This window comes from Aquarana catesbeiana, linkage group LG03, assembly GCF_042186555.1.
Source record: "Aquarana catesbeiana isolate 2022-GZ linkage group LG03, ASM4218655v1, whole genome shotgun sequence".
Classification (NCBI taxonomy): domain Eukaryota; kingdom Metazoa; phylum Chordata; class Amphibia; order Anura; family Ranidae; genus Aquarana; species Aquarana catesbeiana.
In genome coordinates this window covers 458854546-458926634 of record NC_133326.1, presented here as the reverse complement: position 1 = coordinate 458926634, position 72089 = coordinate 458854546, and the positions used below count along the sequence as shown (strand labels likewise).

At 43.4% G+C, this 72089-nt stretch overlaps 5 pseudogenes; 2 read left to right on the top strand and 3 right to left on the bottom strand.

The window, feature by feature from the left end:
* The first annotated feature begins 2427 nt into the window (after nt 1-2427).
* On the top strand, nt 2428-2536 carry LOC141135938 (5S ribosomal RNA; annotated as a pseudogene).
* A 1032-nt stretch (nt 2537-3568) lies between these two features.
* Nucleotides 3569-3687, top strand: LOC141135092 (5S ribosomal RNA; annotated as a pseudogene).
* Nucleotides 3688-35791: 32104 nt separating this feature from the next.
* On the bottom strand, nt 35792-35910 carry LOC141135069 (5S ribosomal RNA; annotated as a pseudogene).
* A 935-nt stretch (nt 35911-36845) lies between these two features.
* LOC141135141 (5S ribosomal RNA) lies at nt 36846-36964 on the bottom strand (annotated as a pseudogene).
* A 497-nt stretch (nt 36965-37461) lies between these two features.
* Nucleotides 37462-37580, bottom strand: LOC141135975 (5S ribosomal RNA; annotated as a pseudogene).
* Between the last annotated feature and the right edge of the window lie 34509 nt (nt 37581-72089).

Sequence of the window (72089 nt, the reverse complement as noted above, 5' to 3'; positions counted from 1 at the left end):
TTACACCTTTTTGCTTCTGGGTACTGTCAATAGACCAGGCACGTTTATATTTGTTTCCCTGCATAGGGGTTTTCTCCTCCCTTACGTCTGTTTCTGACAAAGTTATATTTTTATATTATATTATGCATCTTAAATTGTTGTGCTCTGTTCAAGTACAACCTATAACCTATACTCAAGGGGCAATGATGGGGGTGACTGCCCCCCCCCCGCACCTCTCGTTGAACATTCAAGGTAGTTCTTATAACTTAGTGAATCCAAACTGCAGAAATCCCTTTAGTCCCCTTAATATTGCTCTTTGAGGCTGCAACCTCCTTACCTCCGCCTACATAGATTGTCACCCTTTGAAAAGTGACAGGCATCCTATCTGGTGCTGTCAATACCAGCCGGTACCTCCCCCAATGCCACAAAGTGCCTTTTAATATGGCATCTGCTCACACCGGAGTGCACTAGTTGAGACCCTAGCAATAGTGTATCTATCTATTAGGTTTACATCTATAACTCATTATCATATATTGTACTTCTTACTGTTTATATCCCCCTATTTCCTAGTTGTACTGGTTATTTCTACCTTCAAGAAGCATCAGACAATGGCATATATACTCATTTTTACGATCTTCCTTTTTTTTTCCCTTATTGTGAATTAATTTACAAGTGTCATCTTCAGATTGAAACTTCCTGACTCTCTCTGAATCGGCTCAATGGCGTATTCCTCCTTGGTACATAGTCTCACAGTTATTTCACACAATGTTAAGGGACTTAATATCCCTGAGAAATGTTCAGCCCTTGAGGGAACTCAAAATAGGTAGGCCTCGCTTTGCATTTCTGCAGGAAACACATTTAAAGACTCACCATGTACCCAGGTTCACTGACTCCTACTTCACAGAAGCTTATCACGCTACTAATGATCTTGCCAAATCAAAGGGAGTTTCAACCCTGGTTAGCAGGGAAGCTTCCATTGAACTGACTGACAGACTAACAGACCAAGAAGGGAGATCTCTTCCTTAAAGGGAAGTGGCATCCCTGTTACACTAGCTAATGTTTATCCCAAACACTGCTCATTTAACCTTTTGTCAACGTTTAGTTAAGGAACTTGAAAGCTTTAGCTCAGGCTGCCTAATTTTGGGAGGGTATTTTAACCTTCCCTTGAACCCCTTAACAGACACCTCCTCAGGTAAAACATACATCACATACAGAATTTTAAAAAGCAATAAATTACTGTTAAACTCCCTACATTTAATGGACTCTTGTTGTTTTCTCCACCCAGAGGGCAGAGACTTCACCTTTTATTCTGTCCCACATGCCCGCTATTCCAGGATTGATTACATATTCATATCCCGAAGAGACTTACACGCAGTCTCTGAAACCAGTATAGGGCTCCAATCTTTATCTGACCACGCTCCTATCTCTTTAACCCTAAATCTTGCAGTCTACCCTCCCAAATCCCCGATGTGGAGATGGAACTCCTTGATGTTAACTGCCTCTGTGCTGCTTCCCAAGGTTACATAGCTCTTAAACAAATTTTTTTAATACAATGTGTCCCTGGAAGTGGGCCCTCTGATGGTTTGGGAAGCACATAAGTGCTCCATTAGAGGAGAGCTGATCAAGATGGGAGCTCAACGTAAAAGAGAGAGGGAAAAGGAAATCAATAAATTGACTGACAAAATTCTGAAACTAGAAGCCCAGCACAAACAATACTTGACAACACAATCCACAATAGATTTGCTAGGGACTAGGAAACCATCGCAACAGACCCTAGAACCAAATGCTTCCTATTTTTTAGGAAGAAAATGTATTATGAATAATGTAAATGGAACAAGACAGGCAAATTTCTGGCAAGGGCCCTGAAAGGACCCCGTAACAAACCTAATATCCTGGGTATGAAAAACAAAGATAGGAAATTAGACATCACTGAACAAATTGCACACCACTTCCATGATTTCTACACAAACCTCTACAACCTTCTGGGACAACACAAACCAGCAGATGTCCAGTGCAAAAGAAAACAAATTTTACAGGAATATTTGAATTCCTCCAAACTTCCTAAATTAACAGACATAAACATTAAAAGCCTAGAAAAACCCATTGAAACATTAGAAATCCGACAGGCAATCAAAGATCTTAAGACAGGGAAGAGCTCCGGCCCAGATGGTTTTTCGTCCATTTACTATAAAACATTCATTGATGGGGGTGTGGTGAACCGCGGAGCTGATGGCTGCACATTAACAAAGCTCTTTTCCACAGTGGGCTGTCGGAGGACATTACATCAACACAAGGCTTCAGATTCATCCATTTTCTGGCTCCAGGGCTGTGGACACAACTACAGATGCCATCCAGAAGACGCAGAGACAAATCGGGGGAAATTACAGATTTTTTTTTTACCCAGCTGCGCCACTTCTCAATCCAAAATGGTGATGGCCAAAGGAGAATGCCTATGGCCACATCACCCTGAAAGCGTCTGATCTTCGAGGCTAAGCAGGGTTGGGCCTGGTTAGTACCAGGATGGGAGACCACCTGGGAATACCAGGTGCTGTAGGCTTCTTTTATTTTTTTTTTTTAGAGTTGACCTTTTTTTTTTTCTTGTTTCCCAAGGTGACCATCTTGGCATTTCTCAAGAGGGTTGAGGGTACCAAAACAGATTGCCTACGGCCACGTCTTCCTGATCTCGTAAGATAAGCAGGGTCAGGCCTGGTTAGTACCTGGATGGGAGACATCTTGCCGTTTCTCAAGAGAGTTTAGGGTGCCAAAGGCAATTGCCTATGGCCACATCACCCTGAAAGCGCCCAATCTCATCTGATCTTGGAGGCTAAGGGTCTGGCCTGGTTAGTACCTGGCGTAGGCTTTTTTTTTTTTTTTTTTTTTTTTTTTTTTTTTTTGAGTTGACCTATTTTTTTTTTGTTTCCCAAGGTACCCATCTGGGCGTTTCTCAAGAGGGTTGAGGATGCCAAAGTAGATTATCTACAGCCACATCACCCTGAAAGCGCCTGATCTAGGAGGCTAAGCAGGGTCGGGCCTGCTTAGTACATGGATGGGAGACCGCCTGGGAATACCAGGTGCTTTAGGCTTCTTTTTTTTTTTAAGTTGACCTATTTTTTTCTTGTTTCCCAAGGTGACCATCTGGGCGTTTCTCAAGAGGGTTGAGGATGCCCAAGGAGATTATCTACAGTCACATTACCCTGAAAGCACCCGCTCTTATCTGATCTAGGAGGCTAAGCAGCGTCTGGCCTGCTTAGTACCTCGATGGGAGACCACCTGGGAATACCAGGTGCCATAGGCTTCTTTTTTTTTGGAGTTGACCTATTTTTTTCTTATTTCCCAAGGTGACCATCCTGGCATTTCTCAAGAGGGTTGAAGGTGCCGAAGGAGATTTCCTACGGCCACATCACCCTGAACGTGTCTGATCTCTGAGGCTAAGCCGAGTTGGCCCTAGTTAGTACCTGGATGGGAGACTGCCTGGGGATACCAGGTGGGCTTCTTTTTTTTTTTTTTGGAGTTGACCTATTTTTTTTCTTGTTTCACAAGGTGACCATATTGGCGTTTCTCAAGAGGGTTGAGGGTGCCAAAGGAGGTTACCTATGGCCACATCACCCTGAAAGCACCCGATCTTTTCTGATATCGAAGGCTAAGCAGGGTCAGGCTTGTTTAGCACATGGATGGGAGACCACCTGGGAATACCAGGTGCCGTAGGCTTCTTTTTTTTTTGGAGTTGACCTATTTTGTTCTTATTTCCCAAGGTGACCATCCTGGCATTTCTCAAGAGGGTTGAAGGTGCCGAAGGAGATTTCCTACGGCCACATCACCCTGAAAGTGTCTGATCTCTGAGGCTAAGCAGAGTTGGCCCTGGTTAGTACCTGGATGGGAGACTGCCTGGGGATACCAGGTGGGCTTCTTTTTTTTTTTTTTTTGGAGTTGACCTATTTTTTTTCTTGTTTCCCAAGGTGACCATCTTGGCGTTTCTCAAGAGGGTTGAGGGTGCTAAAGGAGATTGCCTACAGCCATATCACCCTGAAAGGGCTTGATCTCTTCCTTTTTAGATTATAAGCTCTAACAAGCAGGGCCCTCTGATTCCTCTTGTACTAAATTGTAATGTAACTGTAATGTTTGCCCTCATGTTGTAAAGTGCTGCACAAGCTTTCAGGGTGATGTAGGCAAGCTCCTTTGGCACCCTCAACCCTCTTGAGTAGGGATGAGCCGAACACCGCCCGGTTCGGTTCACATTCAGGACATGCGAACGGACTGAAAGTTTGCGCAAACGTTGGAATACCATCAAAGTCTATGGGACTCGACGAATGTGAGAAATCAAAAGTGCAAATTTTAAAGGCTAATATGCAAGTTATTGTCCTAAAAAGGGTTTGGGGACCCACATCCTGCCCCAGGGGACATGTATCAATGCAAAAGAAAGTTTTAAAAACTGACTTTTTTTGGGAGCAGTGATTTTAATGAAGCTTAAAGTGAAAAAATACAAGTGAAATATTCCTTTAAATATTGTACCTGGGTGGTGTCTATAGTATTCCTGTAAAGTGGCGCGTGTTTCCCGTGTTGCAAACAGTCCCTGCACAAAATTACATTTATAAAGGAATAAAAGTAATATAAAACTGCTTGCGGCTGTAATGTAATGTCGAGTTCCGGCAATATGGATCAAAATTATTGAGAAAAACTGCATAGGTAACCCCCAGCCCATTGCCAGGCCCATTGGGTCTTGTATGGATATTAAGGGGAACCCTGCAGCCAAATTAAAAATAGAAAAGACGTGGGGCCCCCAGGCCCTATATACTCTGAACAGCAGTATACAGGCGGTCCAAACAGGGACTGTAGGTTTGTTCTTAAGTTGAATCTTTTTGTAATTTGGAACAGGTACATTTTTTAAGTGTAGCTCCAGCCAAAAAATCTATTTTTACGCCTTTTGGAAAACATAGGGAAGGGTTTTCATCACCCCTGTAACATTTTTTTGCGGTCTGTGCCCCTGTTCAGAAAATTTCACCTCACTTTCTGTCCCAATGACAATTGGATTTTGCAAATTTGGGTAAACAAGGATTGGTGATATAGCATCAGTGGAGACACCTTTTTCCCATATTAGCTTACAGGAGAGACTTTCCCTTCCTAGGGGTAGATTTCCTCTCACTTCCTGTTGTCTCCCTCCGTTTGTAAGTAGGAGTCGTTTGTAAGTTGGATGTTTGAAAGTATATACTATACTATAATATACTATACGGCCTGCCCTATATACTCTGAAGAAATTTGGGCCTTAGGTGTTGGTGGTACCAGAACACTGTAAGCCCTCACAGGGGCAGAAAAATTAGGCCTTTGGTGGTGATGGTGGTGGTGGTGCCACAAAACTGTAAGCCCTCAGTTACTCTTGGTGGGCGCTGGAACGGGCCCTGCTGTGAAATATTATATCAAGAATTGTAATTACATGCCCCTGTTGAACAGGGCCAGAAAAATTGGGCCTTTGATGGCGGTGGTGTTGGTGACACAACACTGTAAAGCATCACAGATACTCTTGTTGAGCGCAGGAACGGGCCCTGTTGCAAAATATTACAGCAAAAATTGTAATTACATGCCCCTGTTACACAGGGGCAGAAAAATTGGGCTTTAGGCACTGATGCTGGTGCCACAACACTACAACCCCTCACAGATACTCTGGTTGAGCGCAGGAAGGAGCCCTGCTGCAAAATATTACAGCAAAAATTGTAATTACACACCCCTGTTAAACGGGCAGAAAAATTGGGCTTTAGGCACTGGTGCAACCTGCAACCCCTCACAGATACTCTAGTTGAGCGTAGGAACGAGCCCTGCTGCAAAATATTACAGAAAAAATTGTAATTACGTGCCCCAGTTAACACGGGAAGAAAAATTGGGCCTTAGGTGGCGGTGGTGGTGCCACAACACTGCAACCCCTCACAGATACTCCAGTTGAGCGCAGGAACGAGCCCTGCTGCAAAATATTACAGAAAAAATTGTAATTACGTGCCCAAGTTAACACGGGAAGAAAAATTGGGCCTTAGGTGGCGGTGGTGGTGCCACAACACTGCAACCCCTCACAGATACTCTAGTTGAGCGCAGGAACGAGCCCTGCTGCAAAATATTACAGCAAAAATTGTAATTACACGTCCCTGTTAAACAGGGACAGAAAAATTGGGCTTTTTTTTTATAATTTTAATTTTTATTAGCTTGAAAAACACATTATAGATATAACAGGTATGTCACAAATTGTACATCCAAAAAAAATAAAAAGGAGAAAGAAAGGAAATAATAATAAAAATGAAAAAGAACAAATACAAAATGTAAGTACAAATATGTTTAGGATATACAAATAACAGGTTCCATGGATCTGTATTAGGACTTTCTAATGTACCATGAATAGAAGACATTAATAGTTAACAGATGACAAAGGCCAACTTCATTGGGTGTATAAACAAAAGTAGCATCTCACAATGAAAGGGTCAGTACAAGGACATTTTCCAGAGAAAAGGAGAAAGAATACACATGTAGAAGAAAGCATAATCTTTCTACCTTAATTATTCCAACATCATTCAGTTCGCATGGTCTCTGTATTGCGATTGGTCCCAGGGCTCCCAAATTTTATTAAATTGAGAAACCAAATCATGTACCTTGGCCGGGAGGAATTCCATTCTCCTAATCTCCGCTACAGCTTGTAGAAACTGCAGGTGAGAGGGAGGGGTAGTAGACAACCAACACACTGGTATAACCCTCTTAGCAGCCAGGAGAATATGAGGTCAAACGTTTAGTTGGTTTGGAGATACCTGGAAAGGGGAGCCCCAGTAGGTAATGAATAGGATCTAAGGGGAGGTGTAGGCCTGTTACAGACTGAAGTGTTTGTTGTATTTCTATCCAAAATGCCTGTATAAGTGAACAGGTCCAGAAAATATGAAAGTGTGAGCCTGTCTCCGTACCACACCTCCAACACCTAGATGAGAGGGAAGGATCTATATGATGAATACGCTCTGGGGTCCTGTACCAGAACATCAAAATCTTTACCGCCGTCTCTCTCTGAGCAACACATTTGGAAAACTTAAAAGTTGATACCCATATTTTTGCCCATAGCTTCTTGGGGATAGTACGTCCCAATAATACATTCCATTTGCGCATATATAGGTGAATATCAGGTAGTACCTTTGTGGATTCATGTAAGATATGGTATATAGAGGATATTAAATTAAGTTGGTGAGGGCCATCAGCACATAGGTGTTCAAAGGGAGTGGGCATGTCCAAGGTTAGAGTCGGGGATAATGAGTGAAAAAAATGTCTAATTTTAAGGTAGAAATAAAATAGATTTTGAGGGATCAAAATTTTTTCTTGCAAAAATTGGGCTTTAGGCACTGGTGCTGGTGCCACAATACTACAACCCCTCACATATACTCTAGTAGGAATGAGCCCTGCTGCAAAATATTACAGCAAAAATTGTAATTACACGCCCCTGTTAAACAGGGGCAGAAAAATGGGGCTTTAGGCACTGGTGCTGGAGCCCAGAACCAAAAATGTTCTTAGAAGCTATCAACATGAACTTTGAGGATGAATAGGATAGTCACTCAACATAACAGGATAGTCACTCAACATCAGCATAGACAGTCTTCAAGGGCTCTCTCTCATAAAAAATTAATCGGTTACATAAATACGGGGCCAAATCCAAACCTCTCTAGCACCCACCAGAGGTATTCCCACTCTAGGCTATCGAATGCCTTAGCTGTGTCCAAAGACAGTATAGCTCTAGATCCTGCATTTTCTGTGGGTACCTGAAGATTCAAGTAGGCCCTTCTAATGTTTGTACAGGTGGACCGACCGGGGATAAACCCCGATTGGTCCAAGTGCACAAGTTTTGCAATATGTTTATTTAGTCTGGATGCCAACACCCTTGCGACAATCTTGACATCTGAACACAACAGTGATATTGATCTGTACAAAGAGACTTCCAATTGGTCTTTCCCCTCTTTCGGTATCACTACTATATCGGCCTTCGACATTGAAGAGGGTAGCCTTCCATCCTTGGCTGCCTGTTCCAGTACTTTTAGGAGCTCCGAAAGCAAAGCCTCCCCGTATTTCCTATAGATCTCCAGTGGCAGCCCGTCTGGGCCCGGAGATTTCTGGCCTGACAATTCCGCGACTGCCTTTTGCAGCTCCTCCAATGCCAGAGGGGACTCTATCTCTCTCCTATCCATCTTCGAGAGTACGGGTAGGTCAACTCCTTCTAAAAACCCATCCATATTGCGTCGGTCTGAGCCCCGGCGCGACCTGTACACGTCTCTATAAAATGTGGAAAAAGACTCTAAGACCTCAGCGGGATCAGATGTAATCTTTCCAGCCGGGGTCCTAATAGAGGAGATGGCTGATGGGGATAAATTGGACTTGGCTAAAAGTGCAAGCATCCGGCCCACTTTCTCCCCTTTGCCAAAATAGTTTTATTTCTGGAAAAGTCTCTTGTTCTCTGTTCTTCTATTAATTACTGCTTTGTACTCTTGTTGTTTCTTGAGCCAAGTCTCTTGTTTCTCAGGAGTTGGATCTAACACATATTGTGCCTCTGATTCCGTGGCCTCCCTACTAGCCCTTACCTCCCATTTCCTTGACTTTTTCTTCACTATAGTGACCTGCTGATATAGTAGTCCCCTGAGGTATGCTTTTAGGGTATCCCACACTACCCCTAATGGTGCTGTACCTGAGTTGAATGTTACAAACTCTTTTAATTTGGAAAGTACTTCTACTGGGCTGCTTATTAACTCCAACCATAGTGGGTTTATTGTCCACATTTTCTGGTTAGATCTAACATTTAAATTTAGTGTCGAGGTCAGGGGCGAGTGGTCCAATATTCCCCTCGGCCCGTACTCTATTTTTCTTATTAGTCGCAAAGCTTCACTGTTACCCACTGCCATATCTATGCGCGAGAGAGTAGAATATGACCCTGAGTAACAGGAATACTGCCGAGTGTTTGGATTGTGAGATCTCCACAGGTCGCACCATCCAATCTCTTCAAGAAGTAGGCCTAGGCGCCCCTCTGATACCCGGGCGGGAACCGATCCAGATTGTTGTCCAGAACCGCATTAAAGTCCCTCACCACTATTATCGGAGTATCTACCTTACTATCCACAAATTCCAATAGGTCCAGCATGATCTCCGTTTTAAATGGAGGAGGGATGTAAACATTTGCTATCACCAAAGGTTTGTTTTCCACAACACAGCTCAAGAAGACATAACGTCCCAGCGTGTCTATCCTGGCTTCCCTGCAGGAAAATTAAATACCTCTCTTTAACAGTATACTCACCCCTCTTGAATAAGAGGTGTGGACTGAGTGATACTGTTCTTGAAATGTATTACTCCGAACATGTAGTTTAGTTTCATTAGTGAGATGAGTTTCCTGCAGGCAAGCCAGTTCAACACCGTAAGCCTCCATCGCAGAGAACACAGCTGCCTTTTTAGCAGGGTCGCCCATACCCCTGATGTTCCAAGAGCCTATTTTTAGAGTTTTAAAAAGCATCTAAAAATGAGAAGGTAAAAATGAGAGAAAAAAAAAAAAGAAAAGAAAAAAAAGGGGCAATTCTTTTGTGCATGTGTGTCTACAAAACTTGCCATCGTCTCTGTGATTGTGTCAAACGGAAAAGTGAAAGGGGAGAGGGGTGAGGGGCCCCCACATCCGGGGCCCGCTCTACCCTCTCCCCCTATGTTATTTAATTGCAAATATGAACAGCATGTGCAAATATACTTTGTTTTTATAGGCCCCCTCCTCCTAAATACATGTGCCTTACATTCACCCCGTAATCTAACCCTATGTCTCTCCATGACCCCCCCCATCTTCTATTTTATCTATCCCCCTACTCAACACCCTTTTTTGAGACCCCCCTCCTGCCCAACTAGGCTAGCCCTAGGGGCTTTACTTGTGACCTTTTTCCTCCCTCCCAACCATTCAAAAAAGAGCCCCCCACCCCTACTCAGGTACCGGACAATTACCTTGTGATTCACCTTCAATCTCCTCCCCCCCTCCCACAACCCGATTCCAAAACATCAAAGTAACACTGAAAACATACATAACTAGTGAATCCACATCCTTCATCGGTGCTTCCGTCTATCACAACCCCCTCCCCCCTCCCCCGTGCCATCCGCTAAATACCACAAAAAAAGAAGGGAAAAAATAAAAGAAAAAAAAAGAATGAAGAAAAAATTTCAAACTTGACTAGCGTTGTTCAACCCATAACTCTACAGGTCCATTTTGTTGTCTTCGAGCCATTTTGCTGCCCCTGCCGTCGTATCAAAAAAATGGGTAGTCCCTAAAGCAGTGATGCGTAGGCATGCCGGGTACAGCAAAGTGTACTCAATTTTATAGTTCCGTAGGTTACGTTTAATGTCCCTGAATTCGGCCCTTCGTTTCTGCAGGTCTGGAGAGTAGTCGGGAAAAAATAAGATTTTAGCTCCATTGTGCAGGATGTCCCCCAGCTCTCTGGCCCTGCGCATCAGTGTCACCTTGTCTTTATAGTTGAAAAATTTCATAATTTTTGGCCTGGGGTATCCCCTGATGATGGGGCCCCGAACGGCACTCTGTGGGCTCTTTCAATTGCAAAGAGGTGAGAAAAGGTTTCCGTCCCGAATATTCCCCTAAGCCACTTCTCCAGGAACTCCTCAGGGTGGGGACCCTCACACCGCTCCGGAAGATCCACCACCCTCACGTTGTTCCTACGAGACCTATTTTCTATTTCCTCCATTTTGGCTTTATATAGACCCATCTGCGTTTTCATTGCTTTGAGCTCTAGCTTCATTGGGGTTAAATCGTCCTCTACCTGACTCAACCTCTCCTCCAGAGTAGTTGTTCTAACAATAGTCCTCTGCAATTCTTGGCTTACTGTAAATATCTCTTCCTTTAACCCCTTCAGCTGATCGCACAGATCGCTTAAGGAGTCCTTACAGGAATTAACAGCGCATAGAACATCTTTCAGTGTAGGCTCAACTGTTGCTAGTACATTTAGATCAGCAACATTATTGGTTGCTATTCCCGAGGGCTCACCCGCAGAGCTTTTGCTGCTCGCAGTTTTTGTGGTGTGCATTGCCGCCGATCCTTTGCCTAGACTCTTCCTGTCCCCAGGACCACCCACATAAGATTTCTCTTGCTGTTGCTGAGTGCTTTTGGTTGGTGATGAGGTAGAAGAGTGTGCAAATTTTTCCAGTTTAGCCGCTGCTGCTGCTGCCTGGCTCCCCTTCTCTTTAGATGCACGGATAGTTTGAGAGCTAGCGTTCTCCTGCTGTTGCGACTCCTCTCCCTTTTTTCCAGTCATGGCTGAATATACAGACCAAGGGAATATGTGAAGGGGTTAACAGCTCGTCAAGTGTACCTTGTTTCACTGCTATCTCAGTCCCAATGGTATCCTTCTTTTTTATATTACTATTGGTGCTATCACCCAGCCTGATATAGTAGATAGTTCAGCGTTGCTAGGTTTTTACATTATTACCACAGGTCACCATCTAGCTTTTTTATACAGCCCTCCACAAACCAGCTGAATGTCCCTCTCCCTCGCAGGGGGCAAGCCACTGTGTAGCGATTGTAATAGGTAAACACTGCGCTATCAAAGTAAATGTGAATAAATGCAGAGAAAAAAATGCAGAGAAAAAAAGCAGCTACATACAGTGTGACAAACAACAGTGAGAATAATAAATAAAAATGTAGCGCATCAAAATCAACTGTGGAAACCCACAAAGGGTGTGCATAAATGTTAACACAATCAATATAAATGATTTGTGAGTCTCTCAACATAAATTGAATAAATAAAGTCCAACGAGTGAACAGTGTATGCTGAAAAATGTCCCACTGGTTGAAAATGGATAGGCATGAAAAGCAGTTGATGTTCAAACATAGGCAGATAATTACATCCCCGAGGAGAACGCATCAATCAGCTGTGTAAATCTTGATAAAAGTAGTGTGTAGAAAACTCTTACCAGATGTACTGGACTCCCTTGTCAGCAACAGGGAATCATTTGGGCAGGGTGCCACTCAGGGCGTTGGAAAGGATATCCCGACTCTCAGAACCCTCCAGGTCAAACTCCGCATGGATCTCCAGGGGCCACCAGGTAGGTCCTCGCAATGGATAACCAGGGCACGAATCAGAGGAAACGAGACATCTCCCATGAGGCTATGGTGTGAGCTGGATACTCACTCAGATGGTATGTAGAAAAAGAATGAAAAGCCTCCACATAGTGTAGATGAAAAAATGTTGTTTTTTTATTGCTAAAAAGCCTAAGTACAATTAAAAATGTGATCACAAATATAAAAACAAAATGGGCAACAAGGAAGATGCAGAAAGCGGCCGACGCGTTTCGACCAATAGCTCTTCTACTGGGGCATAAAGCACCCCTCCAAGTTGCCTTATATTTATAAATAAGAAGATTAATGTAGACCAATTACATCAGATGGCAATCAAAGTTTCTCATTGGTTGAATGTGGTCACCTGATCCCACCTGGCTGGACCTGACCCAAAGGTGCTAATCCCATTTCCATTGGCTGTGTACCATCAGATGGCTCAGTGATGTCTGACTGACATCTAACCGAACCAATCTTCACAATCAGTGTGTTACACTGACAGGATGCAGCCATACGTAATGGATGGATAAGGGCTCAGAGAATCATACTAGGACAATCATTGCTGACACTTCTGAAGTGGCCTGGGACTGCAGAGAAACCAAAGCCAATCAAAGCTGACGTGTTGATGAACAGGCAGATCTGACAGCCAATAAGCAGAGGGGCCAGGAATCTCATCGAAGCCGCCGCCCCTCCACGTGTCAAACAAAGGGAAATGACATTGGGTTCAACTACGCGCCCGACATCTCTCCCTCGTCACGTGGTCAGGAAGTGGGAACACCATAGAAACAAGAAGGCAAGAGACTTGCGCAGATGCGACTGCTCCTGACGTCATGTCCGGCGCTCGCCCTGTGTCTCCACGGCGACCCAGCTGGAACCGGAAAGGGGAAAGTTTCATAACCCCCTGGGTGTGGGAGAGCATGAACCTGCACATGCGGACCCAAACCCGAAATTTAAACAATGGAGTCACCCGATCTGAACCGGAAACCCGGGTACCAAAAGGGGTCACGTGACTCAAAGAGGCCACTCTGCCATTTGACGGGACTTAAAGGTCCCATCATCTCAGTACAATCACCTAAATTGGGCAAATGGAATCCCAAAGGATGAAGTCCATTTACTGGCCATAAAGACAATGTGAAATTCATATAGAAAAACACACGATCTCTACTAATAAAAAACTTAGGTGATCACATAGTGATGAAAAAAAAAACCCTTACTATGATCTCTGTAAAGACTTTCTGTAAATATATATATAGCCAAGGTTATAAATGCAAGAACAAATGTACTGAGATAAAATGTATGAAGAAAGAAAAAGTGACAGTGTGGGCGCTGACACGGAATCCCAGAAGGGAATTACTCCCCCTGGATCTCCATGAGAGCGCACACATCCATGATGCTCTGACATAAATAGGGTGTGTACAAATGAATGGATCCTATACCCCTGGTATTAAAAAATAACCATCAATTGAGACATGGTAAGTCTAAATTGGAAAAAAGGTGTAAATAGAATAGTGTAAAAAATAGACAGATTGAACAATGTTCAGGATCGATTGATGAACGAGTTGAGGTCCCACTCCACGTTCAACCCAAATGGGAAGTAGGACCTCAACTCATAAATCCAGTAAGTCTCGAGGCGTGAAATGCCTCGTAGACGTGACTCCTCCCTCCAGTGCGAGACAAACCTGTCGATAACTTGGAACAAAGTACCAGTAGGGTCTTTGTTGTGACACTCTAAATAATGCCGTGGTACTGTGTGCTTGTCTCTGCCCTTCTTAATTGCAGCCACGTGTTCATTCACACGAACGGAAAAAGTTCTGATCGTGCGACCCACATACTGCCTGTGGCATGGACAAGTTAACAAATAAACAATATACTGTGAGGAACACGTGGTAAAGTGCTTCATATGGTTTATACGAGATGTGACAGTAGACTGAAAAGTAACATTCTTGCGTCTCCCTCCAATATTATAGAGGCACACCTTACACTTACGGCAAGGGAAGTAACCCTTGCACTCCTGAAAACATGAAACCTTTTTAGGGGGGTCTATTATATTTGGGGCAATTTGTCCCTGGATGGACTGAGCCCCCCTAAAAAAACCAAAACAGTCTATCATTCCGAAGTATTCTCCAATGCTTTTTCACAATGGCTTTAATCTGTTTGGATTGAATGGAATGGGTAGTAAAAAAGGACCACTTCGCTTTGGATTCAGCATTGGTCTTCGAATGCTCAACCAAAGTGGAATTCCTTTCAGTAAGCAGTGCTCTGTTAATTTCCCCATCTAAATGGTCAGGATCATAACCTTTATCGAGAAATCTGCTTCTAAGAACTTGAGACTGTGATAAAAAGTCAGAAGTTCTGGTACAGTTACGCCGTAGTCTCAAAAATTGGCTACGGGGCACCGACCTAAGCCATTGTTCACGATGACAACTGTCGACCGGAATGTACCCATTCCGGTCGGTGGGTTTGAAATAGGTATGAAACTCAAGGTGTTGTTGCACAACAAAAATTTCTAAATCCAGAAAATGCACCCTGGTTGGGGAACCTCCATCTATGGAGATCTCCACGGCAACTACAGCCAATTTAGACCGAACATTGGTCTACCAACCATCGTATAAACCTGAATCCAAGGAGCCTCTACCTTCTAAAAGGGGCTCAGAGCAGGGACCCCCTCGACCCTTTCGAGGCACCCCTCCACCCGGAAATTGGGGAGGGAGAGGTGCCCCAGGGGCAAGAGGTCGGTCTAGAGGATACCCTATAGACCCTCATTATAAGAGTAGTTCAAGAGTTCCCCCCTCCATTTATGGCGATGTTCGGAATTACCGCACTCCGCAATGGCATAGCCTTGATTATAATTACCACACCCCGATTCATGTTAACAATAGGTTCAGTCCTCTTAGGGATACTGTCCCCTATGAAAGGTATGGTGAGACATATTCTCAGTACGAGAGGGAGGACGATTATTATTATCAATCTCTTTACAAGTACAATCAAAGTAGGCCGGGCCCCAGTCAACCTCTGGATTTTCAGAGAGTCATAGGAAACCATCCAGGACACTCAGAAAGAAAACAGGGACCAGAGGGGGGAGGAGGCCAAAAGAAAAAGAATTTAAGAGGAACAGGTATTTTTAATTTGAGTTCAGCTATATTGACAGAAGCTGAGAAGTCAGTTTTGGATAGGGGACTCAAATTTGTACCTCCCAAACCACTCAATAAATTTACCACATTTATCGATGTGCTTAAATTTACAGGGAAGCTTAGCATCCAGAGGCACTTCTTAGCTTACTCCCCCTTCTATCCATCAGGCCACTGTGGCAGGAACTATTCCTGCGCAGCTGCCTCTTAACAATCAAATTCCCCTTCCCACTGATACAGTTCCCTTTGACCCTCACGTGGTGCATTCGGGACTGTCGAACCCATCCTTATTTAATCCTCCAGGCACTTTAGCACCTTCTATCCAGGTCTTCAAGAGTTTGGTCTTAGAAGACTTGGATAAACTAACGGAACATAAGAAACGTATGTATGTCAAAACTGACATTAAGATAGGCCTTAAATCATTATGTGAAAATAAGAACCTTATCATCCGCCCCGCGGATAAAGGTGGAGGCATTGTTGTTCTGGACAAGACGGACTATCTTAAAGAAATGAATAGGATTCTTAATGATTCGGACACTTATAGCCTTATTCCTAAAGACCCTACATCAACCTTTAAAAGGGCCTTAGTCCAATTGATTGAAGAGGGTTTCTCCTTAGGGGTTTTAAACAAAAAAGAAAAATGCTTTTTAGTCCCTCAGGTTCCACGTATTCCCGCCATACATTACCTCCCCAAAGTCCATAAGGATCCCATCAATCCCCCGTGCCGACCCATCGTCAGCGGGATTGATTCGGTTACGGCGAGGATCAGAAAATACGTGGATTTTTACCTGCAGCCCTTAGTCCGTGCTACCCCCTCGTATTTGAAGGACACAAGAGATACAATCAAGCTGTTAGAGCCTGTTCAAATCAAAGAGGGAATGCTTTTAGTTACAGCTGATGTGGCAGCATTATATACATGCATACCACATGACCTAGGTTTTGAGGCGGTTGAAAACCACCTTTCCAGAGATAGGAGACTTCCTTCATTACATGCAATTTTATTATGCAGTTGCTAAAATTTGCTACCAAGCATAACTTTTTCTGGTTTCAGGACCATTTTTTTCTGTTAAAGAGGGACGTGGCTATGGGGGCTAAATTTGCCCCCAGCCTCGCTAACCTCTTCATGGCCCAGTGGGAGCAGGATGTCGTCTATGCCGCCCGGAGACCAGAATTGGTCCTCTGGGCTAGGTACATAGACGACATCCTCCTCCTTTGGGCTGGTGATCAAACATCCCTTGACGGCTTTATGAATGTTCTTAACGCCAACGATAGGGGGATAACGTTGAGTTACGAAGCCAGTACAACCAGGGTGCATTTTTTGGATTTAGAAATTTTTGTTGTGCAACAACACCTTGAGTTTCGTACCTATTTCAAACCCACCGACCGGAATGGGTACATTCCAGTCGACAGTTGTCATTGTGAACAATGGCTTAGGTCGGTGCCCCGTAGCCAATTTTTGAAACTACGGCGTAACTGTACCAGAACTCCTGACTTTTTATCACAGTCTCAAGTTCTTAGAAGCAGATTTCTCAATAAAGGTTATGATCCTGGCCATTTAGATGGGGAAATTAACAGAGCACTGGTTACTGAAAGGAATTCCACTTTGGTTGAGCAGTGGTCCTTTTTTACTACCCATTCCATTCAATCCAAACAGATTAAAGCCATTGTGAAAAAGCATTGGAGAATACTTCGGAATGATAGACTGTTAGGTTCAGTTTTACCGGAACAAACAGCCGTAGTTTTTAGGGGGGCTCAGTCCATCCAGGGACAAATTGCCCCAAATATAATAGACCCCCCTAAAAAGGTTTCCTTTTTTCAGGAGTGCAAGGGTTACTTCCCTTGCCGTAAGTGTAAGGTGTGCCTCTATAATATTGGAGGGAGACGCAAGAATGTTACTTTTCAGTCTACTGTCACGTCTCGTATATACCATATGAAGCACTTTACCATGTGTTCCTCACAGTATATTGTTTATTTGTTAACTTGTCCATGCCACAGGCAGTATGTGGGTCGCACGATCAGAACTTTTTCCGTTCGTGTGAATGAACACGTGGCTGCGATTAAGAAGGGCAGGGACAAGCACACAGTACCACGGCATTATTTAGAGTGTCACAACAAAGACCCTACTGGTACTTTGTTCCAAGTTATCAACAGGTTTGTCCCGCACTGGAGGGGAGAGTCACGTCTACGAGGCGTTTCACGCCTCGAGACTTACTGGATTTACGAGTTGAGGTCCTACTTCCCATTTGGGTTGAACGTGGAGTGGGACCTCAACTCGTTCATCAATCGATCCTGAACATTGTTCAATCTGTCTATTTTTTACACTATTTTATTTACACCTTTTTTCCAATTTAGACTTACCATGTCTCAATTGACGGTTATTTTTTAATACCAGGGGTATAGGATCCATTCATTTGTACACACCCTATTTATGTCAGAGCATCATGGATGTGTGCGCTCTCATGGAGATACAGGGGGAGTAATTCCCTTTTGGGATTCCGTGTCAGCGCCCACACTGTCACTTTTTCTTTCTTCATACATTTTATCTCAGTACATTTGTTCTTGCATTTATAACCTTGGCTATATATATATATTTACAGAAAGTCTTTACAGAGATCATAGTAAGGGTTTTTTTTTTCATCACTATGTGATCACCTAAGTTTTTTATTAGTAGAGATCATGTGTGTTTTTCTATATGAATTTCACATTGTCTTTATGGCCAGTAAATGGACTTCATCCTTTGGGATTCCATTTGCCCCATTTAGGTGATTGTACTGAGATGATGGGACGTGTAAACCTTGCAAAAAGACCTGAACAAATTAATGGGGTGGGCGACTACATGGCAAATGAGGTTCAATGTAGAAAAATGTAAAATAATGCATTTGGGTGGCAAAAATATGAATGCAATCTATACACTGGGGGGAGAACCTCTGGGGGAATCTAGGATGGAAAAGGACCTGGGGGTCCTAGTAGATGATAGGCTCAGCAATGGCAGGCAATGCCAAGCTGCTGCTAACAAAGCAAACAGAATATTGGCATGCATTAAAAGAGGGATCAACTCCAGAGATAAAACGATAATTCTCCAGCTCTACAAGATTCTGGTCAGGCCGCACCTAGAGTATGCGGTCCAGTTCTGGGCACCAGTCCTCAGGAAGGATGTACTGGAAATGGAGCGAGTACAAAGAAGGGCAACAAAGCTAATAAGGGGTCTGGAGGATCTTAGTTATGAGGAAAGGTTGCGAGCACTGAACTTATTCTCTCTGGAGAAGAGACGCTTGAGAGGGGATATGATTTCAATTTACAAATACCGGACTGGTGACCCCACAATAGGGATAAAACTTTTTCGCAGAAGAGAGTTTAACAAGACTTGTGGCCACTCATTAAAATTAGAAGAAAAGAGGTTTAACCTTAAACTACGTAGAGGGTTCTTTACTGTAAGAGCAGCAAGGATGTGGAATTCAATCCACAGGTGGTGGTCTCAGCGGGGAGCATTGATGCTTCAAGAAACTATTAGATAAGCACCTGAATGACCGCAACATACAGGGATATACAATGCAATACTGACACATAATCACACACATAGGTTGGACTTGATGGACTTGTGTCTTTTTTCAACCTCACCTACTATGTAACTATGTAACTATACCTTTAAGTCCCGTAAAATGGCAGAGTGGCCTCTTTGAGTCACGTGACCCCTTTTGGTACCCGGGTTTCCGGTTCAGATCGGGTGACTCCATTGTTTAAATTTCGGGTTTGGGTCCGCATGTGCAGGTTCATGCTCTCCCACACCCAGGGGGTTATGAAACTTTCCCCTTTCCGGTTCCAGGTAGGTCGCCGTGGAGACACGGGGCGAGCGCCGGACGTGACATCAGGAGCGGTCGCTTCTGCGCAAGTCTCTCGCCTTCTTGTTTCTATGGTGTTCCTACTTCCTGTGAAAAATATTTTTAAATCTTGTGACGTGACAATGGTGTATCACAACCCACGTGAAGAATAAAAATGTGGCGCTATTCTAATCACTCTTTCCATAGTGTTACTATTGCTAGTGAATAACCTAATCTAATAACCCCTTAATTAAAGGTGTGTAAATCAACCAAATGGTAGTGAAAAAATGCTAAAAATACAATAAAGCGAAAAAAACAAAAAAACACCAAAACACAATACAATGACTACAGTGACTCAGTGATATTGCTAAGAATCGCAAATGTGTCACTCCTATAACTAAGTGTGTGACTGATCAATATACACACTCAGCATGAACTTCGTGACTAAATAACATAAAAGTCCAACAATAGGTGCACATGTGAAACAGAGAAAGTCTGTGATAAGTATGCAAGATAATGGTGTCACAGCAAATCTTGGTAATTCCTGAAGTTAACTTGACCTTTCCACCACACCTCTGTGTTCAGTGCTCCCTCTCCCAATAGACAGTCTCTTACCAACTCTGTATGTCTCCACTTTCGTATGAGGCTAGCAAGCATAAGAATATCCAGGCAATCAGAAGGGGTTAAATGTATTCCATTCAGGGACTCGTTCCATATGCAAATGAAAAAGAACTCCCAATAGTGTAATAACGTAAAACCTTTAATATACACACTTTAAAATACACTTCAAAAGATGCACTCACATTGTGTCAACTTTATAACAGCACATCAAAAAAACTCTCCACGGCAATCTGTACACAGCAATCTCAACACAGCAACCTGGGTGGGCTTTCCTAAGGCTTTCACAAAGGGTATGTGGTCACGGAGGACCTTAATACCAATAGCGTGTGCAGGGGTCTATCTCACCCTCTCCTCGCTCGCTCTTCCAATAAACCCTCCGTCTCCCTGACAAGCGAACCGCAGCGCTTTGCTCTCTTAAGTCACACAGTCTCTGGTGTTTATCCTTCTCTCGGCCTTGCCCCCGACATGTTTCGCTACAACTGTAGCTTATTCATGGGATAGGCCGCTTAGATTATCACTCTACCTATATAACCTCCCTCCTCTCTATCTAACTAGGGGAATCTCAGTGCGCATGTGCGTCTCGCGTATCCCGCGCATGCGCAGTTAGAGTGTCCCCATACACGCAAACCGCAACTATATGCAGTTGCCTGTTCATCATACCATGTTGTTCTCAGCAGCGGCTTCAAGATACTGACATCCCACTGCTCAATTACCATGAATATGGGAATCCCACAGCCCAATGACTGTTTTAATGTGTTATTGAGTGTCCTGAAATGTATCTCAGAGCGCTTTATGCGCTTAATACAAACAAAAAAATTTATTAAAAAAAATTAATTATATAATATAGGAGTGTTTTATTCCCCCTCCATTAAAAAGAGGGATTCTGAGCTCCTCAAATCTGTTTATTAATACCCTCATTGGTTTGTAATATTTAGTGTCCTCATTAATACACGCCAAAAAGAGGTGTATAACTATACATTAAAAATCTATACTCTAAAAATTGAACCTTAAAAATATACAAAAATATATTAAAAATATAAAAAATATATAAAAAATATACAATTATATAAAATGGAAGAATAAGCTTGGCTACCTCAAAACTAAAACAGACTCAGACTTGATGTATCTGATATTACTGCATATCCATCTATTAATATCAATCATATATGAGTAATTTCAGGAATATTATTCCACAACTCCAAAAAAATTATTATTATTATGCCTGAAACAATTTAAAGTCGAATATCTGTAACTATATCACATTTCTCTATATTAAGATATCTATATTCCATATTCCCATATGAGAAACATAGACAATCCTAATCCATCCATTACTACTAATTGGCATAGTCGTAACCCGATATTTCAGTATGATTACCTCCAAAGGATATTGAAATTCAAATCTGGGACATATGGACAATATATAAGAAATCAGGCTGTCTAATAACAGACCACAAGTTATCATGCTGCTAGAGAAGTCCTGTATTCATCCTATAACAAAGTAACCATATACTCTACAGGGTGTTTAAATCCAACTCTAGGATGTATGGAGGAACAATCTAGATACCATTTTGCATGGTGGCAAGCAATAATGCACCCATCTTATACCAGAGGGGATTTGCCTGCTCAGCTAAAAATCGTTAATGAAGCAATTGAGGTCCAGTTCAATGTTAAGCCCCCTCGGGGTGAGGCTTTTAAACAGGAATATCCATTCCGTTTCTCGGCGTGACAAATCCCTCACTCTGTTCGAGCCTCTCCAGGAGGGGTGTACCACCTCTAAGCCACAAAATTGTAGCAAGGATGGGTCCCGTTGGTGTTTCTCCCTGAAATGCATAGACACACTATGATACTTGTACCCATTTCTTATGTTGGTCAGATGTTCACTAATCCGGATCTTTAGTTGTCTTTTCGTTCTACCAACATAATACAAGCCACAGGGGCACCACATGAGGTATACAACATGTGTGGTGGTACACGTGCTAAATTCCTTAATCTCGAACCTATCCCCTTCTCTGTTGGTGACAGTGGTAACACCTCTATTCCTAACCTTTACTGTCTTACAACAGACACACTTCCCACAGCTGTAAAAACCCTTAAAATTAAAGGACAAAGATCTTGGATTTGGTGGATCCAGGATCTTTTTCACTATATGGTCTCCTATACTCGGGGCTCTCCTATATATAAACCTTGGTTGAGTTGATAGGATATCTCCTAGATGTTTATCTCTACATAGAATGTGCCAGTATTTCCTATAGATATGTTCAATGTCCTTATACTGGCAATGGAACCCGGATATAAAGCTTAATTGGTGCCTGGTTTCCTCATTTTGTACCTCTTTTTCTTTCAGACATTCCTCTCTAGGAATTTCAGCAATTTCCTGTGTTATTTTGGCCAATATATCTTCCTTATAGCCCTTCTGAATAAATTTCTCCTTCAGGATGTCTGATTGAGTTAGGAAATCCTCCCTCAAGGTGCAGTTCCGACGGATCCGCAACAGTTGGCCCTTCGGTATATTTTTTATCCATGATGGATGATGTCCACTAGCCACGGACAAATAACTGTTGCGGTCCGTCGGTTTAAAATACACCTTGGTTTTTAGCATTCCGTTTATTTGCTCTATGGTGACATCAAGAAAATTGATCGACTCCTCACTGACTTGGTATTCCAATTTAATATTGTTTGTATTGCTGTTAAGCTGTTTCAAGAATACCTCCAACGATTCCTTCGGTCCTTGCCATATTAGCAAAATATCATCAATGAACCTTCTGTAGAAGATCATTTCGGGCCTACTGGTGTTAAAAATGCGTCTGTCCTCCCATTCAGACATAAACAGGTTGGCGAGGCTGGGGGCATATTTTGCCCCCATTGCCACGCCAACCTGTTGGGAATAAAAGTGTCCATCGAACCAGAAGTAATTGTGGGACATGCAAAAATCTAGTGCATGTCCCACAAATCTCTTCTGTGCAAACGGGATATCCTCACGCTTGCTGAGCGCCCAATTAAGGGCCAGCGCTGCATCTTCATGCTGTATATTAGTGTACAGCGACGCTACGTCAGCTGTCACCAAATAAGATGTCACTGTGGGGTCAAGCTTCACTGGTTCCAACAGACGCAGCAAATCCGAGGTATCCTTCAGATACGCTTTCGTTGTCTTCACACTCGGTTGCAGGAACTTATCTAAATATTCGCCCAGTCTCGCAGTAACTGATCCAATCACGTTTACTATGGGTCGTGGAGGTGGATGCAAGGTGTTTTTATGCACTTTAGGTAGTGTATATATCACTGGTATGCGACTTGCACTCGGGACCAAATATCTTTTTTCTTTGGGGTTTAGGGCCCTCATCCCAAATCCCCATTCCACAAGTGCAGCCAATTGTGTACTATATGAATCTGTGGGATCCGACTTCAATTTCATATAAGTATTTTGGTCACTCAGTAGTTCCACCAGTTGCTCATGGTAGAATTTCTTATCCATGATTACCACCCCTCCACCCTTATCAGCTGGACGGATAATGATGTTTTTCCTATTTTCCAAGGATTTAATCCCCTCCTTAATGTAATAGGGATTCACCCCTTTCCTAATCGGTAATTCCTCAATAAATTTCAGGTATACATTGACACACATAAATTCATCCGGACATTAAACATAAAAAAACATTTTTTGATCCATCCAGTGGAAGCAAGTATGAGGGCTGTGCGGACCCCGGTGAATATAGATAGTGGCCTAAAGAACAGGTCCATTTTTAATCCCTTGGTCCAAAATAACCATTTTGTGGAGGTATTTAAAAATCTCGTCTTAAAAGATATTGAGGAATTACCGATTAGGAAAGGGGTGAATCCCTATTACATTAAGGAGGGGATTAAATCCTTGGAAAATAGGAAAAACATCATTATCCATCCAGCTGATAAGGGTGGAGGGGTGGTAATCATGGATAAGAAATTCTACCATGAGCAACTGGTGGAACTACTGAGTGACCAAAATACTTATATGAAATTGAAGTCGGATCCCACAGATTCATATAGTACACAATTGGCTGAACTTGTGGAATGGGGATTTGGGATGAGGGCCCTAAACCCCAAAGAAAAAAGATATTTGGTCCCGAGTGCAAGTCGCATACCAGTGATATATACACTACCTAAAGTGCATAAAAACACCTTGCATCCACCTCCACGACCCATAGTAAACGTGATTGGATCAGTTACTGCGAGACTGGGCGAATATTTAGATAAGTTCCTGCAACCGAGTGTGAAGACAACGAAAGCGTATCTGAAGGATACCTCGGATTTGCTGCGTCTGTTGGAACCAGTGAAGCTTGACCCCACAGTGACATCTTATTTGGTGACAGCTGACGTAGCGTCGCTGTACACTAATATACAGCATGAAGATGCAGCGCTGGCCCTTAATTGGGCGCTCAGCAAGCGTGAGGATATCCCGTTTGCACAGAAGAGATTTGTGGGACATGCACTAGATTTTTGCATGTCCCACAATTACTTCTGGTTCGATGGACACTTTTATTCCCAACAGGTTGGCGTGGCAATGGGGGCAAAATATGCCCCCAGCCTCGCCAACCTGTTTATGTCTGAATGGGAGGACAGACGCATTTTTAACACCAGTAGGCCCGAAATGATCTTCTACAGAAGGTTCATTGATGATATTTTGCTAATATGGCAAGGACCGAAGGAATCGTTGGAGGTATTCTTGAAACAGCTTAACAGCAATACAAACAATATTAAATTGGAATACCAAGTCAGTGAGGAGTCGATCAATTTTCTTGATGTCACCATAGAGCAAATAAACGGAATGCTAAAAACCAAGGTGTATTTTAAACCGACGGACCGCAACAGTTATTTGTCCGTGGCTAGTGGACATCATCCATCATGGATAAAAAATATACCGAAGGGCCAACTGTTGCGGATCCGTCGGAACTGCACCTTGAGGGAGGATTTCCTAACTCAATCAGACATCCTGAAGGAGAAATTTATTCAGAAGGGCTATAAGGAAGATATATTGGCCAAAATAACACAGGAAATTGCTGAAATTCCTAGAGAGGAATGTCTGAAAGAAAAAGAGGTACAAAATGAGGAAACCAGGCACCAATTAAGCTTTATATCCGGGTTCCATTGCCAGTATAAGGACATTGAACATATCTATAGGAAATACTGGCACATTCTATGTAGAGATAAACATCTAGGAGATATCCTATCAACTCAACCAAGGTTTATATATAGGAGAGCCCCGAGTATAGGAGACCATATAGTGAAAAAGATCCTGGATCCACCAAATCCAAGATCTTTGTCCTTTAATTTTAAGGGTTTTTACAGCTGTGGGAAGTGTGTCTGTTGTAAGACAGTAAAGGTTAGGAATAGAGGTGTTACCACTGTCACCAACAGAGAAGGGGATAGGTTCGAGATTAAGGAATTTAGCACGTGTACCACCACACATGTTGTATACCTCATGTGGTGCCCCTGTGGCTTGTATTATGTTGGTAGAACGAAAAGACAACTAAAGATCCGGATTAGTGAACATCTGACCAACATAAGAAATGGGTACAAGTATCATAGTGTGTCTATGCATTTCAGGGAGAAACACCAACGGGACCCATCCTTGCTACAATTTTGTGGCTTAGAGGTGGTACACCCCTCCTGGAGAGGCTCGAACAGAGTGAGGGATTTGTCACGCCGAGAAACGGAATGGATATTCCTGTTTAAAAGCCTCACCCCGAGGGGGCTTAACATTGAACTGGACCTCAATTGCTTCATTAACGATTTTTAGCTGAGCAGGCAAATCCCCTCTGGTATAAGATGGGTGCATTATTGCTTGCCACCATGCAAAATGGTATCTAGATTGTTCCTCCATACATCCTAGAGTTGGATTTAAACACCCTGTAGAGTATATGGTTACTTTGTTATAGGATGAATACAGGACTTCTCTAGCAGCATGATAACTTGTGGTCTGTTATTAGACAGCCTGATTTCTTATATATTGTCCATATGTCCCAGATTTGAATTTCAATATCCTTTGGAGGTAATCATACTGAAATATCGGGTTACGACTATGCCAATTAGTAGTAATGGATGGATTAGGATTGTCTATGTTTCTCATATGGGAATATGGAATATAGATATCTTAATATAGAGAAATGTGATATAGTTACAGATATTCGACTTTAAATTGTTTCAGGCATAATAATAATAATTTTTTTGGAGTTGTGGAATAATATTCCTGAAATTACTCATATATGATTGATATTAATAGATGGATATGCAGTAATATCAGATACATCAAGTCTGAGTCTGTTTTAGTTTTGAGGTAGCCAAGCTTATTCTTCCATTTTATATAATTGTATATTTTTTATATATTTTTTATATTTTTAATATATTTTTGTATATTTTTAAGGTTCAATTTTTAGAGTATAGATTTTTAATGTATAGTTATACACCTCTTTTTGGCGTGTATTAATGAGGACACTAAATATTACAAACCAATGAGGGTATTAATAAACAGATTTGAGGAGCTCAGAATCCCTCTTTTTAATGGAGGGGGAATAAAACACTCCTATATTATATAATTAATTTTTTTTAATAAATTTTTTTGTTTGTATTAAGCGCATAAAGCGCTCTGAGATACATTTCAGGACACTCAATAACACATTAAAACAGTCATTGGGCTGTGGGATTCCCATATTCATGGTAATTGAGCAGTGGGATGTCAGTATCTTGAAGCCGCTGCTGAGAACAACATGGTATGATGAACAGGCAACTGCATATAGTTGCGGTTTGCGTGTATGGGGACACTCTAACTGCGCATGCGCGGGATACGCGAGACGCACATGCGCACTGAGATTCCCCTAGTTAGATAGAGAGGAGGGAGGTTATATAGGTAGAGTGATAATCTAAGCGGCCTATCCCATGAATAAGCTACAGTTGTAGCGAAACATGTCGGGGGCAAGGCCGAGAGAAGGATAAACACCAGAGACTGTGTGACTTAAGAGAGCAAAGCGCTGCGGTTCGCTTGTCAGGGAGACGGAGGGTTTATTGGAAGAGCGAGCGAGGAGAGGGTGAGATAGACCCCTGCACACGCTATTGGTATTAAGGTCCTCCGTGACCACATACCCTTTGTGAAAGCCTTAGGAAAGCCCACCCAGGTTGCTGTGTTGAGATTGCTGTGTACAGATTGCCGTGGAGAGTTTTTTTGATGTGCTGTTATAAAGTTGACACAATGTGAGTGCATCTTTTGAAGTGTATTTTAAGATGTGTATATTAAAGGTTTTACGTTATCACACTATTGGGAGTTCTTTTTCATTTGCATATGGAACGAGTCCCTGAATGGAATACATTTAACCCCTTCTGATTGCCTGGATATTCTTATGCTTGCTAGCCTCATACGAAAGTGGAGGCATACAGAGTTGGTAAGAGACTGTCTATTGGGAGAGGGAGCACTGAACACAGAGGTGTGGTGGAAAGGTCAAGTTAACTTCAGGAATTACCAAAATTTGCTGTGACACCATTATCTTGCATACTTATCACGGACTTTCTCTGTTTCACATATGTGCACCTATTGTTGGACTTTTATGTTATTTAGTCACGAAGTTCATGCTGAGTGTGTATATTGATCAGTCACACACTTAGTTATAGGAGTGACACATTTGCGATTCTTAGCAATATCACTGAGTCACTGTAGTCATTGTATTGTGTTTTGGTGTTTTTTTGTTTTTTTCGCTTTATTGTATTTTTAGCATTTTTTCACTACCATTTGGTTGATTTACACACCTTTAATTAAGGGGTTATTAGATTAGGTTATTCACTAGCAATAGTAACACTATGGAAAGAGTGATTAGAATAGCGCCACATTTTTATTCTTCACGTGGGTTGTGATACACCATTGTCACGTCACAAGATTTAAAAATATTTTTCACACATTGTTATACACTAAGTGGCAGCTATAGATAGACTTTAATAATTGATGATCATTATCATTTAACTGATTTGTTCCGAGGCGCAGTGGTGGGTAATCGTGTGTATGTAGGACTTTACACATAGAAGGACCGTTTATTGTTCCTACTTCCTGACCACGTGGCGAGGGAGAGACGTCGGGCGTGTAGTTGAACCCGACGTCATTTCCCTTTGTTTGACACGTGGAGGGGCGGCGGCTTCGATGAGATTCCCGGCCCCTCTGCTTATTGGCTGTCAGATCTGCCTGTTCATCAACACATCAGCTTTGATTGGCTTTGGTTTCTCTGCAGTCCCAGGCCACTTCAGAAGTGTCAGCAATGATTGTCCTAGTATGATTCTCTGAGCCCTTATCCATCCATTACGTATGGCTGCATCCTGTCAGTGTAACACACTGATTGTGAAGATTGGTTCAGTTAGATGTCAGTCAGACATCACTGAGCCATCTGACGGTACACAGCCAATGGAAATGGGATTAGCACCTTTGGGTCAGGTTCAGCCAGGTGGGATCAGGTGACCACATTCAATCAATGAGAAAATTTGATTGCCATCTGATGTAATTGGTCTACATTAATCTTCTTATTTATAAATATAAGGCAACTTGGAGGGGATGCTTTATGCCCCAGTAGAAGACCTATTGGTCAAAATGCGTTGGGCGCTTTCTGCATCCTCCTTGTTGCCCATTTTGTTTTTATATTTGTGATCACATTTTTAATTGTAATTAGGCTTTTTAGCAATAAAAAATTAGCATTTTTTCATCTACACTATGTGGAGGCTTTTCATTCTTTTTCCACATACCATCTGAGTGAGTATCCAGCTCACATCATAGCCTCATGGGAGATGTCTCGTTTCCTCTGATTCGTGCCCTGGTTATCCATTGCGAGGACCTACCTGGTGGCCCCTGGAGATCCATGCGGAGTTTGACCTGGAGGGTTCTGAGTGTCGGGATATTCTTTCCAACGCCCTGAGTGGCACCCTGCCCAAATGATTCCCTGTCGCTGACAAGGGAGTCCAGTACATCTGGTAAGAGTTTTCTACACTCTACTTTTATCAAGATTTACACAGCTGATTGATACTTTCTCCTCGGGGATGTAATTATCTGCCTATGTTTGAACATCAACTGCTTTTCATGCCTATCCATTTTCAACCAGTGGGACATTTTTCAGCATACACTGTTCACTCGTTGGACTTTATTTATTCAATTTATGTTGAGAGACTCACGAATCATTTATATTGATTGTGTTAACATTTATGCACACCCTTTGTGGATTTTCACTGTGTAGCGATGGATCGAGCTGCCTGAGCCTCCACCCCACCACGCCAAAGGCAGCAGTTCGGCCGTTAGGGGGAGAAGGGAGACAGTCCGCTTTTATGATGGCTAAGATGGTTGGTACCTTAATGCTGCCAGGCTAACTGGGCAGCGCAGGGATGCTCCTGATGGCTTTTGGCGAACGCCGTCCCCGCCGCCTCTTCTCGCAGGTGCCGGAGCCGTTGCCCTAGCAACCTTCCCAAATACAGGCTCAGGCTCCTCCTCGCTGCTCTAAGGGGGGAGCTGCTAGCGCCGTCCTCCTCTGGACCTCGTCCTCTCTCACTGTCTGAGCGACAGCGTCGGCGTTCTGGCGATATGCACAGGTAGGACTAGAGAGAGCCAGGCGGACGAGCAAGCGTCTAGTTTGCAGGGGAGAAAGAGCGCGTCAAGCTGGGCTAGCTCTACCAGGCTGGTTCGGATGGTCATGGAGGCATCGAGCTGGGGAGAGGTCTAACACACCTCCTCTCACTCCAACATCCGGTCACGCCCCATGCATGACCCAGTGGATTTTCAGTTGGAAAGGTCTCCAAGTCTGATCTTGCCCCAAGGTATTCCTGCACCATGTAAATCAGACGCTGGCGATGGTTGCTTGAACTGATCAGACCTTGGGGCCATGGACTAAAAAATTGTCTGAATGCATCGGTCAGATGGCCACCTCCTTCTCTAAGCCTCAGCAACACGTTGTCCAGGAGGACCAGGAAATTGTAACCTCCCAGGCTCTGGAAACGCATTGCACAAACCTTTCTGCAAGGCCTCCCGAAGATGTTTCATCCTCTGCTCCCTCTGCGAAGGCTGGATAAGTTCCGCAACCTTTTTTTTTTTCCCATGCGTCATCCCATTCACTTTCACATTTTTTCCAGAAACCCCTCAAGATGTTTTCTATCACCCACCTAACGCTCAGTGACCATCACCCTTTGGAGTTCATCCACCCCCAGTGTTGTCATGTGGGGGGGGTCCCGCGTGCGCCGGTTGCTGGCTCAGCTCCTGGAAAAGATGCCTCTTTGGGGAGCCACCAGCTCTCACTACTGCACTCTTACTGCATGGTAGTTGTGAGTATATTCATAACCAGGGGTTATTCCCAAGTTGTATACATTTTTAAATTTTTCTATATTTTATAAGCATTGACCTTGAAATGGATTATGTTTTATTTTCAGCTAATACACATCGTCGCTCTTGAAGAGTGGATTTAAATACTCCACGAAACGCGTAGAGCCTTTGTACATGCAATGTGTAATACCAGTGTAATATAGACATGTAATACAGATGAATTATGAACCCTTGTACATGCAATGTGTAATATCAATATAATATAAATATATGCAATACATGATGAATTCTTGTGACCCATGTACCTATTTTTTAAGATTTTATCATGCTTTATATAACATGGGTCCACTCTTACCCTTCCCTGGAACTTAAGAGCCTACCTGGCTTCTCTTTGGGGTTGGAACTGGATCTAACCCTACCACTTTGATGGTACAAGCCTATACGACTCACCACCAACGGCCTGTGAGTCCAACATCTCTGGTAAGGGCATTACATTTCTCTCTCCTGAAGTGTGCATTTTAGAAGACCTGGCTTTGTATGCTGATATGCCTTACATCTTGTGGTGAAAAGCTTTTACACAAGCTTTGAACATCCTGCATCCCCAAGAATTGCCAACCCATATGGACTGTTACAATCACTTATATGTTTATACATTTTCTCATTTTTAGTTAATTTTTTATGTTCACATTGTTGGTGCATTCCTGTCATGATAGACATATGACACTACTTTTGAACTTTCCATGTTTGTATCGCTATGCTAGTAGAGTCTCTTAGACCACTTATTACACTTTGGTTAAATCTTTCTTATGTTTGCTTTGTTTGATGTCACAACCAATGAGACACACTTATATGGTTTTATGACACTAACCAAGTTGAGAATTCCTGAACACATTTGTCCTCTATTTTAGAGTCATTTATCTCATAGAGGCTGTTTAAACATCTGGCAATTTTATATATCACTTTCACCACTGTGATTCTACATTCATTAATGTAGATTCCTTATTTTTGTTATAGCGCTACACTTTAATGTCTTTTTCATTTATATAACATATACAATTTCCTGACCCCTCACTATTGACTGCGCGCTTCATATAAAGTCCCGCCTTTTTCCCTTTTCTTAAGTTCCGTAACCTTACCCTTGTAACATGGATCAAGAAGGGTTGCCAGCCAGTACTGATCCCTCTTCTTGATATCACAAATCCAAGAGTCCTTTCGCAGGCTTTGCAGGATCAGGGAGGCCATGCAGCGTAGGTTTTCCGAGGCATTCGGTCCGGAATCCTCTGGGTCACTAAGGATGACACGATCCGCAGCCACCTCCTCCCAGCCATGTACAAGTCCATAGGTTTCTGGAGACTGAAAACGATACCTTGAAGACTGCTGCTGATGCTGAGTGCTAGGCTCCACCTTCATGCTGACACCATCCTCATCCTCCTCCTCCTCCTCTTCCCGGTTGATAGGTGGGCCTGCAGGAATACTGTCTGGATAAAGGGGGCCTTGAGAGGTAAGGAAGTCCTCCTCTTCCTCCCTCTGTTCTGCCTCAAGTGCCCTGTCCATTATTCCATGCAGCGTGTGCTCCAACAGGAAGACAAGAGGGACAGTATCACTAATGCATGCACTGTCACTGCTCACCATCCCCCTGACCTCCTCAAATGGTGACAGGACAGTGCATGCATCCTTGATCATTAGCCACTGGCGTGGCAAAAAAAAGCTAAGTTCCCCTAACCCTGCCCTGGTGCCATACTCGCATAGGTACTCATTGATGGCCCTCCGTTGCATGTGCAGCTGCTGCAGCATTGCCAACGTTGAGTTCCACCTGGTGGGCATGTCACAGATGAGGCGGTTCTTGGGCAGGTTGTATTCCTTTTGAAGGTCAGCCAGCCAAGCACTGGCATTATATGACCGGCGGAAATGCCCATAGACTTTCCTGCCCTGCCTCACAAGATCCTGTAATCCCGGGTACCTGCACAAGAACCGCTGCACTACCAAATTAAGGACGTGAGCCCAACAGGGAACACGGGTCAAGTGTCCCTGTTGGAGGGCGGAGAGGAGTTTGGTGCCATTGTTGCAAACCACCATTCCTGGCTGAAGCTGGCGTGGCGTCAACTACCTCTGAACCTGCCCCTGCAGAGCTGCCAGAATCTCTGCCCCAGTGTGCCTCCTGTCCCCTAAGCAGACCAACTCAAGCACCGCATGGCATCTTTTTGCCTGAGTGCTTGCGTAGCCTCTAGAACGCCTACGGAGCACCGCTGGTTCCGAGGACAAATCTGCACAGGAAGAGGCCATAGAGGAAGAAGAAGAGGAGGGGGTGGAGGAGAGAGGTGTGGCAGAATCACCACTACCAGCATTTTGGAGGCGTGGTGGCTGAACAAGCTCCAACATTAATGCACCCTGTCCTCATCCTTCCCAGCTGCCAGCAGAGTTACCCAGTGCGCCGTGAAAGAAAGGTAACGTCCCTGTCCATGCCTACTGGACCATGAGTCAGCGGTAATATGCACCTTACCGCTGACCGCTCTGTCCAATGAGGCCAAGACATTGCCTTCCACATGCCAGTAGAGAGCCGGAATGGCCTTCCGAAAAAAAAAATGGCGTTTGGGTACCTGCCTCTGAGGTACCGCACATTCCACAAATTCTCAAAAGGGAGCAGAGTCTACCAGCTGAAAAGGCAGCAGTTGGAGTGCTAGCAATTTAGCCAAACTATCATTAGGCCGCTGAGCATGTGGATGGCTGTGACCGAATTTCTTTTGACGGTTTAGCAACTGGGGTAGGGAAATTTGCCTGCTACAATCGGATATAGGTGTACTGCTAGCAGATTGCCCACAAGTGCTTGGGACACCTAATTCTACACCTTCATTCCTCTCAGTGCAAGTCTCTGAGAGGACTGAAGTTATAGTGGGGTTGGAGATCCCAGCTGATGAGGAGCAAGGAGAGGTCCACCTTGTTCTTTGGTGTGGGTCTTTTAAGTACTGTTGCCAACAGACTGCATCGGAGCTCCACATATGTGGTGCCCCAGCGGCTGCTGTTTTGGCCACGCTTGATACGCTACAGACATATGTTGCAAACAGCAACGGTGCGAACTGCTGCACACATCTCAAAAACGGCCCACACCAAAGAACTTTTGAAAAAACGAGTGGAGTCAGCAGCGCCCTGCACATGCAGAGCTCTGTGGTGTGATGCAGTCAGTTGGCTGTCCTTAAGTTGGCCCCTGGAGGGCATTCTGCCTCATTGGAGATGTGCCTCCTCCTCCTCCTCTCTTCTATAAGGCACCCATGTAGAGTCACTGACCTCATCATCCCCTCCCTCCTCGCCCTGGAGCAAACCTGGCAGTATGCTGCAGCTGTGGGAACATGACTGCCAGTTTCTTGTCCTTCTTGGGCACCCCCTCTCTCTGGGCTCACGTTACTGCCTTCATCCTCAACCTGGGTACCATTATCGTAGCCTTCAAAATGCTGCGTATCCTCCTGCAGCATGTACCCGACACTGTGGTCGTACAGTTCGGGGGACTCCTCAGGACATGATGGTGGGGCTAGGGAAGGAGTGACTGATGCCATTGAGCCGAAGTAATAGACCACTTTGGCAGCTGCATTGGCAGCCAAACTTATCTTAGCCTGGGTGACAGAGGATGAGGAGGATGAGGACGGCTTTGTGATCCACTCTACCAACTCTTCTGCATGTTGTGGCTCAACACGACCAGCTATCGAAAAAAAGAACAAGCATGCCCCACGGCCACGTGCTGAGGATGCACCGTGTCCACAACCAGCACTGTTGGCTGTAGACACAGAGCCTGCTTGTCCTCTTTTAGTGGCCTGTGAGCATTTGCATTTCCTTGGTGGCCTACCAGACATACTGTAAAATTGGATTAACAAAACAGCGCCTGAAGTTTACTAGAAAAATTACACCAGGAATGGCCTGCAGTCAGGTATAGGCTTGGCTAGACTAGAATGCAGTGGATATATATGTAGGAGACAGTGTATATATATCTTTATGCACTGCAGATCACTGAATCACCTGCCTGTCTGAAAACGTACACCAGGAATGGCCTGTAGTCAGGTATAGGCATGGCTAGACTAGAATTCAGTGGATATATATGTAGGAGACAGTGTATATATATCTTTATGCACTGCAGATCACTGAATCACCTGCCTGGCTAGCCTGCCTGAAAGTGTTATTGAATACGTACACCAGGAATGGCCTGTAGTCAGGTATAGGCTTGGCTAGACTAGAATGAAGTGGATATATATGTAGGAGACTGTATATATATCTTTATGCACTGCAGATCACTGAATCACCTGCCCTGCCTGCCTGAAAGTGTCTTTGAATGGAATGGTCTATAGTCAGGTATAGGCTTGGCTAGACTAGAATGCAGTGGATATATATATGTAGGAGACTGTATACATATTTTATGCACTGCAGATCACTGAATCACCTGCCTGCCTGAAAGTGTATTTGAAAACGTACACCAGCAATGGCCTGCAGTCAGATATAGGCTTGGTTAGACTAGAATGCAGTGGATATATATGTAGGAGACAGTATATATATTTTATGCACTGCAGATCACTGAATAATCTGCCTGCCTGAAAGTGTATGTGAATACGTACACCAGGAATGGCCTGCAGTCAGATCTAGCTACACAGGATACAGTGTGTGTGTGTGTGTATATATATATATATATATATATATATATATATATATACTAAATACACTGCAGCTAACTGAATCAACTGCCTGCCTGAAATAGATTAGAAGCAGTATGCTTGGCCAATCATCAGCCAGTAATGTATACAAAAAAAGGCTGCGCTGCCACTTAAAAGTGAATACAAAAATAAATCACCTTGATAACTACAGGTTGTGTACCCATATACCATAAATAAAACAGTGAAAGAAGTAAAAATTAAAATTAAAAAGTCATCATAAGTCAAATATAATAAAACTAAAAAACTGAACATGAGCAGTCCAATTTAAAGCTGAATGGAGCAAGCAAAGTTCATAGAATAAAAAGTTCATTGATGGGAAAGTCTATTGAAGGGGGAATATAACAGTCATCCAAGCGGTGTGAGACATGCGATTTTTTCACCCTGAGGAGTGTGATGACAGGAAAGTTCCTCCACCTCAAAACAAACTGCCCCTTACCGGATCGAATGATCTCTTGTTAGGGAGATCGTGTAAATGTGTGGCTGTCTCCCCCAGCCCAGGGTCTCTGCTGGGATTGGATCCCAAAAGTATCACCTCTCAGGGGGCCCTCTAGATGGTAAAGAAACGCTCGTTCCCCATGGAAAAATATATAAGAGAAACCTCCATAGCGTAATGGAGGCTCCAGACTGCTGCCCGTTGCTTCCGGGATCAGCGATGGATGGTGGTGACGTCAGCAGGGGAGGGGAGGAGCGGTGTGCTGGTCACCTTGGGAAACAATTAAAAAAATAGGTCAACTCCAATAAAAAAAAAAAAAAGAAAAAAGAAGCCTACTACTGCACCTGGTATTCCCAGGTGGTCTCCCATCCAGGTACTATCCAGGCCAGACCCTGCTTAGCCTCCAAGATCAGACAAGATAAAGTGATGTGGCCATAGGCAATCTCTTTTGGCACCCTCAACCCACTTGAGAAATGCCAAGATGGTCACCCTGGGTAAAAAGAAAAATAACAGGTCAACTCCAAAAAATTAGAAGCCAATGGCAACTGGTATTTCCAGGCGGTCTCCCATCCAGGACTGACTCTACTTAGCCTCAAAGATCAGACAAGATTGGGCTCTTTCAAGGTGACGTGGCCATAGGCAACTGCCTTTGGCACCATCAACTCTCTTGAGAAACGCCAAGATGGTCACCTTTGGAAACAAGGAAAAAATAGGTCAACTCAAAAAAAGCTTACGGCACCTGGTATTCCCAGGCGGACTCCCTTCCAGGTACTAAAGAAGCCCAACCCTGCTTAGCCTCCGAGATCAGACAAGATTGGGCGCTTTCAGGGTGAGGTGGCCATAGGCACCTCCTTTGGCACCCTCAAGCCTCTTGAAAAACGCCAAGATGGTCACCTTGGGAAACAAGAAAAAAAATAGGTCAATTCCAAAAAAAAAAAGAAGCCTAAGGCACTTGATATTCCAAGGCGGCCTCCCATCCATGTGCTAAAAAGGTCCAACCCTGTTTAGTCTCTGAGATCCAACAAGATCGGGTGCTTTCAGGGTGATGTGACTGTAGGCAATCTGCTTGTGCACCCTCAACCCTCTTGACAAACGCCAAGATGCTCACCTTGGGAAACAAGAAAAAAAATAGGTCTACTCCAAAAAAATAAAAAGAAGCCTATGGCACCTGGTATTCCCAGGAGGTCTGCCATCCAGGTACTAACCAGGCCCCTACCCTGCTTAGCCTATGAGATCGGGTGATTTCAGGGGATGTGGTCGTAGGCAATCTCCTTTTGGCACCCTCAACCCTTTTGAGAAACGCCAAGATGGTCACCTTGGGAAACAAGAAAAAAAATAGGTCAACTCAAAAAAAAAAAAAGAAGCCTACGGCACCTGGTATTTCCAGACTGTTTCCAATCTAGCCTGGATGCTGCCTAGCCTCTGAGATCAGATGAGAACAGACAATTTCAGGTTGATGTAGCCGTAGGCAATCTCCTTTGCCACCCTCAACCCTCTTGAGAAATGCCAAGATGGTCACCTTGGGAAACAAGAAAAAAAATAGGTCAACTCCAAAAAAAAAGAAGCCTACAGCACCTGGTGTTCCCAGGAGGTCTCCCATCCAGGTACTAACCAGGCCTGTCCCTGCTAAGCCTCCGAGGTCAGATGCTTCTAGGGTGATATGGCCGTAGCCAATCATATTTGACACACTCAACCCTCTTGAGAAATGCCAAGATGGTCACCTTGGGAAAAAAGAAAAAAATAGGTCAACTCCAAAAAAAAAAAAAAGAAAAAAAAAAAGAAGCCTATAACACCTGGTATTTCCAGGCGGTCTCCCATCCAGGAACTAACCAGGCCCAACCTTGCTTAGCCTGCAAGAGCAGATGAAGTAGGGTGCTTTCAGGGTGATGTGGCCATAGTCATCCTCCTTTGGCACCCTCAACCCTCTTGAGAAACGCCAAAATGGTCACCTTGGGAAACAAGAAAAAAAATAGGTCAACTCAAAGAAAAAAAAGAAGCCTACTGCACCTTGTATTCCCAGGCGGTCTCCCATCCAGGCCTGACCCTGCTTAGCCTCCGAGATCATGCGATTTCAGGGTGATGTGGCTGTAGGCAATCTCCTTTGGCACCCTCAATCCTCTTGAGAAACGCCAAGATTGTCACCTTCGGAAACAATTAAAAACATAGGTCAACTCCAAAAAAATAAAACGAAGGCAACAGCACCTGGAATTCCCAGGAGGTCGCCCATCCAAGTACTAAACAGGCCGGTCCCTGCTTAGCTTCTTGAAGTCAGATGCTTTCAGGGTGATGTGGCCGTAGGCAATCTCCTTCGGCACTCTCAACCCTCTTGAGAAACGCCAAGATGGTCACCTTGGGAAAAAAGAAAAAAAATAGGTCAACTCAAAGAAAAAAAAAAGAAGCCTACAGCACCTGGTATTCCCAGGTGGTCTCCCATCCAGGAACTAAGTAGGCCTGACCCTGATTAGCCTCCGAGATCAGACGAGATCGGGCGATTTCAAGGTGATGTTGCCATAGGCAATCTCCTTTGGCACCCTCAACCCTCTTGAAAATCACTGAGCTTGTCACCTTGGGAAACAAGAAAAAAAAAATAGGTCAACTCCAAAAAAATATGAAGCCTACGGCACCTGGTATTACTAGGCGGTCTCCCATCTAGGTACTAACCAGGCCCGACCCTGCTTAACCTTATGAGATCGAGCGCTGTCAGGGTGATATGGCCGTAGTACCATAAAGAAAAATACTGCGCTATCCCTTTAAGTGAAAATATTCCACATACATGTTCAGAGAAAAAACAAAGCAAAAAAAAGGAACAAAATTTTAACCACAAAATGCTGCTGCAACCTTAAATGCGAGACAACCCCCACCTTACTAACTGTACAAATAATAGGCTGCGCTGCTAATAAATAAACGTGATCACGATGAGTACAACCAACTAGGTGTTGATTAAACATAAGTAAAATAATTGTGATAATTAAACGTGAGCAAAATAGTAAAAAATATTCAATACCTGAAAGATATAAATCACATGCATGAAGGTGAATAAGAGTACAGTGATCACAACAATTGAGTCCGTATAATCAAAAAATAAAGGTCCCTATGGGTGCAGAAACTTGATGGATAGAGGGAGAAAGACACCCTTTCTTCAAGTGATGGATAACATGCAGGAAAAAACTGTCACTCTAAGAAGCGTGGTGTTGTATGGAATTCCTCCACCTCAAGTAAATGAGCCCCTTACCAGATCCAAAGATCTCCTGTCAAGGAGATCAAACACGCAAGTGGCTGTGTCCCGGAGCCACTGGGTCTCTGTCAGGATATGTGTCACAAGCCACCTCTCCAGGAAATCAGCCTAATGATGATGTTACCGAAAATGTGCAGTGTATGTTCGCCTCTAAAATCACAAATGCGCCGGCCGGCTTCAGTTGCTGCCCGTTCCTTCCGGGTACAGCGTGGTGTGGTGGTGACGTCAGCACGCCGCTCCTCCCTACACCGTTTCGACAAATCTGTCGTCTTCCTGGGGTACGGGCGGCGTGCTGACACACCACCTATATGAGAACTCAAAGACAAGGGAACGCCCCCCTCTGAGATCAGGGCGTCCGAGGCCATTGCCGCCATCTTTAAATAGGGCAATCGGGACCTGTGTATTATTACTGAGAGTGTAATCACAGTCAGGGCAGAGGAGAAAAGACCAAATAAGCCTATACACTCTATTGTTGCCCATAGCGTATAAGCCACAATGATACCCTGAATACCAAAGGAACTCTAAGATTCAGACCGGATTATACCACATCTGAAAGTAATGAATCATGTAAAGCATAAAAAATGAAAAATTAATAAAAAAAGTTTTAAGAAGAAAATATCAGATCATCAGCATATAAGGGTGCCCTAGTGGCCTAATGCTGTCATTGACTAAGCTAGAAATTAGTAATTTAACCCTTAAAAGCCTTGATGACCTAATGGTATTAATGTAGCCTCCGGCCAGAAAAAACTAGTGATTTAACCCTTAAGGTTCAAAAACTACTAGCATAGAGTGACCCATTTGATCATAGTGAAAAACACCATAGGCAAGGAGGTCACACCATCCCTGTCAATATTAACTATATGCTGCTGTCTATCCGTGTGGGAATGCAACATGAGATTCAAGAAGAAATTGATATTAGGATACCGTATGGAACCCAAATACGAATAGATATAAAAAATAATATTTTATACAAATGAATCTCAATTATACTTAAAAATTCATTATCGAAGGATAAAAAATTGTCAAAAAAGAGGGAATTCCCTTTAAAGGTAAAAAGCGTCACTTACTCAAATCTAGATAGCATACAAAGGGGTATTAGTTATCCTATGCTATCCAAAACCAGTGCTGATGAATTGATAAGGTGGTCATAATTTTTACAAATAATGCCTCATTGCGAAAGCCCAAAAACGAATTATTGGACCTTTTTGACTATTGAATGGACCAAACTTCTTGATGAAGTATAGCCCAAGTATCTTACTCCCTCGTGACCAAGAATGTTTTTTTCCTATAAGGATATCAGGAATATCCAATCTATGTGTCAACTGTGTCACAGACTAGAATTAACTCAAAAAAAAAAAACTCAAAAATTGCATGGAAGAGGGGGGTTAAGGGGGTTTATCCATACTTTATTCACCCACCTCCGGACACCATGATCTCAGACCAAGGCCACAAAATAACATATTTAACCATTATCAATGAAAGCGTTCACATCGGTATCAATATTCAAACCATGGGGGGTGTAACACTGGACGCGATGGATCCAAGTCATTTCCAATCTGGATAATTCTCTGACCAAGGATCCACCCCTCCAGTGAGCACTATACCTGTCTATCCCCAAAAATAAAGTGTTGGCAGGGTTCCTATTGTGATGTAACGCATAATGTTTTGATACCGAATGGTATTGATATCCGTTCTTAATATTAGTGATATGCTCTCCTAAGCGGACCTGCATGGGGCGTTTGGTGCGGCCTATATACTGCAACCCACAAGGGCATTGCAATAAATACACCACCCCTTTAGTGCTACATGTGACAAAAGGCTCAATTTTATGGACCCTAGAAGTGCTGAAGGATACGAAAGACTCTGTTTTCCTCTGTTTACTCTTATTAAGTGAACATATCTGGCACCTTCGACATTGATGTTAGCCAGATAGATTCTGGAAAAAGGATATCTTTTGAGTGGGCGGGTCAACTACATTAGGGGCAATTTTGTCCCGTAACGAAGGGACCCCCCTAAAGACAATTTGTGGTTTGATGGGCAAAATTGTCTTGATGACCCTATCATTTTCTAAGAGGTGCCAGTGTTTTCGCAAGATCCTTGTGATCTGATAATGTTGAGTGGAAAAGCCCGTGATGAACGGTAATGATGGTCCCCCTAAGTTGTCTCTGGGGGCCTCATTCAGCAGGGAGGCTCTATCAATGGTTTCCACTTGTTGCTTGGTTTTGACTAGGAGTTCCTTATCGTATCCTTTTTCTTCCAATCGTTTGGATATGATATCAGCCTGTGTCCTGTAGTCTCTGATGTCAGTGCAATTGCGCCTCATTCTAGTGAACTGGCTCTTCGGAATGGATTTAAGCCACTGATCATGGTGGCAACTCCCAATGGGAATGAAAGAGTTCCGATCCGTTTTCTTAAAAAAAGAAGTTGTTGTAAACATATCACCTTCCTTAGAGATAGTAAGATCAAGAAAGTTGATCCTCTCATAGCTGTTTTCATGGACAAACCTTATCCCCCTGTTGTTGTCATTAATTACAGAGAAGAAGTTCTCAAGCTGGGAGATGGACTAATCCCATAGGAGGAGGACATCATCTATATACCTGGCCCAAAACTTGAGGTGAGAACTCCGGTCTGTATAGATGACGTCCTCCTCCCACTTGGCCATAAATAGGTTGGCCAAACTGGGGGCATACTTTGCCCCCATGGCCACGCCACGTTGTTGGCGATAAAACTGATGACTAAACCAAAAATAATTATGGCCAGCTGCGTATTCAAGTAATTCCACAATGTATGCCTGTTGTTGTTCATGTAGGGTGGAAAGTTTCTTCAGATAGTATTCCACCGCTGCCACTCCCAAATGGTGAGGGATGATGGTGTATAGGGATGTGACATCCGCAGTCACCAATAATGTCTGATCATTGGACCTCTGTTCAGATTGTAAATTGATTATGTGTCGAGTATCTTTCACATATGAGGGCATCTTATGCACCAATGGTTGAAGGAAGTGATCTATATACTTGCCCACCCGGGATGTGATGGAATCAATCCCACTGACAATGAGACGTCCCGGGGGGCAAGTCAAGCTTTTATGAATCTTGGGTAGGCAATACAAAATGGGAATTCGCGGGGCTTTCGGAATGAGAAAAAGTTTTTCCTTCTCATTTAAAATGCCCAATCTGAAACCTTTATCGACTAAAGGTATTAATGCCTTCTTATAATCCCGAGTAGGGTTGCCTGGTAATCGGACATAAGTATCCTGATCCCCTAGGATATTCTGTATTTCCAAAAGGTATGCATCTCTGTCTAAAATGACAATACCCCCGCCTTTATCTGCTGGGCGGATCACTATGTTTTTTCTATTACAAAGCGAATCCAACCCTTCCTCAAGGGTCTTATCCATACGTGGGTTCGGATTTCTTATAAGTTCCAAGTCCCGTATGAGAACGTCCCTAAATACCCTCAATGAAGGAGCCAGAGTTCCAGGGGGGTTGAACGTTGAAGCGTTAGATAACCCTGAATGTTGGATTTGTTGCTGTTCAATTGTAGTATGGATTGTTTGATTGATCGCAAAGTGCCGTTTGATATTTATCCTGCGAACAAATCTATGTATGTCCATGTAAGTTTGAAATTTATTTAACTTCTTAGGAGGTGCGAATTTCAAACCCTTACTTAACAAAGAAGTCTCAGCGACAGTAAGGGTTTGAGAACTTAGATTGAAGATTCCATCACTATTTACTTCTTTGATTTTTTTTGACTGTGCTCTCCTCCCCCCTCTGGTTCCTCTTTGTTTTCCACCGGCCTTTTGACCCCTTGATTTGGCCTGGGAAAACCCCAATTTTGTTGTGAATGGTTTGCCCCTTTCAAGTTGTTAGAATGTTCACCGGAGGGACCTGGTCTCACGAGTTCGTAATCACGACTGTGAATTGTCAGATCTCTGTTCAGTAGGGCCTTCCCTATCACTCAAGGGAAAAAAACGATTCTGGGTATCGATTCTATAGTCATAGCCTTAATCATTATCCCTTTCAGAGTATGTACGGTCCCTATGACAATATTCATAATCATAATGCCTGATAGGGCCGTAATCATAATATGGCATTCTATCGGTTTCCTTTCTAGGGTACTGATGTTCTCTTCCCTGATCACGGAAGGAGCCCCTATAATGTGGAGAGCCATATTCATAATGGCCGTTCCTTCTTGGTGGTAGAGGGGTATTATCCCCTATGGGTTTCTTGGGATGTCCTCCTCTAGACATACCCATCCTCCTTTGTGGGGATTGGTAGGAGACCCTCCTCCCTTTTTTATCACTCCTGATATTATTTAATTGTTTTTTTGAAGTCTGTTGGGTTTGATACATTTTAGGCAATTGTTGTGACGTTATGGGAGTTGCATCTGGGCGTGCCTCTCCCTGGGTAATGGCCTCCATACGGGGGTCAGAATGGGCCGTTTGTTCAGCCACCATTTTTTTCTGCCACTCAAAAACCAGGCTAGCTTGATAGTCATCATAATCCCTATTATATTTTTTGCGTTTTTTGATTTTTTGTTCCCTCTCCTCTTTATCAAGGGTTTTTATCAGGGAACTGGTCCTTTCTTTGTATTCTTCACCGTCTTTATAGGGAAGGAGATTGTCTTTGAGGGTCTTGATTTCCAAATCCAATCTCGTGAGCTTATCCTTTTTGCGAGTTACCAAGAACTGGAGGAAATCAATGCCAGCACTGTTAAAATACCGGAACCATTCCACAAGTTCTGTCTCTCCTTTCTGTGGGCAGACCTCCCACCTCAAGCTCCTAGGGACCATTTTTAAACGGATATAGGTTTCTAAGAACGCTATATCCCACTGTGTATGGATTTCCGAGACCATAAGATTTCTAGTCTCATGAAGAGGCCTCCCAGATCCCTATCCCCATCCTTATAGGTTTCGAAGACCCCATCTGTATTAACTGTCTTCGATGCCCTATAATCAAAGATATCCATGTTTATATAAGCTAATCTCCTCCACCAAGAAAATCAAAAGTACTAATATTAAGAGTATATTATTTTTTTGGAAGGTTGATATATGGACAATTCTTTGACCAAATAAATTGGAAAAGAAATTAAGTGCAAAAAGCAGTGTATCAGGTTTAGACGTGATACACAATGCAAGTGATAATAAGTGACATTAATGTCATAATATACCAATGTGAATAAGTGAGCGCTCTTGAATAATGCGTTCAGGGATTGCTGCTGTAAGTGTGTGTCTCAATAAACAACTGTATAACCATAAAGAAAAATACTGCGCTATCCCTTTAAGTGAAAATATTCCACATACATGTTCAGTGAAAAAACAAAGTAAAAAAAAGGAACAAAATTTTAACCACAAAATGCTGCTGCAACCTTAAATGCGAGACAACCCCCACCTTACTAACTGTACAAATAATAGGCTGCGCTGCTAATAAATGAACGTGATCACGATGAGTACAACCAACTAGGTGTTGATGAAACATAAGTTGACACATAGATTGGATATTCCTGATATCCTTATAGGAAATAAAACATTCTTGGTCACGAGGGAGTAAGATACTTGGGCTATACTTCATCAAGAAGTTTGGTCCATTCAATAGTCAAAAAGGTCCAATAATTTGTTTTTGGGCTTTCGCAATGAGGCATTATTTGTAAAAATTATGACCACCTTATCAATTCATCAGCACTGGTTTTGGATAGCATAGGATAACTAATACCCCTTTGTATGCTATCTAGATTTGAGTAAGTGACGCTTTTTACCTTTAAAGGGAATTCCCTCTTTTTTGACAATTTTTTATCCTTCGATAATGAATTTTTAAGTATAATTGAGATTCATTTGTATAAAATATTATTTTTTATATCTATATTTGGGTTCCATACGGTATCCTAATATCAATTTCTTCTTGAATCTCATGTTGCATTCCCACACGGATAGACAGCAGCATATAGTTAATATTGACAGGGATGGTGTGACCTCCTTGCCTATGGTGTTTTTCACTATGATCAAATGGGTCACTCTATGCTAGTAGTTTTTGAACCTTAAGGGTTAAATCACTAGTTTTTTCTGTCCGGAGGCTACATTAATACCATTAGGTTATCAAGGCTTTTAAGGGTTAAATTACTAATTTCTAGCTTAGTCAATGACAGCATTAGGCCACTAGGGCACCCTTATATGCTGATGATCTGATATTTTCTTCTTAAAACTTTTTTTATTAATTTTTCATTTTTTATGCTTTACATGATTCATTACTTTCAGATGTGGTATAATCCGGTCTGAATCTTAGAGTTCCTTTGGTATTCAGGGTATCATTGTGGCTTATACGCTATGGGCAACAATAGAGTGTATAGGCTTATTTGGTCTTTTCTCCTCTGCCCTGACTGTGATTACACTCTCAGTAATAATACACAGGTCCCGATTGCCCTATTTAAAGATGGCGGCGATGGCCTCGGACGCCCTGATCTCAGAGGGGGGCGTTCCCTTGTCTTTGAGTTCTCATATAGGTGGTGTGTCAGCACGCCGCCCGTACCCCAGGAAGACGACAGATTTGTCGAAACGGCGTAGGGAGGAGCGGCGTGCTGACGTCACCACCACACCACGCTGTACCCGGAAGGAACGGGCAGCAACTGAAGCCGGCCGGCGCATTTGTGATTTTAGAGGCGAACATACACTGCACATTTTCGGTAACATCATCATTAGGCTGATTTCCCGGAGAGGTTGCTTGTGACACATATCCTGACAGAGACCCAGTGGCTGGGGGACACAGCCACTTGCGTGTTTGATCTCCTTGACAGGAGATCTTTGGATCTGGTAAGGGGCTCATTTACTTGAGGTGGAGGAATTCCATACAACACCACGCTTCTTAGAGTGACAGTTTTTTCCTGCATTTTATCCATCACTTTAAGAAAGAGTGTCTTTCTCCCTCTATCCATCAAGTTTCTGCACCCATAGGGACCTTTATTTTTTGATTATACGGACTCAATTGTTGTGATCACTGTACTCTTATTCACCTTCATGCATGTGATTTATATCTTTCAGGTATTGAATATTTTTTACTATTTTGCTCACGTTTAATTATCACAATTATTTTACTTATGTTTAATCAACACCTAGTTGGTTGTACTCATCGTGATCACGTTCATTTATTAGCAGCGCAGCCTATTATTTGTACAGTTGATATGGCCGTAGGCAATCTCCTGTGGCACCCTCAACCCTTTTGAGAAATGCCAAGATGGTCACCTTGGAAAACAAGAAAAAAAATAGGTCAACTCCAAAAAAAATAAAATGAAGCCTACAGCACCTGGTATTCCCAGTAAGTCTCCCATCCAGGTACTAACCAGGCCAAACCCTGCTTAGCCTTTGAGATCAGACTCTTTCAAGTTGATGTGGCCATAGGCAATATCCTTTGGCCCTCTCAACCCTCTTGAGAAATTAAAAAAAAACGAAGCCTACGGCACCTGGTATGCCCAAGCGGTCTCCCATCGAGGCCCGACCCTGCTTAGCCTCCGATGTCAGACAAGATTGGGAGCTTTCAGGGTCATGTGGCCGTAGGCAATCTCTTTTGGCATCCTCAACCCTCTTGAGTAGGCATGAGCCGAACACCCCCTGGTTTGGTTCGCATCCAGAACATGCAAACAGACTGAAAGTTTGCACGAACATTCGAACACCGTTAAAGTCTATGGGACTCGAACGTGAGAAATCAAAAGTGTGAATTTTAAAGGCTAATGTCCAAGTTATTGTCCTAAAAAGGGTTTTGGGACCCAGGTCCTGCCCCAGGGGACATGTATCAATGCAAAAGAAAGTTTTAAAAACGGACATTTTTTCGGGAACAGTGATTTTAATGATGCTTAAAGTGAAAAAATAAAAGTGAAATATTCCTTTAAATATCGTACCTGGGGGGTGTCTATAATATGCCTGTAAATCGGTGCATGTTTCTTGTGTTTAGAACAGTCCCTGCACAAAAGCCATTTCTAAAGTCTTTCAAAACTGTTTGCGGCTGTAATGTAATGTCAGGTCCCGGCAGTTAGTGTCTTTGTTGGATGGATGAAGTGGTCTTCAAACACTTAGGGCTGCACTCAAAGAGGGAAGCAATCTCTAATAGAAAACAAATAAGAAAAAAAGCGCCTCTATTAGCCCCTCTTTGAGTGCAGCCCTAAGTGTTTGAAGACCACTTCATCCATCCAACAAAGACACTAACTGCCGGGTCCTGACATTCTGAGCGCCCTTGACATACGTTTTATCTGCAGTCAGATATAGGCTTGGCTAGACTAGAATGCAGTGGATATATATATGTAGGAGACTGTATATATATTTTTTGCACTGCAGATCACTGAATCACTTGCCTGCCTGAAAGTGTATTTGAAAACGTACACTAGCAATGCCCTGCAGTCAGATATAGGCTTGGCTAGACTAGAATGCAGTGGATATATATGTAGGAGACAGTATATATATTTTATATATATACTATATACTATATATATATATATATATATATATATATATATTATGCACTGCAGATCACTGAATAACCTGCCTGGCCTGCTTGCCTGAAAGTGCATTTGAATAAGTACACCAGGAATGGCCTGCAGTCAGATCTAGCTACACAGGATACAGTGTATATATAATATATATATACACACAGTATCGTATCTCACAAAAGTGAGTACACCCCTCACATTCTTGTAAATATTTTATTCTATCTTTTCATGTGACAACACGAAGAAATGACACTTTGCTACAATGTAAAGTAGTGAGTGTACAGCTTGTATAACAGTGTAAATTTGCTGTCCCCTCAAAATAACTCAACACACAGCCATTAATGTCTAAACCGCTGGCAACAAAAGTGAGTGCACCCCTAAAGGAAATTGTCCAAATTGGGCCCAATTAGCCATTTTCCCTCCCCAGTGTCACGTGACTCGTTAGTGTTACAAAATCTCAGGTATGAATGGGGAGCAAGTGTGTTAAATTTGGTGTTATCGCTCTTACTCTCTCATACTGGTCACTGGAAGTTAAACATGGCATCTCATGGCAAAGAACTCTCTTAGGATCTGAAAAAAAAGAATTGTTGCTCTACTTAGAGATGACCTAGGCTATAAGAAGATTGCCAAGACCCTGAAACTGAGCTGCAGCACGGTGGCCAAGGCCATACAGCGGTTTAACAGGGCAGGTTCCACTCAGAACAGGCCTTGCCATGGTCAACCAAAGAAGTTGCGTGCATGTGCTCAGCATCATATCCAGAGGTTGTCTTTGGGAAATAGACGTATGAGTGCTGCCAGCATTGCTGCAGAGGTTGAAGGGGTGGGGGGTCAGCCTGTCAGTGCTCAGACCATACACCGCACACCGCATCAAATTGGTCTGCATGGCTGTCGTCCCAGAAGGAAGCCTCTTCTAAAGATGATGCACAAGAAAGTCCGCAAACATTTTGCTGAAGACAAGCAGGCTAAGGACATGGATTACTAGAACCATGTCCTGTGGTCTGATGAGACCAAGATAAACCTATTTGGTTCAGATGGTGACAAGTGTGTGTGGCAGCAACCAGGTGAGGAGTACAAAGACAAGTGTGTCTTGCCTACAGTCAAGCATGGTGGTGGGAGTGTCATGGTCTGGGGCTGCATGAGTGCTGCCGGCACTGGGGAGCTACAGTTCATTGAGGGAACCATGAATTCCAACATGTACTGTGACATACTGAAGCAGAGCATGATCCCCTCCCTTCAGAGACTGGGCGGCAGGGTAGTATTCCAACATGATAACGACCCCAAACACACCTCCAAGACCACCACTGCCTTGCTAAAGAAGCTGAGGGTAAAGGTGATGGACTGGCCAAGCATGTCTCCAGACCTAAACCTTATTGACCATCTGTGGGGCATCCTCAAATGGAAGGTGGAGGAGCGCAAGGTCTCTAACATCCACCAGCTCCGTGATGTCATCATGGAGGAGTGGAAGAGGACTCCAGTGGCAACCTGTGAAGCTCTGGTGAACTCCATGCCCAGGAGGATTAAGGCAGTGCTGGAAAATAATGGTGGCCACACAAAATATTGACACTTTGGGCCCAATTGGGACATTTTCACTTAGGGGTGTACTCTCTTTTGTTGCCAGCGGTTTAGACATTAATGGCTGTGTGTTGAGTTTTTTTGAGGGGACAGCAAATTTACACTGTTATACATGCTGTACACTCACTACTTTACATTGTAGCAAAGTGTCATTTCTTCAGTGTTGTCACATGAAAAGATAGAATAAAATATTTACAAAAATGTGAGGGGTGTACTCACTTTTGTGAGATACTGTATATACAAAGCCGGGATATATATATATATATATATATATATATATATATATATATATATATATATATATATACAGTGGGGACAGAGAGTATTCAGACCCCCTTAAATTTTTCACTCTTTGTTATATTGCAGCCATTTGCTAAAATCATTTAAGTTCATTTTTTTCCTCATTAATGTACACACAGCACCCCATATTGACAGAAAAACACAGAATTGTTGACATTTTTACAGATTTATTAAAAAAGAAAACTGAGATATCACATGGTCCTAAGTATTCAGACTCTTTGCTCAGTATTTAGTAGAAGCACCCTTTTGATCTAATACAGCCATGGGTCTTTTTGGGAAAGATGCAACAAGTTTTTCACACCTGGATTTGGGGATCCTCTGCCATTTCTCCTTGCAGATCCTCTCCAGTTCTGTCAGGTTGGATGGTAAACGTTGGTGGACAGCCATTTTTAGGTCTCTCCTGAGATGCTCAATTGGGTTTAAGTCAGGGCTCTGGCTGGGCCATTCAAGAACAGTCACAGAGTTGTTGTGATGCCACTCCTTTGTTATTTTAGCTGTGTGCTTAGAGTCATTGTCTTGTTGAAAGGTAAACCTTCGGCCCAGTCTGAGGTCCTGAGCACTCGGGAGAAGGTTTTTGTCCAGAATATCCCTGTACTTGGCTGCATTCATCTTTCCCTTGATTGCAATCAGTCATCCTGTCCCTGCAGCTGAAAAATACCCCCACAGCATGATGCTGCCACCACAATGCTTCACTGTTGGGACTGTATTAGACAGGTGATGAGCAGTGCCTGGTTTTCTCCACACATACTGCTTAGAATTAAGACCAAAAAGTTCTATCTTGGTCTCATCAGACCAGAGAATCTTATTTCTCATCATCTTGGAGTCCTTCAGGTGTTTTTTTAGCAAACTCCATGCGGGCTTTCATGTGTCTTGCACTGAGGAGAGGCTTTCGTCGGGCCACTCTGCTGTAAGGCCCCGACTGGTGGAGGGCTGCAGTGATGGTTGACTTTCTACAACTTTCTCCCATCTCCCGACTGCATCTCTGGAGCTCAGCCACAGTGATATTTGGATTCTTCTTTACCTCTCTCACCAAGGCTCTTCTCCCCAATAGCTCAGTTTGGCCGGACGACCAGCTTTAGGAAGGGTTCTGGTTGTCCCAAACGTCTTCCATTTAAGGATTATGGAGGCCACTGTGCTCTTAGGAACCTTAAGTGCAGCAGACATTTTTTTGTAACCTTAGCCAGATCTGTGCCTTGCCACAATTCTGTCTCTGAGCTCTTCAGGCAGTTCCTTTGACCACATGATTATCATTTGCTCTGACATGCACTGTGAGCTGTAAGGTCTTATATAAACAGGTGTGTGGCTTTCCTAATCAAGTCCAATCAGTATAATCAAACACAGCTGGACTCAAATGAAGGTGTAAAACCATCTCAAGGATGATCAGAAGAAATGGACAGCACCTGAGTTAAATATATGAGTGTCACAGCAAAATCTGCAAAAATGTCAACAATTCTGTGTTTTTCTGTCAATATAGGGTGCTGTGTCTACATTAATGAGGAAAAAAAATGAACTTAAATGATTTTAGCAAATGGCTGCAATATAACAAAGAGTGAAAAATGTAAGGGGGTCTGAATACTTTCCGTCCCCACTGTGTATATATATATATATATTAAATACACTGCAGCTAACTGAATCACCTGCCTGTCTGAAGTAGATTAGAAACAGTACACCAGGAGCAGACTTCAGTGAGATCTAGCTAAACTGGATACAGTGGATATATATATATATATATATAGATATAGATATATATCTATATCTATATATAGATATAGATATATATCTATATCTATATATATAGATATATAGATATATCTATATATCTATATATATAGATATAGATATATATCTATATAAATATACACCGGTCTGGCTGTATATATGTATTAAATTATTAAATACACTGCAGCTAACTGAATCACCTGCCTGCCTGAAGTAGATTAGAAACAGTACACCAGGAATGGACTGCCTGCTCAATCTAACGCCAGCAACACACTACACAGGCCGAAGTGCAGGCGGCCTTATATAGTGTGGGGTGTGGACTTAACCCCCTGAGCCAGAATTGGCCAAAGGCACCCTGCCTTTGGCCAATTATGGCTCTCTTTGCTGACAGCGCTGTGATTGGCCAAAGCATGTGGGTCATTGTGCATGCTTGGCCAATGCACTGCGATGATGCAGTACATTATGGGGAGTGATGCGCCGCTCGAATTTGGCGCGAACACCCCATAATGTTCGATCGTCGTCGAACGATCGAACAGCCGATGTTCGAGTCAAACTCATGTTCGACTCGAACAGAAAGCTCATCCCTATAGCAGTGCCATGTCAAGCTGACCAAGATTTCCAATAGATGCCAATGTTAAATGTTAAATTTCAGGAGCAGCGCCATGTCAAGCTGACCAAGATTTCCATAGATGCCAATGTGTCTGTACTCACGAGTGTACATAAAGTGAGGGTACGTAAAGCGGGGTATGCCTGTACTTGCCTATTCTACGCAGTGGTTTTCCACAGAGCAGCCCAGATCCTCCTCTTCTCGGGTCTCTCTTTTGGCGCTCTTGGCCCCTCAGGAGTCCTGGGCAGACGAGACACTCCTGCAACATCGCTAGATCTAGAGGGACATCAGGTTAGTATTAGGGGGGCTGGAGAGGAGCTGCACACAGAAGGCTTTTTATCTTAATGTATTAAATGCATTAAGATAAAAAAACCTTCTGCCTTTATAATCACTTTAACCACTTCAGCCCCGGAAAGATTTACCCCCTTCCTGACCAGAGCACTTTTTACAATTTGGCACTGCGTCGCTTTAACTGCTAATTGCGCGGTCATGCAATGCTGTACCCAAACAAAATTTTCTTCTCACAAATAGAACTTTCTTTTGATGGTATTTGATCACCTCTGCGGTTTTTATTTTTTGCACTATAAACAGAAAAAGACTGAAAATTTTGAAAAAAAATGATATTTTCTACTTTTTGTTATAAAAAAAATCCAATTTTTAAATTAAACTCAATTTTTAAATTAAACTCAAAATTAAATTTAAACTCAATTTTAGTCATACATTTAGGCCAAAATGTATTCGGCCATATGTCTTTGGTAAAAAAAATGTCAATAAGCGTATATTTATTGGTTTGCGCAAAAGTTATAGCGCCTACAAACTAGGGTACATTTTCTGGAATTTACACAGCTTTTAGTTTATGACTGCCTATGTCATTTCTTGAGGTGCTAAAATGGCAGGGCAGTACAAACCCCCCCCCCCAAATGACCCAATTTTGGAAAGTAGACACCCCAAGGAAATTGCTGAGAGGCATGTTGAGCCCATTGAATATTAATTTTTTTGTCCCAAGTGATTGAATAATGACAAATTAAAAAAAAAATTTACAAAAAGTTGTCACTAAATGATATATTGCTCACACAGGCCATGGGCATATGAGGAATTGCACCCCAAAATACATTCAGCTGCTTCTCCTGAGTACAGGGATACCACATGTGTGGGACTTTTTGGGAGCCTAGCCGCGTACGGGGCCCCGAAAACCAATCACTGCCTTCAGGATTTCTAAGGGCGTAAATTTTTGATTTCACTCCTCATTACCTATCACAGTTTTGAAGGCCATAAAATGCCCAGATGGCACAACCCCCCCCCAAATGACCCCATTTTGGAAAGTAGAGACCCCAAGCTATTTTCTGAGAGGCATGTTGAGTCCATGGAATATTTTATATTTTGACACAAGTTGCGGGAAAGTGACAATTTTTTTTTTCTTGCACAAAGTTGTCACTAAATGATATATTGCTCACACAGGCCATGGGCATATGTGGAATTGCACCCCAAAATACATTTAGCTGCTTCTCCTGAGTATGGGGATACCACATGTGTGGGACTTTTTGGGAGCCTAGCCGCGTACGGGGCCCCGAAAACCTATCACCGCCTTCAGGATTTCTAAGGGCGTAAATTTTTGATTTTACTCTTCACTGCTTATCACAGTTTCGGAGGCCATGGAATGCCCAGGTGGCACAATCCCCCCCCAAATGACCCCATTTTGGAAAGTAGACACCCCAAGCTATTTGCTGAGAGGCATGGTGAGTATTTTGCAGCTCTTATTTGTTTTTGAAAATGAAGAAAGACAATATTTTTTTCTTTTTTCAATTATTAAAACTTTGTGATAAAAAGTGAGGTCTGCAAAATACTCACTATACCTCTCAGCAAATAGCTTGGGGTGTCTACTTTCCAAAATAGGGTCATTTGTGGGGGGGGGGGGTTGTGCCACCTGGGCATTCCATGGCCTCCGAAACTGTGATAGGCAGTGAAGAGTGAAATCAAAAATTTACGCCCTTAGAAAGCCTGAAGGCGGTGCTTGGTTTTCGGGGTCCCGTACGCAGCTAGGCTCCCAAAAAGTCTCACACATGTGGTATCCCCGTACTCAGGAGAAGCAACAGAATGTATTTTGGGGTGTAATTTCACATATTCCCATGGCATGTTTGAGCAATATATCTTTTAGTGTCAACTTTGTGCAAAAAAAAAAAAAATTGTCTTTTTCCCACAACTTGTGTCACAATATAAAATATTCCATAGACTCGACATGCCTCTCAGCAAATAGCTTGGGGCTATTTTTTTAGAAGCTTATGCCACACATAACCCACTCTTCTAACCACTTGAAAACAAAGCCCTTTCTGACACTTTTTGTTTACATGAAAAAATTATTTTTTTTGCAAGAAAATTACTTTGAACCCCCAAACATTATATATTTTTTTTAAAGCAAATGCAGTACAGATTAAAATGGTGGGTGTTTCTTTTTTTTTTTTTACAATATTTGCGCAGCGATTTTTCAAACGCATTTTTTGGGGAAAAAACACACTTTTTTAAATTTTAATGCACCAAAACACACTATATTGCCCAAATGTTTGATGAGATAAAAAAGATGATCTTAGGCCGAGTACATGGATACCAAACATGACATGCTTTAAAATTGCGCACAAACGTGCAGTGGCGACAAACTAAATACATTTTTAAAAGCCTTTAAAAGCCTTTACATGTTACCACTTTAGATTTACAGAGGAGGTCTACTGCTAAAATTACTGCCCTCGATCTGACCTTTGCGGTGATACCTCACATGCATGGTGCAATTGCTGTTTATATTTGACGCCAGACCGACGCTTGCGTTTCGCCTTAGCGCGAGAGCAGGGGGGGACAGGGGTGATTTTTTTTTTTTTTTTTTGCTTTTTTATCTTATTTTTAAACTGTTCCTTTCATTTTTTTTTAATCATTTTTATTGTTATTTCAGGGAATGTAAATATCCCCTATGATAGCAATAGGTAATGACAGGTACTCTTTTTTTAAAAAAATTGGCATCTATTAGACCCTAGATCTCTCCACTGCCCTCAAAGCATCTGACCACACCAACATTGGTGTGATAAAATGCTTTCCCAATTTCCCAATGGCGCTGTTTACATCCGGCGAAATCTAAGTCATGAAATGCTCGTAGCATAGTTTGGAGCCACTCTGGTCTCTGATCAGCTCAGCTGAAAAGAATTATACCAAGATGATACCTAAATCTGCAGGCATCATTCTGGTATAACCACTCAAAGTCGTGACTGGCATACCTGAAGACAAAAAAATGGTTAACAATAAATCACAGTAACGAACTATGCTCGTAGCATAGTTTGGAGCCACTCTGGTCTCTGATCAGCTCTATGGTCAGCTGGCTGAATCACCGGCTGCATTCTCAGGTTCCCTGTTGAGACAGGAGAGCCAGAGAAAAACACGGAAGACGGTGGGGGGATTCCCTCCCGCTGCTTGTAAAAGCAGTCTAGAGGCTAATTAGCCGCTAGGATTGCTTTTACATGAAAGCCAACCGCTGGCTGAAAAGAATTATACCAAGATGATACCTAAATCTGCAGGCATCATTCTGGTATAACCACTCAAAGTCGTGACTGGCATACCTGAAGACAAAAAAATGGTTAACAATAAATCACAGTAACGAACTATGCTCGTAGCATAGTTTGGAGCCACTCTGGTCTCTGATCAGCTCTATGGTCAGCTGGCTGAATCACCGGCTGCATTCTCAGGTTCCCTGTTGAGACAGGAGAGCCAGAGAAAAACACGGAAGACGGTGGGGGGATTCCCTTCCACTGCTTGTAAAAGCAGTCTAGAGGCTAATTAGCCGCTAGGATTGCTTTTACATGAAAGCCAACCGCTGGCTGAAAAGAATTATACCAAGATGATACCTAAATCTGCAGGCATCATTCTGGTATAACCACTCAAAGTCGTGACTGGCGTACCTGAAGACAAAAAAATGGTTAACAATAAATCACAGTACCGAACTATGCTCGTAGCATAGTTTGGAGCCACTCTGGTCTCTGATCAGCTCTATGGTCAGCTGGCTGAATCACCGGCTGCATTCTCAGGTTCCCTGTTGAGACAGGAGAGCCAGAGAAAAACACGGAAGACGGTGGGGGGATTCCTTCCCACTGCTTGTAAAAGCAGTCTAGAGGCTAATTAGCCGCTAGGATTGCTTTTACATGAAAGCCAACCGCTGGCTGAAAAGAATTATACCAAGATGATACCTAAACCTGCAGGCATCATTCTGGTATAACCACTCAAAGTTGTGACTGGCGTACCTGAAGACAAAAAAATGGTTAACAATAAATCACAGTACCGAACTATGCTCGTAGCATAGTTTGGAGCCACTCTGGTCTCTGATCAGCTCTATGGTCAGCTGGCTGAATCACCGGCTGCATTCTCAGGTTCCCTGTTGAGACAGGAGAGCCAGAGAAAAACACGGAAGACGGTGGGGGGATTCCTTCCCACTGCTTGTAAAAGCAGTCTAGAGGCTAATTAGCTGCTAGGATTGCTTTTACATAAAAGCCAACCGCTGGCTGAAAATAATTATACCAAGATGATACCTAAACCTGCAGGCATCATTCTGGTATAACCACTCAAAGTCGTGACTGGCGTACCTGAAGACAAAAAAATGGTTAACAATAAAACACAGTAAACGGTAAAGTATAAAAAAATTGCATACCTGAAAAGCAAACATGATAAAACATAATAACAATAAAACATTGCAGAATAGAATACAGTAAAAAAGAGCAGAACAATAGAGAGAGAATAGAGAGAGAGAGAGAGAGAGAGAGAACAATAAAACGACAACTATTTTTTTTTATTCTATATATTTTTTTGTGTTTTTTTTTTTTTTACACTTTTTTTGTAACTGTAACTTTTATAACTGTAACTGGTTCCAGGTTGGGGTCTCTCAAAATGTGATGGCATCTTGGGAGACCCTGTGAAAGTGTGCCTAGTCTGTGCAATGCTGTACCCTACGCTAACACTCAACTAGTGAATGGTAGAGTTCAAAACATTCACCAAAGCAAAGACCAGGATTGTCAGGACAGGAGGGAAAATAATAGCAGGTGTCACGCCTTTATTCGCGCTTGCTGCAGACAGGACATCTTTTTTGGGGGGTTCGTTGGGTAGGGGTACTCGGGAGGACATAAAGAAAATGCCTCTCATGCAGCCGACTGCATTTGGTTGGGGATGTGAATGGGGGAAGTACGGGCGCTGCAGAAGTGGTTGGTTCCCAATTATTAGGATTGGCGAATGCAGCAGGAAGGGCATTATGGGCACGACGGGCCTGTGTTTGTCTTCTTCTTGGTGGCAGTGGGACACTATTTGTGCTTGCCACTTCACCAGCTTGAACTGCACTTATGGGACTCGCCACGTCACCAAGTGTTACTGCAGTGCTGGTTTGACTACGACCGGGGTGTACTAGGCTGCTGGTGCTTGCCAGTTCACCAAAACGCTACCAAAAAAACTGTTAGCGATCGCAGGGATCACGCCTGACTCTGCGAACGCTGCAGTTATGTGTGTTTAGTGTTTTGTAAGTGACAGTGATCGATCGATACTGCACTTGGGTGGACTGGGCCGGGCAAAACACAGGTGCTAGCAGGTATCTGGGCTGATTCCACTAACACTGCGTTTTTGGGAACCCTAAACTGCTGGGGACGCTTGTATAGATCTGATCGGATCAGATATTGATCCGTTCAGATACTATGCCACTAAGGGAGGTGTATGGTGCGTGCGTGGGTGTTAGCGGTACTGGCGCTAACCTGACGCTGCCTGGGGTGACACAGACCTTATCTGGCCCTAAAACCTAAGTTATATCACCGTTGGGTGATTAGGGGGCTAAACCTTTATTAGGTAATAAACGGCGGGTGCCCTGACACTATAAATAATAAACAAACTAACCAGCGTCACCCGTAACAGTTATACGGTGAACATTGGTGAAAGGGTTAACTAGGGGGCAATCAAGAGGTTAAAACCTTTATTAGGTAGTATATGGTGGTCCCTGACGCTATAAAACGCTGACGGCGAACCTAACTATTTACCTCCCTAACTAGCATCACCAGTGACACTAATACAGCGATCAGAAAAATGATCGCTTAGTGACACTGGCGATGGGGGGTGATCAAGGGGTTAAAACTTTATTAGGGGGGGATTAGGGGGGTACCCTAGACTTAAAGGGGGCTAACACTAACTGCCCTACCACACTAACTGTCACAAACTGACACCACTGCAGTAATCAGAAAAAAAAAAACTGCTTGGTGTCAGTGTGACAGGGGGGATGATTGGGGGGTGATCAGGGGGTGATCGGGGGGTAATCGGGGGTGTAATGTATGCCTGGCATGTTCTACTGTGTGTGTAGTGTTTGTGCACTTGGATGTCTTCTCTCCTCGGCGCCGGAACGGAAAATACCGAGCCGAGGAGAGATGACATCATTTCCTCTGCTGCTGTTTACTATACAGCAGCAGAGGAAGAATCTGATTTGGCTGGGAGCGATCGCGAGGGGGGGGCCACGAATGGATGGTCTCCCCCTCATCTCTCATCGCTCCCAGACACAAGCCAACCGCCTCGGGCACCGGGGGGGGTCCAATCGGACCCCCCGCCCGTGGGAGGCAGATCATGTACCAGGTACATGATTTTGCCTGCCCGTGCCATTCTGCCGCAGTATATCTGCATTAGGCGGTCGGCAAGTAGTTAAGCACTGACACTTTGTACACATATCTATTTGATTGTGTAGTTGTTTAACCGCCTCCCGACCGCCGGCCGTCAATTGACGGCCAGGCGGCGCGGCTCTCGTTGCGGGAGGGCGTCATATGACGTCCTCCCATTTAAACAGGGAATGCGCGCGATCGTGCGCGCGCATCCCTGTTCCTTTGGTGGCGGCGTGTCACGGAGACACCGCTCGCCACCGTGGGGGGTGAACAGCCATTGGACATGGCTGTTTACCACGTGATCGGCCGTGATGAAGTCACGGCCGATCACAGATAGGTCCACCCCATTGTGCACGGCGCACGCGCGCGATCGCGAGCGCGCTGCGCGTGCTCGTCGGTGACGGAGTGTTCCCGGGAACACTACTCGTCACCGACGCCAGTAAACAGCCATTGGCTGGCTGTTTACCCACGTGATCGGCTGTGATCCATTCACAGCCGATCATAAATGTAAACACAGAGCGGTAACTAGCTGTTACCAGCTCTTCTCTCCTCACACACCGTTTCCAGTGTGAGGAGAGAAGAGCCAGAAGCAGTGAGTTACCGATCTGTGTTCTGTAGTGTCTGCACCAACACCACACCTGTCCCATCGCCCCCCCCAATTGTCATCTGTCACCCAACAGTCACCAGTGTCACCCAATAAAGTGTACCTGTTACACAAGGGACTGCCATCAGTGACCATCAGCGGTGCACCTGTCACCCGTCAGCCATCACCCGTCACCCATCAGTGACCGCCAGCCGTCACCCATCAGTGACCGCCAGCCGTCACCCATCACCCATCAGTGACCGCCAGCCGTCACCCATCAGTGACCACCAGCCATCACCCGTCACCCATCAGTGACCGCCAGCGGTGCTCATGTCACCCGTCACAAATCCGTGACCATCAGCGGTGCACCTGTCACCCGTCAGCCATCACCCATCACCCATCAGTGACCGCCAGCCGTCACCCATCAGTGACCGCCAGCCGTCACCCATCAGTGACCGCCAGCCGTCACCCATCAGTGACCGCCAGCCGTCACCCATCACCCATCACCCATCAGTGACCGCCAGCGGTGCTCCTGTCACCTGTCACAAATCAGTGACCATCAGCGGTGCACCTGTCACCCGTCAGCCGTCACCCGTCACCCATCAGTGACCGCCAGCCGTCACCTGTCACCCATCAGTGACCGCCAGCCGTCACCCGTCACCCATCAGTGACCGCCAGCCGTCACCCATCAGTGACCACCAGCCATCACCTGTCACCCATCAGTGACCGCCAGCGGTGCTCCTGTCACCCGTCAGCCATCACCCGTCACCCATCAGTGACCGCCAGCCATCACCCGTCACCCATCAGTGACCGCCAGCCATCACCCGTTACCCATCACCTGTCACCCATCAGTGACCGTCAGCCATCACCGATCACCTGTCAGGTGACCGTCACCCATCACCAGAAAGTGTCCGTGGCCTGTCACCCATCAGTGACCATCGCCTGTCACACCGTCATCACCGATCAGTGAACGTCAGCTGCCACCTATCGCACAGCCCATCAGTGACCGTCACCTGCCACCTGTCACACCGCGTCATGTCCAAAAGAGTATACAGCAGTGAGGAGGCGTTCCAGATCCTCTCCATGACCAATGAGAGCAACGGGGAGTTCTCATCAGATTCCAATTTGGATTCTGATTCAAGTTCAGCATTTGAACCAAATAGTGAATCGACAAATGATTCGGAGGAAGAATGGGTCCCTCCCAAAAGGGCACGGCACTCTAGAAACCAGGATTATATTCCCAGGCCCAGTACGAGCGCTGCCACCACCAATAGGACCCAGGAACAAATTCCCAGGCCCAGTACCAGCGCTGCCGCCAGCGTTAGGCCCCGGGAACAAATGCCCAGTACCAGCGCTGCCACCACCAATAGGCCCCAGGAACAAATTCCCAGGCCCAGTACCAGCGCTGCCGCCAGCGTTAGGCCCCGGGAACAAATGCCCAGTACCAGCGCTGCCACCACCAATAGGCCCCAGGAACAAATTCCCAGGCCCAGTACCAGCGCTGCCACCAGCGTTAGGCCCTGGGAACAATTGCCCAGTACCAGCGCTGCCGCCAGCGATAGGCCCCAGGAACAAATGCCCAGACCCAGTACCAGTCCTGCCACATCACGCCTGAGTACCAGCACAGGAAATTCCAATCCAACTACTGGAGTGTCACACCCCCAAGAGCCAGGGCCTCTACATACATGCCAGATGGTCTTGCCAACCCAATATGGCTGCCTTCCAACTCGGCATCGCCAATTATTCCCCCGTTCACAGCACTGCCAGGTGTGCAGACCAACACCCAAAATTTCTCAGAGATTGATTTCTTTCATATGTTTTTGCCCGACACTATGCTGCAATTTATTGTGGACCAGACAAATTTGTATGCCCAGCAATATATTGCCAACAACCCCCAATCATCCTATGCCCGTCCTTTTGAGTGGAGAGATCTGAATTTGGAGGAGTTCAAAATGTTTATGGGCCTCACCCTAAACATGGGGATTACAAAAAAAAATGAAGGACATGCCTATTGGTCCACCCACCCCATCCACAATATGCCCATTTATTCTGCCCTAATGTCCAGGTCCCGATACAAGATGATAATGCGCTTTCTTCACTTCAGCGACAACACCCAGTGCCCTCCCCACAATCATCCAAATTACGACAAGTTATACAAGATTCGCCCACTGATAAATTTCTTTTCTCAACAATTTGCAGAACTCTATGTCCCCGATCAGAAAATTTGCGTCGATGAGTCCCTGGTACCCTTTTCAGGCCGGCTAGGAATAAAGCAGTATATTCCTAGCAAAAGGGCCAGATACGGAGTAAAGTTATACAAGCTATGTGAGAGAGCCACGGGATATTTGTATGCATTCCGCATATATGAAGGAAAAGATTCCCAGCTCCAGCCCCCTGAGTGCCCGGCCTACATGGGCACAACTGGAAAGATTGTATGGGACCTGGCATACCCACTTCTAAACAAAGGATATCACATTTACGTTGACAACTTTTACACCAGCCTGCCCCTTTTCAAACACTTATACATCGCAAAAACCCTGGCCTGTGGAACCTCCAGAAAAAATAGAAAGGGCTTCCCACAATCTTTAGTGAACAAAAAGCTGCGAAGGGGGGAAAGAGCATCATTGAGATGCAACGAAGTGCTGGCCTTGAGGTGGAAGGATAAGAGGGACGTGCACATGATGTCCACCATCCATGAAGACACTGCAATTGTGGTACAAAGAAGACAAGGTCCCATTGAAAAGCCAACATGTGTCCAAGATTATAATCTCTACATGGGGGGGTAGATTTTAACGATCAAATGATTCAGCCCTATTTGTCAATCAGGAGGTCCCGATTCTGGTATAAGAAGGTAGCAATTTATCTCATCCATTTGGCCATTTACAATTCCTACGTAGTCTACACCAAATCCATTGAAAGCCCCGCCCCCTTCCTAAAATTCATAGAAGAAGTTGTCACGTCCCTCATCTATCACCAAAGACCCCCCCAAGAAGACCTTCGCTCTGAGGCTGTTTGCCGACTCCATGAGTGCCACTTCCTCTTCAGCATTCCACCATCTGAAGCAGGCCGAAGACGGCAAAAAAAATGTCGCGTGTGCACCAAAAGAGGATTTAGAAGAGATACCAGCTACCATTGTCCCCAGTGTCCCTCCCAACCTGGCCTTTGCATTGGTGAATGCTTCCAAATTTATCACACATCCATAAACTATTAGCCCATATTTTTAACCATTTCCCCATTTTCATCATCTGTGCTGACCATTTTCCATTCTTTCCCAAATAACCATGCCACTGCCTTCCATGTGAACTGACCCTGGCCTGTTTTTTGACTATGCCTCTGCCTACCGTTTGGACTGCTTTCATGTGAACTGACCCTGGCCTGTTTTGTGACTATGCCTCTGCCTACCGTTTGGACTGCCTCCACGTGAACTGACCCCGGCCTGTTTTATCAACTACTCTACTGCCTACCGCTTGGACTGCTTACATGTGAACCGACCCTGGCCTGTTTTATGGACTATGCTTTTGCCTACCGCTTGGACTGATCTGTTGCCCTGCTACTGTAGTACACAGGGGTCTCACATATGTGAGGGGCTCCAGAATTGTTTTTCCGGTTGGAGAAAACAATTATTTTTGTTTTCTCCGGGTTTCGGAATTAGGGTCTGGAGTCCGGAGGCTTCATAGAGATTTGGGTGGGTGCCCCTGTGCACAGGTCTTACCTGATTGTGGCCCTCAGCCTGCTGCTGACTTACTGCCACCATGCCCATGCCTGTCGCGGTACAATAATGAGTGTCTGCAGTTAACAGTGTACCAGGACCAATATTATGGCTGTGCTGGCTGTCTCTGCCTGGACAATTTCTATGGACTGTGCTGTGCCGACTATAGACAATATTCCTGCCTGCTGCCTGGATAGTTAATATTGCTGTCGCTAAGCACCTCCCTGCCTGCTGCCTGGACCAGTGCTCTCCTCTGTGGATACTACTAAAAGCACAGGTAATGCTTTTTTTTACCCTTTCTGCAATAGAATTTATTTTGGATTGTAATTCTTGGTATGTGCATGCTATGTGTTAGAAATATGAAGGGTTTTCAAAAATGATAGGTTGCCAGGAAATTATATATGTCATTTATGCTCCTAGAACGCCTGATGGTGCTACTTTGATGTTGGGCCTCTGTATATGGCCAGGCTGTGTAAAAGTCTCACACATGTGGTATCGCCATACTCAGGAGGAGTAGCAGAATGTATTTTGGGGTGTCATCTTTGCTACGTACATGCTATGTGTTGGAAATATCTGATAAATAGACAACTTTGTGTAAAAAAAAAATGCGTTTTCATTTTTTTCCACATTTTCCAAAAACTTTTGGAAAAAAATGAACCGTTCAAAAAACTCATTATGCCTCATAGATTATACGTTGGGGTGTTTGCTTTCCAAAATGGGGTCATTTTGGGTGCAATTCCATTGTCCTGATGCTCCAGGGCCTTCAAAAATGCAATAGGTGGTTGAGAAATGAGATGTGTCATTTATGCTCGTAGATCGCCTGATGGTGCTACTTCAATGTTGGGCCTTTGTATGTGGCCATGCTGTGTAAAAGTCTCACACATGTGGTATCGCTATACTCAGGAGGAGTAGCAGAATGTATTTTGGGTTGTCATCTTTGCTACGTACATGCTATGTGTTGGAAATATCTGATAAATAGACAACTTTGTGTAAAAAAAAATGTGTTTTCATTTTTTTCCACATTTTCCAAAAACTTCTGGAAAAAAAAGAACCATTCAAAAAACTCATTATGCCTCATAGATTATACGTTGGGGTGTTTGCTTTCCAAAATGGGGTCATTTGGGGGGCAATTCCATTGTCCTGGTGCTCCAGGGCCTTCAAAAGTGTAATAGGTGGTTGAGAACTGAGATGTGTCATTTATGCTCGTAGAACGCATGGAGATGCTACTTCAATGTTGGGCCTTTGTATGTGGCCAGGCTGTGTAAAAGTCTCACACATGTGGTATCGCCATACTCAGGAGGAGTAGCATAATGTATTTTGGGGTGTCATCTTTGCTACGTACATGCTATGTGTTGGAAATATCTGATAAATGGACAACTTTGTGTAAAAAAAAATGTGTTTTCATTTTTTTCCACATTTTCCAAAAACTTCTGGAAAAAAATGAACCGTTCAAAAGACTCATTATGCCTCATAGATTATACGTTGGGGTGTTTGCTTTCCAAAATGGGGTCAGTTTGGGGGCAATTCTATTGTCCTGGTGCTCCAGGGCCTTCAAAAGTGTAAATGGTGGTTGAGAAATGAGATGTGTCATTTAGGCTCGTAGAACGCATGAAGATGCTACTTCAATGTTCGGCCTTTGTATGTGGCCAGGCTGTGTAAAAGTCTCACACATGTGGTATCGCCATACTCAGGAAGAGTAGCAGAATGTATTTTGGGGTGTAATTTGTTGTATGCATATGCTCTGAGAGAGAAATAACCTGTTAATATGACAATTTTGTAAAAAAAAAAAAAAAAAATCTTCATTTTGCAAAGAATTGTGGGAAAAAATTACAACTTAAAAAAAATCACCATGCTACTTACTTAATACCTTGGAATGTCTACTTTCTAAAAAAGGGTCATTTAGGGGGTATTTGTACTTTTCTGACTTGTTAGTGTACCAAGAAATGAGATAGACCATCACTACATCTGTGTGATCAGATGTGATCAATTTTCAGTGATTGGCACCATAGTTTGTAGACTCTATAACTTTCACAAAGATCAAATAATTTACACTAATTTGGGTTATTTTTACCAAAGCTATGTAGCAGTATAAATTTTGGCCAAAATTTATGAAGAAAAATTACTAATTTGCAAAATTTTATGACAGAAACAAAGAAAAAGGCATTTTTTTCACAAAATTTACGGTCTTTTTTATTTATAGCACAAAAAATAAAAAACCCACTAGTGATTAAATACCACCAAAAGAAAGCTCTATTTGTGTGAAAAAAAAGGACGCAAATTTCATATGGGTACAGTGTTGCACGACTGAGTAATTGTCATTCAAAGTGTGAGAGCGCTGAAAGCTGAAAATTGGTCTGGGCAGGAAGGGGGTGTAAGTGCACTGTATTGAGGTGGTTAATGATTGATTTATCTACTTTACATACTGTATGTGTAATTGCCGATAATTTACCAGCAGTATTTCATAGGATTATTCACAGATTTTTGGGCAAACCCATTTTGTGCAGATTTAAAAGGTGAGTAGCACGCTTCCATTATATATATTCACTAGTCAATGTGCTTGCATTGAGAGAGCGTAGCTGCTCTGTGTTGGAATATAGCATTGCGCAGGTATTCTAACATTAGTGTACTGGTCTGGATTGGTTAGTGGGGTACCCCAGGGCTCTGTCCCGGGACCAATTCTGTTTAATTTATTAATAATTGATATAGAGGATAGGGTAAATAGCTCAATCTGAGTGTTTACTGATAAAAAGATAAACAGGGTAAAAACTTCAAAGCAGGATATAGAAACTTTTCAAGATGACTTTAATAAAATAAAGGGGCAGGAAACTACATGGCAAATTAGGTTTAATGTAAAATAATGCATTTAGGGGCTAAAAATATGAATGCACGTTACTCACTGGGGGGCGGACCTCTGGGGGAAAAAGATCTGGGGGTCCTAGTAGATGACAGGCTCAATAACGGCATGCAATGCCAGGCTGCAGCAAGCAAAGCTAGCAGAATATTTGCTTGCATAAAAAAGGGTATTTACTCAAGAGATAAAACTATAATCCTGACACTTCATAAGACTCTAGTTCAGCCACATCTGGAGTATGCCATCCAGGTCACCAATCCTCGGGAAGGATGTGCTGGAGCAGGAGAGGGTCCAGAGAAGGGCAACACAGTTAATAAGGGCACTGGAGGACCTTGGTTATGAGGAACAATTACAAATGAGAGATAAAACCAGATTTGTGCTCAACCAGCCCTCAGGCAAATATCAAGAAAAAATAAAATGATATTCAACTCGCTGAACTATATGGAAAAAGTTTACTACTACAAAAACATTAAATGTATTTAAAATATTGGTGTCAAATCTCACAAAACACACTCATACTGTTAAAACTCAAACATCCACCTCACTCACAATCTGGCTACATATAGCCCAGTGACCATAATTTCAAGAAAAATTGGAATGCATTACTCATAAATTTAAAGTGCCAAAGTAAACCTAAAGGATCCAATCGATATAGGATGCCCCAACTCATAGATTTGATAGTCACATATCTTTGAGATCATACATCATGAGTCTGCCATTTATGAAGAAAAGTATAGATTGGTTCAAAATTCAAACTTTATGTTAGTAAGTGGAACTGGCTTCATGGTAGATGTAGATATGGGTGTAAAACAGTTGCAGTGGTCTAGAGGGGGCCCCTTGTCAAAGCTTGATGTAGTGTGAACAAACTGGCTAAGTTAAGACAACACAGTTCATTCTAGTATGGTTCTCCCAATGATTGTTAATTAAAGTGGAGTTCCACCCAACTTTACTACTTGGTATTAAACTAAAGACCACCCCTCTACCCCTCGTCTTTGGATATACATTTTTTTTCTTACCTTTTATACAGTAAAAAGTGAACTTCCATCCCAGCTTTGCTGCGGTGATATACGTCATTTCCTCTTCTGCCTCCTTCCCCCCGTTGCCTTCTGGGACTTGTGTGTGTCCCAGAAGACAATGGGGCCATTCAGAAAATGCTGCGTGACTTGCACATGCGCAGTAGAAAACCGGCTGTGAAGCCTGAAGTTGCAATGGCGGCGCCTGCATCCAAGCCCATGGACGGATCGGCCTCAGGGGGCTGACATCATGTGCTCCTTGGACAGGTAAGTGTTCTTATTAAAAGTCAGCAGCTACAGTGTTTATAGCTGCTGACTTTAAAAAAAAAGTTTTTGAGGGTGAAACTCCACTTTAATGCCTTGACTGATTCCCTATGAGGTATAATTACAAACATTTAACTTACTCTCCCTGGAGAAGAGATGCTTGAGAGGAGATATGATAGCAATATGCAAATACCTCAATGGTGATTCTAGCATAGGGAATAAACTATTCAGTCTCAAGGAGTATAAGAATACACGTGGCCACGCAATGAAATTAGAGGAGAAGCACTTTAACGTTAAACTATGTAGGGTTTTTTCACTGTCAGGGCGGTAAGGATGTGAAACTCACTTCCACAATTGGTGCTATCAGTGGGAAGTACTGGTAGTTTTAAAAAACTCTTAGATGGGCATCTTAGCAAGCACAATATACAGGGATATGGGATATGGATTTTTGACAGGAGCACAAACACCCACAAAGGTTCAACTGAAAGGACTGGTGTCTTTATTCAACCTTATCAACTATGTAACTATGAAACAGTATATATATATATATATATACATATATACATATATACATATATATATATATATATATACACACACACACATATATATATATATATATATATACACCATTATATATATATATATATATATACACCATTGTTCATAGATGCTATAACTTCCACACAAACAACTTAGACCCGTTTCACACTGAGGCAGTTTTCAGGCATTTTAGCGCTATAGTGCTTGTAAAGCGCCTGAAAACTGCCTCCTATTCTCTGCAATGGGTGCTTTCACAAAAACATTGCAATGAATGGGCAGCACTCCCGAAGCTCCTGAAAAGCACTTCTGAAGCACCGCCACACAGGAGTTTTTTAAAGAAGGGTTAAAAGTGCCCCGCTAGAGGCTAAAAAGCCGCGCAAAAGCTAAAATGAGCAGCGATTTACCTCGAAAGTGTCCGCGGCCCCAGTGTGAAAGGGGTCTTATTGGGATTTTTTTACCAAAGACATATTAGCAAATATACATTTTGCCCTAAATTTTTGGAAGAAATTTGATGTTTTGATTTACTGGATATGTTTTATAACAGAAAGTATAAAATATTGGGTTTTTTTTTTTTCGAAATGTTCTTCATTTATATAAGAAAAAATAAAAAGCCCAGTGGTGATAAAATACAATGAAAAGAAAATTCTTTTCTTCTCATTACTTTCAGTCCCAGTGGCTGTGGTCACCACTTCCTAGAACAAAGAGAGGGAGTGAGTGCCCCTATTTGGAGCACAGATCGTGAAGAAAACCTGACAGAAGGTTTAGATATATCTTAGTAATAGAATAACTGTAGTCCCTGCTGACTGGGGACAGAGAGATTGCAGTCACCTGCTTACTCAGTCGAGATATTGAAAATGCCTGAAAATGCCCTAAACATGAAAATCTGGAAGTTCATCCTATGCTGAAGAAATTGATAAATGGGAGCTTACAAATCTAATCTGGCACATCGTCCTCAACCCCGCTGCAGTGCAAGGCTCACTAAGGAGCAAGGTGAGCTCTTTGACCAGAAGATGGTAGTGGGGCATAATGAGTAGACCATGCTCATACAAGTGAAATATACTGTATTTCTTGGCGTATAACACACACTTTTTCACCCTGAAAATCTGGTGCAAATAGCGCGTGCGTGTTAAACACCAATACTGCACTTTTAGCTGCCTCAGAGGGGACAGGGAGGGGGGGCAGGACGAGCGCCGTCAGATTACATACAGTGAGAATCTCCTGTTTACTTGGCAGCCTCTGTAATAGGAAGTCCCGTCTCCTGGGCTGCCATTGGACCACTGTTCTGTCTATCATAGGAGATTCTCACTGTATGTAATCTGACGGCGCTCGTCCTGCCCCCCCACCCTGTCCCCTCTAGGCTGCAGATGGGCATCGGTCAGGCTGCACTGATGGCAATGGTGAGGCTGCTGCATTGAAGGCAATGGTGAGGCTGCTGCATTGATAGCAATGGTGAGGCTGCTGCATTGATGGCAATGGTGAGACTGCTGCATTGTTGGCAATGGTAAGGCTGCTGCATTAATGGCAATGGTGAGGCTGCTGCATTGATGGCACTTGTGAGGCAGCATTGATGTGGACTGATGAGGTTGCATTGATGGCACTTGTGAGGCTGCAGATGGGCATTGATCAGGCTGCATTGATGGCAATGGTGAGGCTGCAGATGGGCACTGACCCTTATTTTGCTTCAAAGTTCCTTATTTAAAATTTAAGTTTTTTTCCTGAAACTTCCCTCTTAAAATGAACGTGTGTGTTATACGCCTGTGCATGTCATACGCCGATAAATACAATATCTAGTAGTAGACCTCTGAGTAGCAAAGATTTTGCATACTGTAGCACCTTTAGTCCTAGCCCTAAAGGAACTACATAAAAGAAAATTGTGCTTAGGGAGATATGGAAGCTCTATGGGTAACTGTTTAGGAGTATGGTTGTTTCCTAGCTGACATGATAGACTAATGGTTTCAGTACTTTTTGAACCACTAACCCTAGACAAGTATCGGTTTTACCTTAATTTTAACTTAATTTTTACTTTTGTGATAATTCAGATGATATTGAAGATATGGGTTCGGGGGCAGAGCTAACGGCGGACATGTAAGGAGCGCTGAGTGAGATCTCCGGCTGGAACAAATTCTCCTACGGACATCCTGAGTGCCAGAGACACAGATCCTGCACCAAACATACACCCTAATACACCCTGGAGTGGACGGAACAGTGGGAGATGGTTAAATGCAGGCCAGCACCCATGGATTCGGCGACGGATTGTTTGTCATGCTTTGCATGGGAATCCCAAGATGGCGGCTGCCACAAGGAGATGGACCGGGACCCAGACAACATACAGCAGGGCAGAGAGGCTCATTCCCCCACTACCTCCAGCAAGGTAAGCCCGCTGCCCCACAGGTCCAGAGGGCTGAGAAGGGGCCTCTCATTAGACAGGCTGCCCCATACAGAGCCAGGGGACCCAGCACTAGCAGAGGGGGAAGGGGAACCTTCCCTGAAGCAAATAATGGAGGCCATATTCACATGCCAAACCACCCTGATGGCGCAAGGGCAGAAATGTCCTTTATTAAGCAAGATGTGCAAAATATCAGAGAGAGAGCCACAGAAGCTGAAAACAGGATCAGTGACCTGGAGGACATTGTCCGTCCATTAGAAAGCACAGCACAAACTATGCAAAGAGAAATCACTGCCCACACTAATAATCTAGGGGAACATGGAGGACCACCAAAGAAGAAACAATGTATGCTTTGTGGGGTTCCCTGAGAAATCAGAGGGTAAACGGCCTGAGGACTTTTTGGGACTTTGGCTCCAGGACAATATGGCGAATACCACATTTTCACATTTGTTTGCCATAGAACGGGCCCATAGAATACCGTCTAAACCTCCCCCACCTGGTGTCCATCCACACCCCATTATAACACGCATGTGGCACGCTCCCTGGGTGACCTACAGTATAATGGAAATCAAATTTTAATATACCCTGACTTCTCAGGCAGCTACGCAGAGACAAAGGGCCAGTTTTGTTCATGGGAAAAAAAGGATGCAGGACTTACAATTGGCATATAGCATGCTATATCCTGCAAAATTGAGAGTGGTGGATAGGGGCAAAGTTTTCTTCTTTAACACTCCCCCAGAAGCGTCACGATGATTGGACACTAGGGGGCGCAATAGCCCTCCAGCACATGGATGAAAAATCTGTACTTTATTTAGCCCACTACTGATGAGACAAACCATTCATGCACTCCTTGCTAAATATGGAGGTGTAGCCTCTTATTTTCCTTTCTGACACCATATTCATTTTGTGTGAAGTCCCGCACCGACGGGTAAGCTGACCAGAAAAATGAATCCTACAATTCTACTGATTCTACTGAACACCTACGTTGTGACTTTTCTTTTTCAGCTCCCAGCTAGACTAATTATATATCTATAGACTACTTACATTTTTTCACCATTGACTTTTCTTCTGCAGTCCAGTTCAGATTTTTGAACTACATCCTTTTGTTATACACCCCAGGATCCTTTTGATTTTTCCCCCTTTTTTTCTTCTCCTGGGGATACCTTAAGGAAGAACTGCCTTGAGTACTAGACGTTACTGAGCTCCTTTTGAAGGCTCTACACACCAGTGGATTCCTACTGGTGGGGTTCGAAAGACCTCTGACCCCCTGAGGTTGTATACTGTTACAGTTGTGGGATATGGGCTCACAACATGTTGGGGTTGTGTGCAGGGAGGAAGGGAAGTTATGCTTTATTGGTTAGTGCTGTGTGCTTTTGTGTCTCTCTGTTTTGATCCCCACAGATCAGATGAGCTGACCAAAGACTGGTTAGCCGCTGCTCTCCCGGGGAACATGTACTGGTATCCTTATTATCTAAATGGCGGGTAAGATAAGCATACTGTCTTGGAATGTACGTGTAATGAACTCAAAGGTAAAGAGATCCCTTGTATTTGATTTTATAAGGAGGTATAAACCACATATTATTCTGTTACAGGAGACACACCTACAAGGTTCTAAAGTTATGGTATTAAAAAAAGACAGTGTTATGAGAGTTATACATGCTGAATATTCCACATATTCAAGGGGGGTTGCCATTTTGGTTACTAAAAAGGCAGCAGCACATATTATACAGGTCAAATCTAACCCCAATGGTAGATATGCTATACTAGTATGTCAAATGTTTAACGTATATGTAACATTGGTCTGTGTATATGTTCCACCGCCATTTGCTTTCCAAATATTAGAAGACATTCTAAAAGAAGCTGTGTTGATTGCACAGGGCCCACTGTTGTTGATGGGCGATTTTAACGCGGTGTCAGATGGGGATCTGGACAGACATGGTTGTGCACCTGGTAAAAAAGAGAGAGAGGAGCGCAACTAAGTAAAATCATTTATTCACCAATATAAAAACAAAGTATCAACTTACATTTAGGAGCGGTATATAGAACAGACAGATGTGATTCCTGATAGAAGAGGGGGAAGGGAACAGTCAATGATTCCCCGGGGATGCCTCCAAACACGACGCAGTCAGGCGGGGAGGCCAGGACGGTACACAGCCTGTCTCTGCGGGAGGACGGAGTGGCAGCCCAGGAAGCCGCTGGCAATGTTGTCAATGAGGATAAAAAACACAACGCGTTTCTGAGCCTGCGCAGGGTCTGTACGGCACATGCGCGCTCCTTTATCAAGTGTAGAGTAGGGAAAACAGTGAAGAGCTATTTATAGCAGATCAAAGGTAATGGGTGGACGTTCACAGCTGATTGTATCACAGCTGATTGTATCAATGCAGGTAATGGGTGGACGTTCACAGCTGATTGTATCAATGCCGGAGTGTCAATAAATGAACCACGGACAATAGCAATGTTATATAACAAGGCCAGAGCACATATCTGTATCTTTATGAGTAAGCTGGATGTCTGATAAAAGAAAGCTGGGGAAAAAATTATTTTGGGGAAAAAAATTATTACTAGAGAACTATATATCTAAAAAGGGTGAATGATTAAAAGAAGATGTGTCTCAAGAGTGTATATATATATGCATATATATCAGAGCATTTATGATAAACTATCAAAAAAAAAAAAAAAAATTAAAAAAATGGAAACAAAAGTAAAAATAAAGGATTATTGCTATACATGATACATACAATATGCTGGATGTCACACCCCTGAATGATTGGTGCGACAATTAAAACAAAAGGTAAAATATATTGGATTGCGACTTATGGAGCACCCATAATCGCATACAAATGATATGTGCAAGAAATGCGTGAATAACATTATTAGATAGCCAATGGTAAGTAAAACCAGCTAAACAAAGGTAAATGCAAGAGAAACCATTCTGAATATATATAGGAAGGTGTTGATTTCCAGTTCCTCGCATACATGATCGCATTTGTATGCGATTTGTTTGTATATATTGTTTGTATGTATTTGTTTGCATGAAAATGATATATGCAACAATGCGTGAATAACATTATTACCAAATAGCCAATAGTGGGCAGGCAAGCTAAACCAAGACACTTTTTTACCTGGA